This window comes from Eulemur rufifrons, chromosome 7 (genome assembly GCF_041146395.1).
Source record: "Eulemur rufifrons isolate Redbay chromosome 7, OSU_ERuf_1, whole genome shotgun sequence".
NCBI classification, from domain to species: Eukaryota; Metazoa; Chordata; class Mammalia; order Primates; family Lemuridae; genus Eulemur; species Eulemur rufifrons.
In genome coordinates this window covers 212102216-212174304 of record NC_090989.1, presented here as the reverse complement: position 1 = coordinate 212174304, position 72089 = coordinate 212102216, and positions in this window count along the sequence as shown.

Sequence of the window (72089 nt, the reverse complement as noted above, 5' to 3'; positions counted from 1 at the left end):
TTAGGCTGTGTCCAGTTTTTCATTATATAAATAATGCTGCAGTGAGCTTCTTTGTACCTTGTCTTTGCATATCGAAAAATTTGTTTAGAAGGTATTCCTAGAAGTAGGATTTCTGATAAGATAGAAACCTGGAACCTCACTTCAGTCTTCACTGTTAAGTCAGCCCGAGGTATTTCATCTTGGATCTGGTAGCAAATAAATTTTATTTATTTAGTAAATAAAATTGCAAAAGGGTTTGGGTAATTTTTGCCTTTAGTGTGGTGTCATGGCATGCAACTAGAGGACAATATAATATAATTAAGGCAATATATGTAACCTAAACATTTGTACCCCAATAATATGCTAAAATAAAAAAAATATAATGTAATGATGTTGCATTGTAATTATGACTTTGAGATATTTCAAGGTGATGATAATGACAATAATAATAGCTAACATGTATTGGGTGGTTAATATGTGCTAAGCTGTGTTTTGTTTTATTTTTTGTCTGTTGCCTGGGTTAAAGTACAGTGGTGTCATCATAGCTCACTGCAATCTTAAACTCCTGGGCTGAAGCAATCCTCCTGCCTCAGCCTCCTGAGTAGTTGGGACTACAGGTGTGTGCTGCCTTGTCCTGCTAATTTTTCTATTTTTTGTAGAGATAGGTACTTGCAATGTTGCCCAGGCTGGTCTCTAACTCCTGGCCCCAGGTGATCCTCTTGCCTTGGCCTCCCAAAGTGCTAAGATTACAGGCATGAAACACCACACCCAGTCACTAAGCCCTGTTTTAAATGTTTTCATTTAACTCCTTTTAACTCCTTTACTCTCACAACAACTCTAGGAGGTAGGTACTATTGTTATCCCTATTTTACAGATGGGGAGGCTGAGGCACAGAGGGGTTAAATGACTTATCCACGGTAAGTGGCTGAGCCAGGATTCAAACCCAAAAATTTTGTCTATAAACTCGTGCTCTTGATCCTGCCTGGAAACAATCAGGTGGGGAAGAGTCCTCACCTCCCACATGCTGGGGTGCATTGCGTGGGGCTGCCTAAACTTCCCTCCTTGCTGGAGAGGTCCTGCCCTCCTCTACCCTGGCTTTTCTCCCCCTTTATGAGCTGTGCCCCCACCTTGGTTTGGACAGAACAGAAGCCAAGCTGCAGAGCACTCGATTCTGTATCTAGAAGGGAACAGGAATATGTACCATGCTGTTCTCAGGAAGCTGCTTATTCAGGAAGGGAGGATGGAGAGAGGAAATGAATGAAAAAGCACTGCTTCAGGGTTTTGGCGTTTTGTTTTCGCTTTCGTTTTTGACAATTGTTAGAACATTAGGCTTGCCTAATTAGAAGTAATATTTCCTTACCTTTTTTACAAATTCCGTTTCAAGAGGTTCTCGACTCATCTGTTGGTGCGGTGCCAGACACGAGCTGTGAAACAGGAGTTACTAGAGACAACGGTGACCGTGAATTCTGAAGGAGGTAACTAATCATTTTTGATACTGTCCACTGCAGATTGCCTTGGTTACAAATGACCTCCAAACAGCTGTTCAGCTTGGATGGTTCCATGGGCGGCTCATTGTGCGGAGAGTGCTCCTTGGGGCTGAAGATCTGATTAATAGTCATTTTCTTTTGTACCACCTCCTTATGTTGACTGAAAACAATACCCGTATTATAAAAGACTGCACAGGGTGTTCCTGTTTAGGTCAAGTAGATTGGTGCCACGGTGAAACACAACACAACACCCACAATAAAAAACAAACACAGCAGCAGATCCATCCTACTTCCCCTTTTTACTCTGCCAGGTTCCTCTGATGAAAACCCCACCAGAGGATCTGCCTCTGTTCGCACCCTGGCTCAAGATCGAAATCTCTAGAACTTCTAATAGTGCCAGAAGTGGCAGGAAGAAATGAGCCCCAGAACCTCTCAGGGATGCTGCTGCCAGAGATCTTCACAGGGGCTTAGGTCTCTGCAGTGGGGACTCTGTACCACCAGCAATGTGCTTCAGGTGCATGCTCTGCCCAGACCTGAGCACAGTGCCTGCCCATAGAGGGGCTCAATCAACATGTGCGGAACTCCGGTGAGTTAGAGTGGATGGCACGGTGGACAGTAGAAACAGGGATGCTTTCTCTTTTGCTTTTGAGATAGTATAGCAACAACAACAATTATGGCAACAGTGATAATCATTGTTAATATTAATGAAGTGTTTGCCATGGGGCAGACCCTGTTTCCAAAAAGCACTTTACATGCATTATTTCTTTAATGCTCATAATATTCCCATGAGGGCAGCTATTTTTAATATTTCCATTTTACAGATGAGGAAGCTGAGGTTAAATCACTTTCCCAAGGTCGTAAAGCTAGCATGTGGTAGGATGGGAACCCCAACAGTCTGACTCTAGAGCCATTTACCATTCCACTGCCTCTGAAATGGAATATTTTAGGATCCTTATTTTCTCTGAGTAGCATATCTATATAGTATCCTAAAGAAGTGTTATAATGGAGTTTGCACCCTAACAAACATGCACTTACTTACAGAGGATGTTATTTGTATCATTAAATCATACATAGACTGTATAGATCTATATCAATTTCTACAGAATGATCTGAGGCTAGTTTGGGCAATCTTCTGTAATTAGAGAAGTATTTCTAAACATTTACTGAAGGATAATATACATACAGGAAAGCATGCATAATCATATGTGTACAGCTTCATGAATTTTCACAAACTGGAATAGACTCATGCAACTACCTCCCAGAACCAGAAACAAAATATTTCCAGCACCCAAGCAGCCCCATCTCATCCAATCTCTTCCTCTCCTGGGGGTAACTTCTGTGCTGACACCTGACGCCGTAGATACCTTAGCAAAGGGAGATGTTTAATATGGTAAAATTGTCAAAGTTCATGAAGAAGCCTCAGTTTCCCTGAGTGCCTCTGTGATCTCTAGTTGACCCAGTTACTCAGAGGCCATAACAGCTAAAAGTTAGAAAGGTTAAGGAGCCAACTTCATGGTAGAAGATAAAACTCAAAAATAATAATAAAAGAGATTCCTTATTGAGTTCAGTCTCCTTGAGATTATGTCGTTTCAATCCACTGCCTTTGTTGTAGAGACCCAGAAGCACCTGTCAAATGACTGAGCCTAGGATGGGCGTGGGGAGCAGGCTGGGGTACACTCTTCTGTGCATGTTTGTCCTTTTTTTTTTTTTCTTTTCTTTTTTTTTTTTTTTTGAGACAGAGTCTCGCTTTGTTGCCCAGGCTAGAGCGATTGCCGTGGCATCAGCCTCACTCACAGCAACCTCAAACTCCTGGGCTTAAGCGATCCTCCTGCCTCAGCCTCCCAAGTAGCTGGGACTACAGGTGTGCACCACCATGCCCAGCTAATTTTTTCTACATATATTTTTAGTTGTCCCTATAATTTCTTTCTATTTTTAGTAAAGACGGGGTCTCGCTCTTGCTGAGGCTGATCTCCAACTCCTGAGCTCAAATGATCCACCCGCCTTGGCCTCCCAGAGTGCTGGGATTACAGGCGTGAACCACCTCACCCGGCCACCTGCACATGTTTGTGAACAAAGCAACAAGCAATTTAAAGGGCAGCCTGGTAGCATTTTATATACAGATAAAAACATCCAAAATGCCCTCTGACATTCAAGCATTGGATATGCTGCTGTGTTTGGAAGCCCTTGTGCCCCCTTCTAAGAGTTCCCACAGGGAGCTGGGAAGTGGGAGAGGCTCCAAATTGATGAACTTCAAAGTTATTCGTAGGTAGTCTCACTGGGTTCTACCCAGGAAGCGGCATTTTAAAGATGACTGGTCTGTTTGGTTCTAGAACCATCTTATGTTTCATTTTGCTGTATAATTTGGCATGGATCAACTTCATATCCCTTGTTATTTGTAATGAGAGGCTTCTGGTCACCTTAGTTTCAAATGTCATTTGTAAGCATATCAATCCTTTCTTGCTTGGTAAATGAGGTTTTTCCTCCAACTGAACCCTTCTCATTCTCTTAATAAGTAATCCAGATTTTCAGGGTCCAGAATACTCATGAGCTGTAAAATAGACACTGCTGAAAGATGTCTTAATTCCTTCAGGCCTCCAAGATGCTATTTATTAATAAAATGTTATTGCTTCATATCCCATAATAGAAGCTTAAACCTTATTGACAGCCTTTGTCTTAGTAGTGTGTGTGTGGAGGTGAAGACTCAGGGAGGAAGAGTTGGTGAACTTGAGCAGGATGCTGTGTTAACTCATTCAGTAGGGCTTAAAAGATTTTAGTCTTATAAACTCTACAGTCTAAAAGATACTGAATCTTGCAGAATTTATCAGTAGCTAAGACAGTGTTACTAGATGTAATAATTCAGTAATTACTGGGAGGATGAAATCCTTATTGATGTCATCTGAAATAGGTACATTCAATGCTTACTTTTGTTTTTCTTTTTTGAGACAGAGTCTTGCTCTGTCACCCAGGCTGGAGTGCAGTGGTGTGAGCCTAGCTCACTGCAACCTCAGACTCCTGGACTCAAGCAATCTTCCCGCCTCAGCCTTCTGAGTAGCTGGGACTACAGGTGCACGCCACCAAGCCTAGCTAATTTTTCTATTTTTTGGAGAGACAGGGTCTTGCTGTGTTGCCCAGGCTGTCCCCAAGCTCCTAGCCTCAAGCAATCCTTCCTCCTTGGCTTCCACACCTGGCCATTCCTCCACAATTCTCTTTGGCCAATGGACTCATAGTAAAGATGGAAACATTTAAAAGTTGGTTTGTAGACCAGTTAGTGTGGCTCACATCTGTAATCCTAGCACTCTGGGAGGCTGAGGCGGGAGGATTGCTTGAGCTCAGGAGTTCAAGACCAGCCTAAGCAAGAGCGAGACCCCATCTCTACTAAACATAGAAAAACTAGCTGGGTGTGGTGGTATGCGCCTGTAGTCCCAGCTACTGGGGAGGCTGAGGCAAGAGGATCATGTGAGCCCAGGAGTTTGAGGTTGCTGTGAGCTATGATGATGCCACTGCACTCTATCCAGGGCAACAAGAGTGAGACTCTGTCTCAAAAAAAAAAAAAAAAAGTTGGTTTGCAACCCCCAGCCCACTCTTCCCTTACTACTGCAGTCAAGGAGGTCACATGTTTCCAATAATGCAGATATGAGATGGTGGAGCCTTTATCAACCTAGTTCCATGAATGTTTGTACCCAACACCCGTTCACCCACACTGGCTGTGTACCGTGCTTCAGTTAGCTACTGCTGCCTTAAAAGCCATCCCATGCAGAATGTTTTAAAACAACAATTTATTGTTGTCTCTCCAATTCTGTGAGTTGGCTAGGCTCAGCGGGGGAGTTCTGCTGCTGCTGTCACTTAGGGTCTCTCATGTGGTTGTGGTCAAAGGGTGGCTGGGGCTGGGATCCTTAGGGAGCTTGACTGGTGTTGACTTCGTTACTCATGTCTGGCATTTCGGTGCTCATCCGAGTGGAGTTTCATTCTACAGGCATCTCCACATGGCCTTTCTTTCCAGTAGGAAGGCCAGACTTCTTATATCATGAGTAGCTTCAAATGTGTATCAAAACCTGCCAGGATTTCCTAAGGCTCAGGCTGGGGACTGTCACAGTGTTGCTTCTGCCACACTTCCTTGGTTTAAGTGTGTCCTGGGATCAGTGCAGAGTCAGAGTGGGAGGTGACTCTCCAAGGCTGTGATTACCAGGAGGGAAGAGTCATTGGGAGCCCTTTTGGTGAGGAGTTACCACATACCGTAGAAGAAATACACTTTTGTCATGTTAAGCCACTTAGATTTTAGGGTTAATTTGTTCCCTTGGCAAAAATCTAGCCTAATCTGACTAATCCAGAAATTGGTACTGTATCAGTGAAGATAAGCTAGGCCATGCTGGGGAAAAAAAAAAAAAAAAGACAAACCCCCAAGTCTCAGTGGCTTAACACACAGTCCCCTGGGGGTCTGATGACTTTTCAGAACCACTGCCTCCAGTGGTGACTCAGGGGTCCGGGCTGCTTGCGTTCTGTTGGTACGCTACCCAGAACTTGTGGCTTCCAGCTAACTGGGGTGGAGGAAAGAGAACATGGGGGCCTCATAGCTCTTAAGTACCCCTTGGCCAGAATTAGTTGCGTGCCCCCCACCTTAACTACAAGCAGGCTGAGAAACTGGGGTGAACACATGGGTATTTGGTGATTAGTAAATGTCTCTGCCATAAAGTTCTGTAGAGTTCTTGGCCTCTTTTGTCCCTCCTTTTTCCTTATCTCACCCTCTATAAGAAATTTAAAAGAAAGAGAGAGGGAGGAGGAGAGGAGGGAGGGAGGAAGGAAAATGGAAGGAAGAACACTAGACGGAATTTACTCTATAGGATGTAAAATACAACCACTAAAACTACTAACAAAACAAAACTATTAACAAATAGTGCCAAACATTAACCATTAACAAAGAACTATAATAGCAGAGGCTTTCGCTATGGTTTTAACCTGTTTTTTTTTTTCTTTTTAATCAGCAATGATAAGGAAACTAAACCAGATTAAGTGCTATCATCTTGGAGGTGCAAAGGCAAACAAGGGGAAAGAAGTGATTGAAGAGCACTTCAGAAAGCTTGGTACATTCAAATCAGCAGGGCCTGATTACTCACAGCCCGGGGCACTTAAGGAATTGTCAGATGTAATTGCAGGACCACCAGCCTTTATTTTAGAAAACGAAGGTTGGACAGGAGAAGGTCCTGACAGGTAGAATCAGCAGATAGAGTACTCATTTTTTAAAACAGGAAAAAGGACAGCTGTAGTAATTATAGACTATTCTGCTTATCTTGGGTACCTGGGAAGATACAAGAACAAATGATCAAACAATCAATTTGCAACCATCTAGAAGAGCACAGGGTACTGGGTAGTAATCATCATGATTTTGTGAAGTGCAAATTATGCCAGACCAATTTAATTTTATCTATGATAGAGTGATGAGCCTGGCAGAAGAGGGGAAAGCAATACTTACTGCTGGACTTCAGTAGGTTTTTTGTTGTTGTTTTATAATTTTTTAAAAAAAATTCCATCCCCCAGCATTTGAGCATTAACGCTGTGAGAAGATGCTACTTAGAACAACAGTTGGGTGGGCATGACTCTGGGTGAGGCACTCAAAGTGGTAAAAACAAAGATTCTGCTTCAGGCTTACACAGTTATTAATAATAGTTATTATTTTAATTGACATGGACAAAGATGACAGTAGTGAAGAAGATGTTGAGGTGGAAATAAGCATTCTTTACCACCGATGGGAAATATAAGAGAAAATAGGAGATATAAAAACCAATCTGGCCAGGCGAGGTGGCTCACACCTGTAGTCCTAGCACTCTGGGAGGCTGAGGTGGGAGGATCGCTTCAGCTCAGGAGGTAGAGACCAGCCTGAGCAAGAGTGAGACACAGTCTCTACTAAAAAATAGAAAAAAAAAAAAAATAGCTGGGCAACTAATAATAGAAAAAATTGGCTGGGCATGGTGGTGCTCACCTATAGTCCCAGCTACTCAGGAGGCTGAAGCAGGAGGATTATCTGAGCCCATGAGTTTGAGGTTGCTGTGAGCTAGGCTGACATCACAGCACTCTAGCCTCTGTCTGAAAAAACAAAAACAGCAACAACAAATACCAATCTAAGAGATTCATCAGCTACCAGCTAAGTAACATGAGATCCAGAAATGGAGAACAGACAAAATAGTATAAAGGAAAAATAGTGTAAGGAAAATAACTAGAGAAATTATAGAGGAAAATTTCCCAGAAAAGGACACATATCTTTACATTAAGAGGGCCCTGAAGTGGGGCCCCGTGATAATGGGGAAAATAACTCACTTGTGTTACAGCAAGTGTTTCAGCGAGTGGTCCTGAGGACAAACCGAGCGGCACACAGAGAGTCGGAGAATCAAGGTTTATTCGCTGGCGGGCTCAGAGGGGTCTCACCACCAAATTCTGAGCCCTGTCTACCCGATTTTTCCCACTTTTATTAAGTTGGGGTGGTCCGAGGGGTGGGGTCTCAGGTGGCTAATGCTGCCAGGTAATAGGTTAGTTGATGCACAAGGTAATAGGTTTAGTGTTATGCTGATGCGCCAGATAATAGATTAGTTGATGGGCCAGGTGATAGGTTAGTATTATGCTGATTCAGGTCTTCTGTGAGGGGTGGAGTTCTCAGGTGGCTGCTGTGCCAAGTAATAGATGGGGGTTTTCCTTATCACTTGGACACAACTTTGTAAAATTTTAGAACTCTGAGAATAAACAAAATTTGCTAAAAGCTTCCAGAGAGGAAAATTAGGCCACCTATAGAGGAATGTAAATTGAGCAGTCAAATTCTCATTAACATTTCTGCCTGCTTGAAGATAATAGAGTAGTCCTTTCTGTTCTGGGGGAAATTGAATTTGAAACTAATTTGCATATCCGGCCCAACCTGTCAAGCGACTGGGAGAGTAGAATACGGGCAGTTCACACAAACCGGGACTTAGAAAATTTACTTCCTAGGACCCCTTTCTTAAGTTATTTGAGTATGTATTCCCACAGAATGAAGAAGCTATCCAAGAAAGAGCAAGGCAAGAGATCTTTCTAGTACAGAAAAGGAAAGTAGATTGTAATACACAACCATCCATTTTGGGGTAAGAGGACAAAGAGCTCCAAAGAGAAAAACTCTGGGACAGAAGAGAACTCCATGCAGTCCATAGCAGGATTAAGAGAACATCAACAATAAAACTTTTGAGTATAAAGTAAAGCATATAAAAAAGATAGGCAATTAAGAATTCCAGAAAAAACAAAAAGCTAATTGAGAATGTTATGATCCAATTTAGAAAAATAATAAGATGATGTAGAATTTTCAGTAATTTAGGGAGTATAAGAAAAAGACTAGTCCATGGTGCTAAAATATTTTCCTTTAAATAGATGAGGGGTATGACACTGTCCACATAGAAAAGGAAATTGCATTCCTAACATGCCACCTAGCTCAGCAATATACAATATTGATGTAGTCTTAATAATGTAATTACTCGGGTTTGTTTTTTGTTTTATTTTTAAATTATAGATCCCCAGAACTTTATTCATCTTATAACTGAAAGCTTGTGCTCTTTGACTAACATCCCTTACAGTCAACCTAAGCACAAAGAAAGGAAGATCTTAGTTATGTCGCAAAAAAAAGCAAACATTAATCTTCATAATATAAAAGTATAACTGACAAAAGGTGGGAAAATGAAGGATGAGAAGGATAGTATCACTGATACCTGCAACTCCTATAATCAAGTTAGGATACTGACTTGAGTTTTGTATTTTTTTTTTTTTTAAAGACAAGGTCTCACTCTGTCACTCAGGCTAGAGAACAGTGGCATCATCATAGCTCACTGCAACCTCAACTCCTGGGCTCAAGCTATCCTCCTGCCTCAGCCTCTTGATGCAGTGTGCCACCACGCCCAGCTAACTTTTCTAGTTTTTAGTAGAGATGGAGTCTCACTACGTTGCCCAGGCTGGTCTTGAATTCTTGGTCTCCAGTGATCCTCCCTCCATGGCCTCCCAAAGTGCTAGGTTTACAGCCATGAGCCAATGCACCTGGCCTGACTTGAGTTTTTGGAATGAAAAATTAAGGTGTACTCTTGTATTAACCTGGATGGAGCTGGAGCCCATTCTCCTAAGTGAAGTATCACAAGAATGGAAAAACAGGCACCACACATACTCACCATCAAATTGGTACTAATTGATCAACACTTACTTGCACATATGGTAGTAACATTCATTGGGTGTTGGGCAGGTGGGAGGGGGGAGGAGGGGATGGGTATATCTGCACCAAATGGGTGTGGTCCGCATCATACCCCAGACACCCCCTGCACACTGTCTGGGGGATGGGCATGCTTGTAGCTCTTGCTTGAGCGGTGCAAAGGCAATATATGTAAGCTAAACATTTATTCCCCCATAATATTCTGAAATAAAAAAGAGAAAGAAAAATTAAGGTGTACACACTATTTAAAGTTACAAGGGTTATCACAACAAAACTTTAAAAATAATGATATAACTATCCAACACTAGAGGACTTAGGAGGAAGAAGAAGATAACACAAATGAGCTAAATTCTTATGTTTTGTATCTGGATGCCATTAGATAACCAAGAAGTTAGAAAAAAGAATGATTTTCTAAACATCTCATATATTCAAAGCATAGATAATTCGTGAGTAATTTTTTATAGGCAGACGTGTATGGTTGTGGGGGTGCGATCTCAGAGCACAGGCGCCGACAATCTCTGTAGCTTAAGGACACATTATGGTGCTGCTGATCTTGCAGCCATGGCATTTCTTCCATTCTATTATCCATACCCAGTTAGAAGATTGTATTTGCAAACTGAAAGTCATATTTGCTTTAATGCTTTCTTAAATTTTCTCAGAATTATCTCTAATATTTCACAGAGTACTATCGCCAAAAATGATAGCATGGTACATGGCCATGTGACTTTTCTATAGTGTTTTATTGTCTCTAAATTCTGTTTCAAAAGAATATATTCTCAGGATCTGGTCTCCCCACCCCCAACCCCCCTTCCCCCACTGAATGAAAGCTCAGATGACCTTGTTATAGAATAAAAGCTATTTCAAACTTATAAGTCTAAAAATTAAAATAACAACATAAAAGTCACCCGAATCACTTCTAGATTTAAACTTCAGTAACATTTAAATAACAGCATGGTTTACAAGCTGCTGTTAAATGATGGCAGGTGCAAATAAAACCTTGCTGCAACTCAGTAAGTGAGTGGAGTCCAAAAACTTCAATTGAATAACATGTGGAGCCAACTTAGTGCAAAGTTAATGAAATGACCTGGATGAGCCTGTTGCAAGAGGATGGGTGCCAATCACCAAACTTGTCATTTCCAAATTGCCATTATCAAGGAGCATGTCATTGCAAGTTCCAGGATACTTCTGATTACCAGCTAAAGTGGCATGCTACATAGCCACACAGATAAACACAGTTGCCATTCACACTGCCTGCTAGCTTTGAAATGCAGTTCTTGATTATTCTTGGCAGGAGTTAAATCATTTCAAATTTTGCACAAAACTAGGACTTTCTTAATAGGCCAATTATACTATTTCAAATGTTCATCATTCTAATTTATCTAAAATATGAGCATATTGTAAAAGCAGTATTTATAAAAAAAGTTTTGGGTGAAGGAGCCTGTTTACAACTAGAAGAACTAAAAGTAGAAATGTTTAAAAGAAAGTCTTTACACAAACCCACAACTAACATCATACCGACCAGGAAAAAGTAGAAAGGTTTTCCTCTAATATCTGGAACAAGACAAGGATATCCACTTTTGCCACTTTTATTCAGCGTAGCACTGGAGGTTCTAACCAGAGCAATTAGGCAAGAGAAAGAAATCAAGGGCATCCAAATTAAAAAGAAAGAAGTCAAATTGTCCCTGTTTGCAGGTGACATGATCTAAAGATGCCACCAAAAAACCATTAGAACTGATAAACGAATTCAATAAAGTTGCAGAATACAAAATCAATACACAAAATCAGTAGTATTTCTGTATGTCAATAGCGAGCTATCTGAAAAAGATATTAAGAGAGCAATCTCATTTATTATAGCTACAAAAAATTAAAATATCTAGAAATAAACTTAACCAAGGAGGTGAAAGATCTCTACAATGAAAAATATAAAATATTGATGAAAGAAATCGAAGAGGACACAAATAAATGGAAGGATATCCTGTGTTTATGGACTGAAAAAATTAATATTGTTAAAGTGTCCATACTACCCAAAGTGATCTACCGAGTCAGTGCAATCCCTATCAAAATCCCAATGGCATTTTTCACAAAAATAGAAAAAAACAATCCTGAAATCTGTATGGAACCACAAAAGCCAAAGCAATCTTGAGCAAAAAGAACAAAGCTGGAGTCATCCCACTGCCTGACTTCAAAATATACTGTGCAAAAGCTGTAGTGACCAAAACAGCATAGTATTGACATAAAAACAGACACATGGACCAATGGAACAGAATAGAGAACACAGAAATAAATCCACACACAGCTAGGTGATTTTCAACAATGGCGCCAAAAACACACATTGGAGAAAGGACAGTCTCTTCAATAAATGGTGCTGGGAATACTAGATATCTACATGCAGAAAAATGAAACTAGACCCCTATCTTTTACCATATGCAAAAATCAACTCAAAATGGATTAAAGACCTAAATGTTGGACCCAAAACTGTAAAACTACTAGAAGAAAACATAAGGGAAATACTTCATGACACTGGTATGGGCAAAGATTTTTTTGAGTAAGAACTCAAAAGCACAAGCAACATAAGCAAAAATGGCAAATGGGAATACTTCAGACTAAAAAGCTTCTGCACAATAAAGGAAACAGTCAACAGAGTGAAGAGACAACCTACAGAATGGGAGAAAATGTTTACAAACTATGCATTCAACAAGAGGTTTATGTGCAAGATATATAAGGAACACCAACAACTCAATAGCAAAAACCCCCAAATAATTTGTTTAAAAAATGAGCAAAAGACCCCAACAGACATTTCTCAAAAGAAGACATACAAGTGATTAATAGGTATATGAAAAAATGCTCACATCACTAGTCATCAGGGAAATGCAAATCCAAACCACAATAAGATACCACTTCATGCCTGCCAGAATGTCTGTTATCAAAAAGACAAAACCAACAAATGCTGGCATGAATGTGGAGAAATGGGAACCCTTATAACTGTTGGTAGGAATGTAAATTAGCATAACCAATATGGAAAACAGTAGGGAAGTTCCTTAGAAAATTAAAGATAGAGCTACCATATGATCCAGCAATTCTATTACTGAGTATTTATCCAAAGAAAATGAAATCAGTATGTTGAAGACATATCCGCACTCCCATATTCATTGCAGCATTATTCACAATAACGGAGGTATGGAATCAACCTACGTGTCCAACAACAGATGAATGGATAAAAAAAAAAAAAAGGTGGTATAGATACACAATGGAATACTATTTACCCATGAAAAAGAATGAAATCCTGTCTTTTGTGGCAACATGGATGAACCTGGAGGACATTATGTTAGGTGAAATAAGCCAGGCACAGAAAGACAAATACTGCATGATCTCACTCATTTGCAGAATTTGAAAAAGCTGATCTCATAGAAGTATAGCATAGAATAGTGGTTACCAGAGGCTGGGGAGGGGATGAAGGAGGAGGGATGGGGAGAGATTGGTCAGTGGGTACAAAATTACAAATTGATAGGAGGAATAAATTCTGATGTTCTATTGCTCAGTAGGATGACTACAGTTAACAATATTGTGTTGTGTATTTTAAAACATCTTGGAGAGAGGATTTTGAATATTCTCACTACAAAGAAATGATAAATGTTTGAGGTGATGGGTAAGCTAATTACCCTAATTTGATCATTAAATAATGTACACATGCTTTGAAACATCACTCTGTATTCCATAAATATCTATAATTATTATGTGTCAATTAGAAATAAAATAAAATTTACAAAAAAGAAAGTCTTAACAGGAGATGGGACTGGCAGTGGAAAGGGATCATAACAAGCTTTTCTGTACCATTTCATCTATACATTTAATTTATTATAAATACACTTATTACTATAATACAGTATTATTTATTGAATCATAAATACTACAACAGTTGCCTGTAATATTTCTCAAGGTGTGGTCCATGCAATACTTGCTAAGAATTCAAATTCCACCGTTCCAAACATAATCCTACTCAAAATTTGATTCAGTAGAGGCTTAGGAATCTGCATTGGAACCACTGGTTTAGACATGCATCTTCCTAAATGCTAGTTTGTGCATTTTCTTCAAGCATATTTTAGGATCGAGATTCTTGTGAGACTAGTGCATGCCGTATTGTCTTCTTTGGTGTTTGCCATTACCCGGCATCTTTTTTCCAATTTCTTTGCCACAAAGATGAAAAAAAAAAATCAAAATGAATTCAAGGAAAATATTTGTCCTTGAGGAGCTAAGAAGATAATAAGGTAAGATAAGCATATGCAACACTAACACTCTCTCTCTCTCTTTTGCATATGGTTCTATCTAAGGCAGGGGGCCCCAACCTATAGTGTGTTGTATAATTATTTCATTATATATTACAATGTAATAATAATGGAAATAAGGTGCACAATAAATGTAATGCGCCTGAATAATCTCAAAACCATCCTCCCTGTGCCCGCCCTGGCCATGGAAAAATTGTCTTCCATGAAAACAGTCCCTGGTGCCAAAAAAGGTTGGGGGCTGCCGATCTAAGGGAACAACAATTCTTTTTACAGTCCTTTAAGGTGGGCCACCTCTTGAACATACAATAGCTAAGAAAATCTGCTAAGTTTTAAAATTCATGACAATGACTTGTTTTTTAATTATGTAGGGAGAAACATTTTAAGACTGCCTTTGTCTCTTGTTTTGGTGGTGATCATTTTTTCTCATTCCCATGACTGCAGGAATATTGATCTCAGCGTTACTTTGACCATTAATGAATTATGATGGCAATAAGCAAAGACGTGCACCTCTAGCCTCCTGGGAGCTTAATCTTCTGCTATAAGGTTTGCATTTGTAAGTCAGCACCTGTGTAATCTATATTCTAACTATTTGTTATTCTCCTTTAATTACATATCGGTAGTGGGCCATTTGCAGGCTGAGAGTAACCAACTGGAGAGTCAAAGAGATTATTAAAATATTGACTTTAAATTAAAAGGCCAAAAAAGAAACAAAACTGGGTATGTTTCTACCCATTCCTGTATGATGCTTCAGAGACAATTATTCCCTTTTATATCAAGGTAAGTTTCAAGAATTGTGCAAGGAACTCCCATATACCCTTGACACTCACTAATTTATATCTTCCCGTATTTGCTCTCTCTCTTTCTTTGTCTCTATCTATATAATCCACCATCCAAATTTAAATTCAGATTTTCTCCATTGCTCCAATGATATCCCAATAATTAGTTATAAACTATTTTTTTTTCTCCAGTTCAGGATCCATCCCGGGATCATGCATTGTATTGAGTTGTCATCTTTCATTTAATCTGGAGAATTTTCTTAGCCTTTTTTAGTTTTCTTAATGTTACATATGTTAATGTCAGTGGCCTACGATTTTCTGCAGACCAGTGCTCTTCTTTTTCTCTTCTTCTTCTTCTTCTTCTTTTTTTTTTTTTTTTTTTTGTAGAAGGCCCTTAATTCTGGGTTTGACTGTGGCTTCTTCATTTTTTAAACTGAGGTCATGCAGGGGATGTGTTTTTGGCAGGGACACCCCTGAAGCGATGTTTTGTCCTTGTCAACGCAGCACAGCAGGAGGCACTTGCTGTCTCGTGTCCCAGTATTGGTGATGTTAGCTTTAATAACTTGGCTAAAGTGCTTTATCCACTTCAATGTTATGGCTTTTTTCTTTATGAATTATAAGTAATTAGTGTGGAGATATTTTGGGACAAAACCCTGTTTTAAAAATTTCTTTCTGGCCGGGCGCGGTGGCTCACGCCTGTAATCCTAGCACTCTGGGAGGCCGAGGCGGGTGGATCGCTCAAGGTCAGGAGTTCGAGACCAGCCTGAGCAAGAGCGAGACCCCGTCTCTACTAAAAATAGAAAAAAATTATATGGACAACTAAAAATATATATATAGAAAAATTAGCCGGGCATAGTGGCGCATGCCTGTAGTCCCAGCTACTCGGGAGGCTGAGGCAGGAGGATCGCTTGAGCCCAGGAGTTTGAGGTTGCTGTGAGCTAGGCTGACACCACAGCACTCACTCTAGCCTGGGCAACAAAGTGAGACTCTGTCTCAAAAAAAAAAAAAATTTCTTTCTGACAACTTTAGCATCCATTGACAATGTCCTAACTTTATCATTCCTTTCTGGATTTCCTTCTCCACTCATTCATTTATATGTTTATTTATTTAAGTATGAATGAATATACTCCATTACTGTCATTTTTCATTTTGACCTCAAATTTTCCCATATTTGGCTGGTGGGTGGGCCCTTTTACTGGCTTCTTTGTCTTTTTGGACATGTTTCCATGATGCTTTGATGCACTGTTTTCCTTTCTGTAGCAACTGGCTCATCTTATATTTTCTCTGCTCTATCCCTGGAATTTGCCATTTCTCCAGTAAGGTCCCAGGTAAATTGTGGTAATAAAATCAAATATCTTCTTTACCTGCTTTTTCTCTCCTTTTCACCTATCTCATGATTTCCTAGTATGATCACAATTTTCTGTTTCTCTAGTTAGAGAGGGCATTCTGATATATTCATCTACCTTAAAACTGTTCTGGAATGATTGTATTACCTTTCTTAGAAATGTCTGCATTTTTAAAGAGGAAGCCAGTTAGAAAGCAATGCTAAACAAACAAAAAAATTTAGTCATACAATGTTAATGGCGAAGGCGATTTTAGATCACAGGGTCACACACGCAGCTGCCTTAGGGACCTGGTGGTTAGCATGAATGTGCAGGAAGTTCGTTGGTGTCAGACAATAGGGAGTGGTAGAGACTGGGCTGAACTGGAGGGTTTGAGCCCACCTCATAATTACATTCAAATAAAAAGAAAAAGTTAAACATTTGGGCAGAGCAAGCAAAACTTGTTTATAATCCTTACTTGCCAGAAGGCCTCCTATTACTGACTTGTGTTACAGTAGAACTGAACCAGTGGCTTTAGCAGAGCAGCCGCCAAGATGCTTTATGGACCTTTCCAGGGGGTTCTGGGAACACCATGCACAGACACACTCTTGGTCTTCCAACTTCCTTCCACCAGGCACCTGGGGAGCATCTCTGAGTAAAGCTGTCTCTGGCTGAGAGGAAGTACACGGCCCTCCTGCTCTGAAGACAAATGAAATGACTATCCTGATTCTAGAAATTTATAAATTGAACATATAAATGAATATTTACGTAGAAAGAGCAGGTGATTCGGCATATCAGTCTCTAACTGGTATGTTAAAATATTTTCATCCATAAGTAGACATCATAATGTCTAATGTATCAGTAAATTTTTCAATTATTAAACCCACTAGAAGGTTTTTTTTTTTTGTTAACTGACAGAATCTTGAAGACTTTTTCCTTTTTCATTCTTATGAAATAATCATTTTACTATGATAAGGTTTTTCATTTCTCCAGTTAAAATTTATATATTTTAAAGAAAATAGTTAAGATCTATTATAAATCATTACATAGCTATCATAAATCATTTTATTAATAATTACAACTGTTTTAGTAAATGTTGTATTCTACTAAAACCTATAGTTTTATTACAGTGTAACAATCAACAACTGGCAAACTGTTGCCTACGTAATTCAGTTTTTAAACTTTTAGCCTTTATCTGGATGAAACTTAAAACTGGAATAATTATCTGAATGGTCTTGCCAGGCCTATCAAAATTCCTGCATTTCTTTTGTCTTTCAAATGAAAATGAACTTTATCTTCAATTGTCCACTTCGTTTTTGTCTGTGTAATAAAGGGAGAAGTGATATTTCTCGAAGTTTTTAAGAGGAAAATATTTTTTAAATGTATGTTATATATTAACTTCTGATCACTTTTAGCTTCCTGAAATGATTAAGAGCATGGAAAGGCCAGGAAGCATTCAATTTCAAGTCCTTGCAAACTAGATTTGACTATTCATTTCAAATCTAAGAGCAAATGTGGTTCTGTTTAAATTTAATTCACTGTTGGTAAATCCTAGGAGTTCTTGAAAGAAGCCTTACTTTAACCTTTTGTGAATTTTGTTATGTATTAGATTTTACCTTTCCTTTCACTTTTTATTGTTATTATTCCCCTTTTTCTCATTTTGGTTTAATTTTTTTTTATTTTAAATTTTTTTAAGAAAAAGTAGAGACAGGGTCTCACTCTTGCTCAGGCTGGTCTCAAACTCCTGACCTTAAGCCATCCTCCTGCCTCGGCCTCCCAAAGTGCTAGGATTATAGGTGTGAGCCACCGTGCCCGGCCATCCCCCTTTTTCTCAATTTGGGAGGGGAGAGTTTTGTTTTTGTTTTAAGGAAATACTAGACATAATTAATGAAAATACAACAATCCTATTTTATTACTGAGCCTGAAATGAATTGTATTAATTTCAATATCTTTTATTTAATAAATTATAGTCCATATATATGCTTTCCTATTATAATTTCTTAACTAGTGAATACTTATATTCCCATTATTGTTTGCATCTTTTTCCCTATCAAATAATTTTTCAATAGATACATCATTTTACTAAGCCAATATTTTATTGGTATATGAATTTTTCTTTTTTATTAATTTTTAATCATCATAGGACTCTATATATAATTATTCTGTTTCATCAAAGAAACAGTTATTAAATCCTCACAGGGTTCATGGAAATATTTTAGTTGTTTGTTATTCTTCCCTTCCTTTTTTTATGTTAAAATTGTCTTTACCTTCTAACTAGAAAAGGCAGGTCATAGAGAACAGATTTTGTCTATAAATATAATGCCTATTTCAGAGGACTATTAGGAGAACTGAATTAACATAATGGATATTGGAGCTCCTAGCACAATCCATGATATCCAGTTTTTACTTTTATTTTTTTGTCCTTTAAGGAATCTTACTTTGACAAGCTTGACAGTCCATCAAAACCGCTGTGCTGGGCAAAATTTTACTTTTAGTAAAATGAAAGCCTATGATCACCAAGCATGTCTCTTTTGGGGTTTACATTTAAATTGTAATAAGGCAGATTAATAGTTTTTCTAAAGGTGTATTGTGAAGGAAAGACCCTCGGTCACAGGACAAATGGCCACGGCTCAGTCACTAACCTGCTGTAAGACCTGACTCCCCTTGCTCTTTGGCCTTCAGTTTCTTTGACTGTACAAGGATATAAATGATCTCCAGGGCACTTTTGGTTCCAAAACCTGATGATTCTACAAATGCAAGTGGTTTTATCTATGTAATGAAAAAAGTCCTGGAGAGCGTCTGACAACATGCCCACGCTGGTCACTCCTGGGTGATGGGATGAGGGAAGGTCACTTCTTTATTCTGACAGCCGGCCTGCCTGCCTGCCTCCCTCCTTCCCTCCCTCACTTCTTTTCTCCCTGTCTTTCTATCCTTCCTTCCTTCTTTCTTCCCTTCCTTCATTGTTTCCTCCCTTCCTATCTTCTTTCCTCTTCCTTCCTTCCCTGACTCACTTCTTTCAGCAATTATTTATAGCACCTGCCATGAGCCAGGCACTGTATCTAGGCCCTGGGATACGAGAGTGAACAAGAATATCTCAGACCTGGATTCATGGAGCTTATGGTTTTTTTGATTTTCTGTTTTTTTTTTTTTTCCTTTCCTGAATGTTTTATTTCAAAAAAATGTCAAACATGTAGGAAAGCTGAAAGAATAATACCACGAACATCTATCTGTAGCCCCGAGATATACCAGTTGTTAACATTTTTTATTCTCTTGTTATTTCTCTTTCTTTCTCTCTCTTCTCTCTCTCTCTCTCTCTCTTCTGAATTTGGAAGTTGCAAACATTATGCTTTACCTCTAAGTAATTTAACATATATCTCCAAGCATCAGTCCATTCTCATAAGTAACCATAATATCATTATCACATAACTTAGGTGACTTAAAAAAATTTGCAACAATCCCATATATTATATAACATCTATTCCACCTTCAGATTTCCTCATTTATCTCAAGAATATCTTTTATGACCCTAACTCCCCAATCCAGGTTCGACAATCAAGGTTCACACACTACATTTGGCTGTTATGCCTCTGTAGTCTCTTTGACTATACGGCTGTTCCCCCAGCTGTTTTCTTTCTTAGTGACATTGACTTTTGAAGAGTGTATGCTGATTGTCTCATATACTGCCCAGTAGCCTGTATTTGGCCACTTGTTTCCTTATGGTGTCATTTAACTTGTTTCTGTATCCCCTGTATTTACTTAAATCTGGAAATTAGGTCTAGAGGTTTGATTGGATTCATATTAGATGTTTTTGAGGAAAATATTTTATAGATGAAGTTGTGCTATCCATTTGAAGTTTTCTAAAAAGAATCATTTATTATTTGTGTTTAAGAAATAAATTTAAATGATATATTCCATAATATACAATTGTAATATAGTGGAAAAATCATGAGTTTTGCCAGCAGTTTTGAATGTGGGCCCTGTATTCACTGGCAGTATGACCAAGTTAATTAACCCAGTAGATTAGTTCTACACAGAAGATCAGAGAAGACAAGTCACCCCTGGGTGCTTTCATGAAATGTGCATGCTTGTCCCTACACTCTGCTCTGTGTTTTTACAAGGGGACTCTTTTATACTACCCCTCATCCCTGCCACCCTCCTACCTCTGCCCCAGGTTAAATGCTAATAACTTTCAGTGCCCAGTGTCCTCACTGGAGAAATTTGGAAAATCTCTACTGTGAAGAGTGGTTATGAGAATTGAGGATCAGTGTTGATATGTGTAAAACACACAGTTTACTGTGTTCTTCTTTTTTTTTTTCTTTTTGAGACAGAGTCATGTTCTGTGGCCCAGGCTGGAGTACAACGGCGAGATCATAAGATGATAGCTCACTGCAGCTTTGAACTTCTGGGCTCAAGCGGTCCTCCCACCTTGGCCTCCTGAGTAGGAATAGGTAGGAATACAGGTGCATGACACCATGCCTGGCTAATTTTTTATTTTACTTTTTGTAGAGATGGGGTCTCACTATGTTGCCCAGGCTGGTCTTGAACTCCTGGGCTCAAGCAATCCTCCCGCCTCGGCCTCCCAAAGTGCTGGGATTTACAGACATGGGCCACTGTACCCAGCCTACCATGTTCTTATATGCTCAGTACACCATTCCTATTATTCTTACCACCATAGTATTTGAAAAAAAAAAAAGAACTTGGAAAAGGACAGGGAAGAAGTATTGTACAGAAGAGAGGAATATTCGCTCCTTAAGGTGGCTACTTCAGAGACTATCATGAGTGTCTGTGCTTATGCTGGGACCTCAGTAAGTGCTCAGCAGGGACAGTGCTGTGACACAGTAATCATGGACATTTATGCAGCCCTCTGCAGTTTACAAAGCACATCCACGGTGCATGATCATGTTTGACACACACCCTCCTTCACAGAGCTCAGATGTGCTTAATGCTCAGCCCAGGGACACAGAGTAATCGTGGGGGAGCCCAAATGAGGAGTTCTAACTTTAGCACAGAGCTTGTGTGCTGCAAATGTGCAGCCTGGAGCAGACACCAAATGTCTCCTTTCTCAATTCCTGACCCAGGGACACTTTCCTTATGGGGTAGGTTACTGAATGACGCACTTAAAGCTCTTGGAGTCGATTTCAGACTTGTTGCTCCTCATCTGTTATATTTTATCTGCTTTGGGTGACACTTCCTGTACTGTCATGTGTTGTCAATCAGCCAGAAGGCTTTAGTTATTTCTTTCTCTCTGCTCTAACAGACAGAAGTATTGCTTAATAAAACTGAATAGACACCATTACATGCATATTAAAAATGCATTTGAGCCTCTTGGTTGGACTAATTGCCTTGCTCAAATTGTATAGTGCTGGGCAAAGTAAAGATTCACCTGAAAATGGCCCTTGTCTTTTGAAGGGGTTAGAACTGGTATTTCTCAAAGTTGACCTTGGTATTTTTGCCTGGTCATGTATACATGCATAACTCTGTTTTTTGTTTTTTTTTTATGTGGAGAGTTTTCTAGTTTTCGGATAGACAAATTTTAAAAGAGCTGTAATACTTGTATAACTCTTTTTTGAGTAAGAAAAGTATTGTTATTTTACACAAAGACTGACTATCTGGTTTAGTAAACTAGTAGTGGGGCATAAAACATCTGAGAAGGGATGACTTATTCTTTATCATTTATTCTAGATATTTCCTAATTTCTTTTTTGATTTGTTCTTTGTGCCACAAAATATTTAGAACTATATTGCTTCCTTTCAAAATATTTGTGAATTTTTTACTTATCTTTTTGCTAATGGTACCCATATTTCTATTAATAGTGGTATTTTAGTATAATTCTGCAATGTCCAGGGAACAGATTCTGTATGATTTCGATCATGTGAAAGCTGCTGAGACTTGCTTTGCTGTCAGTATATGTCAGTTTTATAAATGCTCCAAGTAGTGGGCAAGGTGGCTTGCTCCTGTAGTCCCCACTACTCAGGAGGCTGAGGCAGAAGGATCACTTGAGGCCAGTTCTAGACCAGCCTGGGCAACATAGCCAGACTCTGTCTCTAATATTAAAAACAAAACAAAACAAAAAAAAACATATAAATGCTCCAAGTGCATTTGAAAAGGAAACATTTTGTGAGATTGTTGGTGGGAGTGTTCCTTTTGTCAGTCGTGCCAAATGTGTTAACCTTGTTCAAATCTTCTGTGTTCTTACTGATTTGCTTATTTTTTGCTTATTTTAAGTGTTTGCTTATTCTATCATTTACTGAGAGAGGTGTGTTAAAATCTCTCACCAAAAGTTTCACTTCACTTCATTTCTTTCTTCAGATTTTGCTATGTATATTTTGAGACTAGGTTATTAGGTTGAATACAAATTTAGAATTCTTATGTCTTCTGGTGAATGTAACATTTCCTCATGATGAAGTGTCCTTACTTATCTCTAGCAATGCTTTCTGCTTTAAATACTAATTTGATATTAATATTGATCGCTATACCATCTTTCTTTTGACTAATATTTGCACCCTTTTTTCATCCTTTTCCTTTATCTACCTAATTACTTTCAGTCATTTTGAATATTTTAGATGTGTCTCTCCTTAATATTTTGCTATATTTCCTTTACATATATTTTTGCTGATTTAAAAAAAATTAAATAATAGACATTGCAACTATTCAAACTAGTACACCTCCAAAAATCTCCTAAACTCATCTAATGCCTAGTCCCTACTCAGCTAACTCCAGTTGTCCATAAGGTGGCTTTTAGAACTGTGTGTGTCATTGTATTCAACTGTATGGCTCTTGGTCTTTTTAAACCTAGAATAAGCTAATTTAATTAATAGAATGTTATATTAGGAGTGACCAAAAGGAAATGAAACAGATATTTTTAAAACCTGTCTTAAAAATATATAAGAAATATAGTCAGTACATCCCCTTTGTAGTAAAAATCATAAAGATGCAGAAAGTAGAAATAAGAAAATAAATATTTTTATAGCTTCCACCAGTTGTGAGCGTGGCTACCTTCCTGTTATATTTATCTCTCTCTATCTGCCTCCCCACCTATTTGTCAATATTTTCACATGATCGAGGCTGTTCTGTATATAATTTTGCCTTAAATGTAGGCAGTTTTATATCTTGTGTTATATCTTTAAAATTAATATCATTGTCATTTTAAATGGCTGCATACTGTACTGATAAGTGAGTGTACCATAATTTTGCAAACAATCATCTTCTGTTGAACGTTTAGGGTTTTTTCCCAGTTCATAATAGTTAATAATGCAATAAACATTTTTTTTTTGAAGACGTTTTAGTCTGTTACACATTATGTCCTAATTACAGACTCTGAGAAGTGAAAATTCTGAGTCTAAAAGTTTAACCTTTTTTAAGCCTTTCCAGGATGGTGTCCCACATTTAAAAATTTTAAAAATTCCAGTGAGCCAAAGCTTATTGCATTGAAATGGATGTCTTTTTTGAAGCAGATGCAGCCTGCGAGGCCTTGCAGCCAATTGGTTACCTATGGTGCATACTTACTTTTTGGCCACCTGTCGTAGAAGCTGAAGATGCCAGACATTTTCCCAAGCTTTCTCAAAGCTGGGGCATTGGCCTGCGACCCGGGATAGAGCAACCAAACTGACTCCCTCCGGACGCTGAGGCAGCAGCTGTGCAGGCAAAGATGCAGGCACAACAGAGAGTCCACCGCGGGCATATCTGCAGTGGCAGTAGACGAGGGGCACAGCAGTGCTGAGGGGGTGGTTTGAGCCATGAGGTCCAGCATTCAGAGCTGGTGGCAGCGCTGTCCTCACCAGGAGGGCTCAGGCACAATTTGGGCTCCGGCCCCAGCCAGTGTTGTTTTTCTTCTTCTTGCTCATTCACTGCACCTGGTTGTCCAGCCTTTCCTGATCTCCTGTGAAGTTCCAGTATCCATTCCTTCTCTGTTGAAACCAGTCAGAGTTTGATTCTATTGCTTGCAAAGAAGAACTTGACTAAACGTTCGTGCAGGGATTCTCCCTTGTGTGGCAGGACCTATTTCCAACAGCAGGGGAACTGGCATGCCAGGGAGAGCCGGGGGCACAGAGAGGGCTCAGCATGGTAACTTGTTGGGGAGTGGGGAGCTGGGAAGAGTCCAGGTCAGTGAGCTGGGGCAATATTGGAATCTGAGGGTAGAAGCAGCTTCTTAAGAAGGCAACATTTATGATACTTGGGTATCTGGTTTGGTTGGCAACAGAGAGACCCAGGGGCCGGTTCAGGAGTCCGGCCCTGGTAAAGGTGTCAGCAGAAACCAAGTCTGGGAAGGTGACTAAATGTTAAGCCTCCGGGTGGATGGGAGCCCGGCAGCCTTGGTTGAGAAGGACATTGGATCTGAGACTGTACGTGGGGCCGGGCGCAGTGGTAGCTGGAGCTGTGCAGACTCGAAGAGGAAGCTGACACCCACCACGGAAGCCATGGTGGCCACTTTGGAAATTCTTTTTGGCAATTTCTTCAGAACCAATTTCCAAGTAATATGACAAGCACAGCCTCATTGTGGAGGAGGTAAACTTTGTTTCTGACCCAAAACAGTATTGCCCAGTTTGATCATCTTTCCCGTGATGGGCTTTGAATAAATTTAGGCCATTTGAAAAATGCAGAAAACCAAGATCATAACCACTGGGGATATTTAAAAGAACGTCCCCAGCTCTAAAGGCAGTCTTTAGAATAGATGTTTATTTAGGCTTCATGTGTTTCCAGAGTTGTCCCGGCGCTTGGCACCAGCTATCTTCACTAAATCTCTCAACAACCCTGAAAGGTAGGTATTAGTAACCCCATTTCACGGATGAGAGAACAGGCTGAGACGTTAATTGTCAGGTTAGATGGCAAATGAATGGTGAGGCAAGAATTCAAGCCCAGGTCTGGTTCTCTCTGAAGCACACGCTCTTTCCGTAGGCAGTGTTTAAGGAGGATCCCGAAATACTTTAAACAATCTTGCAGTAGTGTAGCCTCCTCAGGAGGCTGCTTTCAAGGGAACAGTACACATCTGGCTCTGTGAACTCTGAGAAAGGTGACAAAGACTCTCTCCTTGACCCAACTCTAGTCAGGCTCCTCCAAGCTTCGTTTTGAACTGGCCTCAACCTTGGGCTTCAGCGTCCGTCCTTGTTGGGCCGGCATCGCCCAGTTTTAGCAGGAACCCTGTTAAGGCAGTTTAGAGACAAGCCCGCACCCTTGATGCCTGACCCCCTCAGTGTCTGATCACATTCGTACCCCCACCCTCGGTGTCTCGTCCCCTGGCCTGCCTTCACCAAGAAGCCCCCTCACCCTCCATGTCTCCTCTTCGAAATTTCCATCTACCACCTACCCCCACCCCTCCCACATGCTCCTTGGCTATAAATCCCCACTTGTCCTTGTTCTGTTTGGAGCCGAGCCCAGTTCTATACTGAGGTCTCCTTTCCCCAGTTGCAATAGCTCCTGGATAAAGTCTGTTTTTACCACTTTAACTGCGATGCAGCTCTGGGTTTCTTTAACAGAAGTCACAGTTAACATATGTGAAAGCCCATTTGCAAAACAAATCCACAGGATTCTGCCCAAGTGCTGTGAAATCTTTGATCAAAGGCTTAAAAACAAGGAAAAGTAATAAACAGTAGATCTGAATACAGTTCAGATACTAAAATACTCTCGCCGGTTCTCATACTCAACAAAAGTATTTTTAATGATTAAAAAAATAAGTAATCCTCACTCTGCTAACTCAGTGACACATTGAAAAATTAGCCTAACTTTGTGCAGCCTTAAATGAAGCTACTCTCTGTGTGGGCATGGTCCTTTCTGCCAAGGTTCCAAAGAACAAGCCCACTTGTGAAGAGGGTCATCTCTGGGCATTTCTTTCTACAATTCGTAATGTGTATTTGTGAAGGACTACACCCTCATAACAGCTAAAAATCTAACCCTCTCGATTTAATGTGGCTGTCATCAGGCCTGTCTTCAGACTAAAGCTAATGCCCATGTGAAGGGGGAAGGGGAGACAATCACTTAATTGCAATGCTTTTACACTTCCTCCACGGTGGAGCAGGGAAGGACTCTTGTGTAGGAGATGTGACGGGTGGGGAGTGAAGATTTCAGATTTTCTTTTTTAAAATAGTAGTTTGCTGCACAGGCAGCAGTGGGTGGTAGAGTCGCACCTGTCCTGCTCAGGGCTGGCCAGTCCCACACACAGACCAGAACTGCCTGTTGTGGGATTGTCTCTGTGTTGTCAGGAAGCCTGGCCACTCTAGGGGGCTTGCATGGCTGATCAAGTCTTGTTTTTTTTTTTTTTTTTTTTTTTTGGAGACAGGGTCTTGCTTGCTGCAACCTCCAATTCCTGGGCTCAGCTGATCCTCCTGCCTCAGGCTCCCAAGTAGCTGGGACTACAAGTGCACACCACCTCACCCAGCTAATTTTTAAAAATTTTTTGTAGAGATGGGGTCTCCCCATGTTACCCAGTCTGGTCTTGAACTCCTGGACTCAAGTAATCCTCCTGCTTTGAACTCCCAAAGTACTGCCTGGCCTGATGAAATCTTAATTTGTCTTCTCCACCCTGGGTGGTGTCTTCTGTCCCCTTCATCTCCCCATCTCTGACATGGTGGAGATGTTGATGGCAGTGCTGTGTTGTCTTAAGGTTTCTTTCAACAAAGCAAAACCAAACAAACACGGTCTGCTTCCCAGCTCTGCCCCCCTAGGTGGGATTCAAAGGCTGTCCTCGCACAGACAGGCGCTGGTGTCTCTGCTGCCCTGTGGATGTGGGCTTTGCAGGGACGGCAGGAGTGGAGGAAGAGCAGGGGAAGGGCCGACTGAGCAGAGGGACCTCCGTGGCCATTCCTTCCTGCTACAGTTGCTTCAGACGGCCCAGCTCCAGCCAGACGGCCCCTTAATGGCCCTGCACAGCATGCAAAAAAAACCTCCTTTGTAAAAATAACTCCTTTGATTTCTCCCAGCCTTGGACCCTGTTTAGTTAGGGCAATGACCAGGAGGCAAGTGGTTTGGGGCCTTCCTGGTAGAGGGAGGGGGAGACACCCGTGGCTTCCCCAGCTGTACTGCCTGTGGAGCAAAGGGTTCAGAAGCAAAGGAGTTTTAAAAATATAATAAAAAAAGAACAAAAGAAAGAAGCCCTTTTTGAAAATCCTTAATGTTTCCCACTATCTCCTACAGCGATTGCCCTTTCATTAGTGTGGAAATCCAACAATGTGGAAATCGAGGTTTTTTTTTTTCTCTTGTGCTTTGATATCAGCCTAACCCTTGAGGCTAAACTTGTGGTAAGCCACCTATCAAGGTTAGCTAAAATAAAGTTGTAGCTGGAATCACCACAGAATCCTTTCGCATTTTCATGTTCTTCCTTTGAGGAGTGAGACAATAATCATGTTATCAGAATCCCCTCAGTTGCTGGCAGACGAAAGCCAGGTTGAACTTGGTTAGGAATAAGGGAGGAAGGTATTGGGAGGATGTTGTAACTGAAGGAGGGATTAACAGTGAACCTATGAGGAAGACAAGGAAACAGCCGGAAATTAAACATCAAAACAAAATAAAACCGGAACCAGAGCCCAAGTGCCACTACCAGGATTGTCCAAGTCATTCTTTCTCATTGTAGATCTTGAGTCATACGTATTATGGGTTAAAACACCAAAGAGGGACCGACTTTGTTTGTTAATTCTCTATAGAAAAGTCTTGGGGAAGGCTCTTGTGCTGGTGTTCGGCAAGGACCCTCAGCCGGGTCTGGTCAACTCTAGTTGGTGGGGTAGGGTCGTATAAGAACATGGCAACCCATCCCCTTCCCCTGAACCACATGTTTGGAGGATGGAAAGGAACAGTTCCAAGAAGGGGGTTTCATTCTTGGAAGGAAGGACAGGTTCTGTTAATAGTCAAACCCAACAGCAGCCATCCACCATACATAATTATATACTTGCACTTGGACCTGAGACATGTTTCTCATGTGATTTTGGCCATCTTGGCAACCAGAGTAGAGTCCTGATAAAAGTCAGAAATCAAAAACCAAATCCAGATATGTGTATATGGCAAGAACTGTATTATTATTATTTATTTATTTTTAGCTTGGAACTCCAAAGAGGACAAAATAAATTGAGAATGACGGGACCCGCACTCTGAAGAAAACCAAATGCATAGCAGTTTACACTCGTATTTACATAGTCCACAGGACAAGGGACTTTAGTGTGTTCTTATATTCACCTCTACTTTCTCCTCCCTAAGGAAGAGGTGGCCACTGCAAATTTCAGTCTCTAGGGAATTTTCTAGGCTTGTTTGGACCAGATTCTCTTTTGCATGCTCTCCATTGATTTTCTCTTATTTGGTTTGGTCTGAGCTGAGATGTCCACTCTACCCAAGGACTGTCATTTCGGAGTCTTGCCTCTGCTGACTCACTGGGTGGGCTGTGTTTGCTCCTTACCTATATGAGTTAGTCTGCACACTCTCAAGGGGTTCTCTCTTATTCTGCATGGGTGGCTGCCTCTGCAAGCGCTGTGATGGTGGGTAGAATGTTTGAGGCCCCATAGGCAGGATGAACTTTCTCCTGACTGGCGTCTGAATAGTATTGTCCATTTACTCAACTCAATGAGTTATCACTGAAATATCATATGAAATATCATTGAAATAAGATAATGAAACACTCTTTCACTCCACTCATCTCACCTGCCCCTACCTGCCTGCAATATGTTGCCAGCATCCTGGATATTACTGTTCATTAATTCATGCCTAACATGCAGTAGCTTACACTTGGTGTTATTGAATGTTTAAAAATAGGCACAGAGCCTGGAAGTGAGAAGTGAAAATTGCAAAATGCCTGGGTGGGAAAAATGATGGGGTATAGAGCAGGCCTTTTCGTATTTTTCACTGTAGTCCTTTAGAGGTTAAATAAAAATTAATATTCACGGTGAACCAAGAGCAACTAACCACTTCATATGTTTTACTGCTTCTTAGCCTATTCCAAATCTGTTTTATTTATTTTAATAGAACTTTCCCTTGATTAAGGCCATTCGTATTAGACTCTGTGCTTTCCATATTTGCAATAATGTTTGCATGTTTGCATTTCTAAAGTTTTGCATTTCAAATCAGGCAACTAGTTTGAGCAAATATACTTCATGTACACATGACCATAATAAGGGCATAAGACTGTACTACAACAAACCCTCCAAATGGTCTTTTGGAATCAAAGGTTTTATGTTTTCTATTTATAAGAAGAATTGGGGGTGTGGCAGGGGTTGGCTTTATTTTTAGAACAGAGTAATTCAGTATGTAATTTAGATGCAAAATTGTAGACTAGTATTTTTCTAATTGTAATCAAAACCTGAACCTGGGCAGGGGCAGATGGAGGTTGGGATATCTCCATGCATGATGATAGCTCCTTCTCTTTGCCCCTGCTCCCTTGGGACATCTGTCCCCACTGAGTGTCACACACACATTGCTTACTCCCGTGCTCTATTTTCCAGGATGCTCCTAACATGCTGTAAAGATGACTTCACAAATAATTTTATCACTATGATTGTATTTAATCTTTCTAACAGATTTGTGAGGCAAACATCCTAGGCCCACTTGCTACAAATGTCAGGGCTGGGATTTTTATCCATATTTTTTGACTTTTAATCAAGGACCTTTTTTACTTCATTCATATTTCTCAAATTAGGGTCTGAAGACCCTTGAAAGTCTGCAGTCATATTCTCAAGGGGTCTCAAGTTCTCTGCAAGATTTTAATTTTGTATTTTCGTTTTGGTGGTAATAATACAAGAATATCAACATATTTTGGTTCATTTGGATGATCAACTTAACAGAGAGCTTCCACATACTTACAGGGCCTGCAGTTCTATCTGTGTTAAAGATTTTATTGGTGCCAGGGAGTGCTACTTTATTTGCGATAGACAAATAATTAAAAAAAATAAAAGAACACACGGGCAGCTAATACGTGAATATTGTGTTCTCACCAAGCGAAGGCCAAATGATTTCATCACAGGATGTACAAAGAAAGGTTCTGCATAATTTAAATAGAGACAAGCAGTGGAGGCATTGAGTCATTGCAAAGCATGTGGTTGGCAGACTGAACACAGGAGAACCTGCATGTTGGTAGGTTGAGGGGTGGAGTGGCCATTCTGCATTTGGCCCATTAAGTTAAAATTGTTAATTTGAATTTTATGAGTTTCCTACATTTGTTGATTGTTAAAGTTTGTTTTAGTTTTATTGTTGCATGATATCCAATTGCAAACATTTTTTGTATCTAGTTTTAATTTGACATATATTAAAAATGTTATTATAAAAATCAGGACGACATCAGAGGTACATGAGAATATCTTCTCTTTAAAGAAGTCCATAAATTATTCAAGTTTGAAAAACAGCACTACATCATAGGCTAAGTTTCCAAAGAGGTTTTAGGAAAGAGGAAAGTGAGTTTGAGTTTTATGCAATTTATATTTTACTCCTTTGCTCATTCAGTGGTGTGTGTGTGTGTGTGTGTGTGTGTTAAACCAAGTGTTGATTTTGTGCTGTGTGCTCCCTCATGTCTGTGAGTGACATGGCAATGATCCTTATCGAACTTCACTCTTCTAGGTCTAGGAAGGAACAGAAAACATACAAGTGATAAGATCCTTGTCCATAGGTCAGCAATTTTATTTCAATGTCAAGGCTTATATATAAGAAATTACTAAGGAATAATATAGGAAAATATGTAACTGATACAAAAATTTACAGTATAGATGCAATATACTGTAAGCTTTTTTTTTTGACTTAGTTGGTAGAAGAGACAACAACAACAACAAAAAAAACACTTGCAGAAAAACTGTACATTATAAGCTTTTGGGTGGTGATGAAAATATCATGCCTCCTTTGACAATCAAGCTTTTAGCCAAATATGTGGAGAGTGAGAAAAATGTATGAAGATTGCTGCTCTTCTTTCTCTGGTTAAATATTTCTAACTTTACCACTCATTTGCCTGACAGATATGCCTGGGGAAATCTCTCCTTACAGAGTTGGTTGGATTTTCTGGTGGTTTCTGAGTCCAGGGGTGACTCACTAAACCACAAGAGGCCCTGCCTTCAAAATCTATCCAGAGCCTGCTCACATCTTACTTGCTCTGCTGTTAGTACCTGGCCCAGTCACTGCTTCTCAGCTGCCTGAACTGCAGCCACAGCTCCCGCCCCTGCCGACCCCTTTACCTTTCTCCACTGGCAACCAGGAGGCTGCTCAAGCCTGAGCCAGTGCACGTCACTCCTCTTCTCCCCACCTGCTAAGCACCCCTCCATTCACAGTGACTGCGCAGACCCCCACTGCCAGCAGGCCCTGCACAACACAGCCCCCTGAACCTCTCAAGCTTCTCTCTACTGCTCCCATCTTGCTCCCTCCACTGCAGGTGCACTGACTTCTCCTCATTCCTTGAACACACCAGGCCTGCTCCTGCCTCAGGTCCCTTGCACTTCCCTGTTCCCACTGCTGGAAAGCTCTTCCCCAGATATCCAGAGAGTGCACTCCCTCACTTGGTCAAGTCTTTTCTCAAATCTCAGTTTGCCAGTGATGCCTTCCTGAACGCTCTGTATACAATTGCAACCGCTTCCCCTCCAGCACTTCCCTGTCCTTTCCCTGCTTCATTTTTTCCATGTGACTTATCTTCAAAGACACTATTTACTGTATATATTTAATACAAGAAAAGTGAAAATATCACCCACTGTCCAATGACCCAGGGACTTTTCTGTTTATATTTTCTTATTATACTGTATACATAAGTCTGTGTCCCAATCTTTATTGCTTTATATCATCAGCTTTGTTACAAATTAACATGTAATCTTATGATATTATTTCAAATTATTATATAACAATTACTTTACCTTTTTGGTATATGATAATTATTTGCTATTGTAAACAATGCTGTGATGAATGTCTTTATGCTTGAAACCTTTTCAGGTTTGGATTATTAGGTTAGTAAGTTTGAAATGTCTGATTTCCTTAAGTACTAAGTTTCATAGTCGATATATCTGACATTTCACTTTGACATTTCTTATTTTATTTTTATTATGAAGGTACATCCTCATTCTTTCAAACACATGGTTTGGCTTGTGATTATCTTTCCATTTTTTTTTTAGAGCAATTTTTGCTAACCCTTGGATAAATTGTGTGAGTTCTATCATGGAACCAATGCAGTGCAGACAGCTCAAAATATCAATGAAGTGTTTGGGAAGGATGTGGCTAACAAACACACAGTACATAGATGGTTTGAAAAGGTCCGTTCTGGTGATTTTAATCTTGAAAATGAGCCATGTGGGTGACCTGAGACCAAGGTGGATAATGATGAGCTGAAATCTGTAGTGGAAGTGAATCCATTTCAACCTATGCATGCATTAGCAGTAAGGTTTGACGTTACTATTCCAACAATATTGGACCATTTGAAATAAATCGAAAAGGTAAAGAAGCTGGATAGATGAATACCGCTTGAATTAAACGAGCTTCAGAAGAGAAATCATTTCAAAGCTTGCCGTTCTTTGCTGTCAGGACATAAAGGTGAACTATTTCTACACCATATTATTACATATGATGAAAAATATATTCTTTTTGACAATTGCAAGTGTTCAGCAGAATGGTTGGATAAAGATGAAGTGCCAAAACACAGTCCAAAACTGAATATTCATCAAAAAAAGCTAATGGTGTCTGTTTGGTGGTCCAGCGCCGGTATTATCCACTACAGCTTCAGGAAACCTGGTCAATGGATTACCGTGGATGTCTACTGCAACCAATTGGATTAAATCATGAGGATATAAGCAGCCAAGATTGGTCAATAGAGACAGGCCAATCCTCTTGCAAGACAATGCTCAACCACATGTTGCACATACAACCTGCTCAAACTACAGAGGCTGGACTTGGAAACTCTCTGCCACCCACCGTATTCACCAGACCTTGCACCAACTGACCACCACTTCTTCCAGGCTTTGGACCACTTCTTGCAAGGAAAAATATTTAATTCTCAACAAGCTATGGAAAATACCTTTCACGATTTCATCGCTACTCGCTCTCTAGGTTTCTTTGCTGCTGGCATAAACAAGCTACCATTAAGATGCAAAACTGTGTCAATAGTTTAGGCACATATTTTGATTAATTATACTGTTTCTTGTTTGACATGTAATAAACTAAACTTCTGATTCGAAATTGGACATTTCATATTTAATGACCTAAATATTTTCTTAAGAGATAATAAAAGATGTGGTATTCCTAGGTCAGTCCCCTGAATGGGCATTTTTGAGGTTCTTGATTCATATCACTAAATTACTTTTGTAAAAAGCCTATTAAAATGTGCCATTCAAACAGCAAAATTTGAAAGGTTTGAACCAGTTTTTTAATGTACCTTTAACAGATATTCCATTTTCACGCCTGCATTCTTGTGTTGATAACAGGAGCCAGAACTGATTGTGGTTCTCTTTTAGAGTTGCTTCTCCAGCTGTTATGGAGCAATCAATGGGCTCACTGCCTGATGCACGTAGAAGCCAATACCATGACACCAGCCTTTGAGAAAAGAAAAGTTTTGTTGCAAGTTGATTAGCAACAAAACAGGAAGAAATGCTCGAATCTGACGCCCTGATCTGGGGCTGGATCGGGTTTTATAAGCATAGGGTAATGAGGCATAATCTAATTGGATCTTTCAATGGGGTGATGCCAGGACGCATGCTCTGACTGGACCATGCCATGGAGTGATGCCAGGGGTTGATCTGATTGGATCCTGGATCCTACCCTGCAGTGTCCACTTCTTACTTCAGTCCCCGGTCTTTGATCTTGTCTAAGCACTTAGGTTCCACATATGGTTCACCTGGGCATGCTCAGGTTACATGACCTTCAACCTGGGGGTCCATGGCAACTGAAAAACAGCTCACAATTTTGTTACATAAAAGTTAAGCCAGATTGGTCTGGTGCAGTTACACAGCTACCCGAGGGAAGAGGGGACAAGAAAGGTTAGGGCAAATGGGCCCTGAGAGTCTTTTCAGGCTCAACTTCTTTTTTGTAGGGTCTGCTGAGGCTTTGTTGGACCCAGAGAGAAGATAAAAGCAAGGGGTTGGGGTGTGGATTGGAATATAAATAAAACTCAGTAACTATGGGCTTAAAAATATTCACCTTATGGGGAATGGGTGGTTGGGTGTGAGGAAGAAAACATTCACTTTTTGACCTATCAGCATTGCGATAGCATTTTGTATTGACGTTTTCCATCTTAGACATAGGCTTGATAATACCCAGCACTTATCTCATGTAAAAAGATTGATTTGGGTATTTAATATTCCTTACATGGCCAATGGTACATAAGTATAAAGCATTGTGTTACTCTATTTAGTGATTAGGAATATTTAAGTGGAAGAGACCCCAGGTAAGGATAATTGTTTGGATGAAGGAATGCCAATCCCAAAGTCTCTTGCTTCCTCATTTTAATTACAGTACAGAAAGACACGATTCTCTAGCCCATGCCTGAGAGCAGACACAATAGTCCAAAGAGTGTCTCCTAAGGAATGTTATTGGTTCTTTCATTCCTCACATGATTAAGAAAACTGAAAAATGTTAGTCTGTGAAATGATTTTTTCCATGAGAAGAGAGAGGAGAAATAAATATAAGAAACTAGTAACAGCTGTTGTCTCTAGGGAGGGGTTGGCTTAGGAATAGGGAGGAAGAAAGACTTACTATTCACTTCTGTACCTTTTGCATTTCATACCAAGTAAGCGTGTTGCTTGTGTGACGATGCATCAATCAATAAACACAGCAACGTGGAGGTGCGCCCCGTGTCTGCTGATGCTGTCAAGAGAGGTCCCATCTCTGTGGCCTTTGCTATTCAGCCAGGTGGTCCCTAGCACTGAGCCCTGCAGTAAAATCCCATTAATTCGGCTTCAACGGTTAAGCAAATTTTATAATGGAAACGGCAGTGTAAGGAACCGTTTTCGGTTACCTTGGAAATTGCCTTTCATTTCTTTCATCAAATGTGTCTTGAGTGACTGTCGTATGCCAGGTGCCGGGCGCTATGTGGCTCTGGACAAGACAGACGGGTTCCTCGTGGAGTTAGAGCAGGGTCAAGGAGACCCCGGTGAGCGTGGTGGGGGGTATGAAACAAGCACAGGGCGCGGTGGGAGCACGGAGCAGGCGGAGTTTCCCTGGTTCAGGGGTCATGAAAGGCCTCCGTGATTCGTAGCTACTGTCTGGTGGGGAGCGGGTAGGAGAAGCCAAGGTGAGGGGGCAGCGTGCTCAGGTCTGACCTGCTCTGTCCTGCGCAGTGATCGCCAGACACCAGCAGCTGCTGCGTGCTTGAAGCGGGGCTAGTCCGGATTGAGACACGCACCTTAAGTGTAAAACACACACAGGATTCCAAACACAGCATGAAGAAAGGAATGTGAAATATCGAATAATGCTTTACAGTGATTATATGTTCAAATCGTGATATTTTGGATATATTGGGTTACATGAAATCTATTAAGATTAGTTTCAAAAGTTTAGGTTACTGTTAATCATTTAATAATCTAAGTTACATTGATGTTGTCTGAACAGGTAACCCTGATTCAGGCTAAGAAATCTAGAATGTATTCCGGTTGGGATTTTATTTTTGTTATTTTGTGTTTTAATTCTTTTGTGGAGCAAGGATGATTGCTGGTTAATTACTATGTAACTAATGGGAAAAACAGACATAAAAATAAAGAAAAAAGAAACAAACAAAAAAAGATTAGTTTCACCTGTTTCTGTCCACGCAATGTGATTATGTACTGGAAAGTTTAATATTACGCATGTGGCTCACAGTATGTTTCCACTGGATGGCGCTGTCTGGAGTTGACTGTGGGCCCAGTGTGTCCAGGACCCGAGGCAGCTACAGCACAGTCTGCAAGCGGAAGGCAAGGGGGTGTGGCAAGGGCGGGCCTAGAGGCCAGGCATGACTGGCCTTGGAGGTCTTTTCAAGGCTCAGACCTTCCTGAGAGCGTGGGAGGCCATTGAAGAGATTCCAGCAGGGCAGTGGTAAGAGCACATGTGCATTTTAAAGAGCGCCTGGCTTTCCTGGGGAATATACTGGAAGACAGTTAAAGGGCTGCTGCCATCCTCCCCGGCTGCTCTGTGCGCTTGGCCTAAAATCCAAACCCTCACCTGGGCCTACAGGGCCCTTTGCCCCTGACCCCAGCCTTCTGCTCCCACCTCGTGTTGTGCGGTATCCTCTGCTGTCTCTCTGGAACAGGGCAGAATCTTTTCCATTTTGGGACATTATAACACGCTAATCCCCTTTGCCCGGAACGATTTTGCTCAGCTCTTTTCAGAACTGGCTTGTTACTAGAGCTTTCTTTCAGCTCCAGTGTCACCTCCTCAGAGAAGCCTTCCTTGACCCCTTTCCGAAAATATCTCCCATTATTTCTTTCAATGCGCTTGTCACTATCTGAAATTATCTTAGGTTTGTCTTTTTGCATTAGGATATAAACTTCTGGCCTTGCGTGTCTAATTTGCTCTTGTGCGTGACAGTCGGAGCTTTGGGGGAGGGCGGAACACGGGGAAACATGGTAGACCGAGTGTAGGAGAGGCCCCAGGATATAACTGGAAGGACATAAATACCAGAGGGTGAGCTGGCGCTGGAGACTGCAGGAACATCTACGCAGAAGAGGAGCGTCATGTCGCGGAAGGCCATGGAAGACAGTGTTTGAAGAAGGAGCTCGTGGCCAATAGTGGAAACTGCTGCCTAGTATCCACTGGCCATGGAGACTTGTGCGGCACTGGTGACCTTAGTGACAGGGTGGAAGCCAGACTGCCAGGCAGAGCACGATGGGGAGGACAGGGAGTGGAGGTGGCAGGTGTGCACAGCACCACTCCTCCGTGAAAGTTGGCAGTGGGAGGTCCCAGAGTACAGCTGGAGGCCGACATGGCGCCACTGGAGGACTTTTTTTTCAAATGGGAGATAGGTGAGTGGATGGGCTGAGGCTGGAAGAGAAGTTGAAGTGAAAGGGAAAGGAGAGATGAGGATGATGGATGTCACTGGGTCTGTGAGAAGCTGGAAGAGACGGAAGCAGGAGACAAGAGGAGGGTGGGCTGTAGATAGGAGGAGGACACCACCTCTGTTATAGCAGGAGGAGAGGTGGGACAATTACCCAACCCTTGAGATGGGCACACAACACGGAACCTGGTCCCCGTCTCCAGGAAACTGTAGTCTGGTTGGAGTGGCAAGACATGGCAACCAGAAGAATAATAACTCAGTGTGCAATAATCCTCCAGGCAACGAGTGCTGCAGTATTTCAGAGGAGAGCAAGATTAACTCCTGATGCTGTGATCAAGGAAGTTTTCATGAGAAGTGGTGTTTGATTTGGGCCTTGAAAGCAGGGAAGCATCTCACTAGCTGGAGATGTAAGTGGTAAAAGAAAATAAAGGAAGAGAGTGTGTTTCATGTATAGGGATCAGCATGAACAAAGGAATGAAGCGCTCTACTTCCATCAGTTTATCCTTGAGCTAGGAAACAGAGTTTTCTTTTTGGTTTATACTCTGGTAGAACATGGCAATTTAGAGGAAGAAAGATACCTTAGAGATTATCTCTTCAAATGTCCTTATTTTTCTAGGTATGAAAATTAAGGTGCAGAGAGATGGAAATAACTATTGAAAGTCACAAAACTGGTAAGTGACAGAGTCGGGCTCTGGCTCACCAATGTAGCTTCTACGATAACATTATTGGACAGGTTGTAAGGGTAGAATATATTCAGTAAAACCACACCAAATTTTATTGAATTACATCAGAAGTGCAAGAAAGTAAAGTCTAGATCAATTTTAAATTTTTTAAGAGATATGATTATATAGTTACAGTGATTACAACAATTCTAACAAAGTTTTGCTATAAAGGCATTTCATTGCAACTTACATTAATGAAGAGATCAGGATGATTTGTTACTAGGAGATTAACTGATGACTTCCTGCAATTCACCAGATTTATTCTAGTCTCCCATGTATTGGCCAAACTAAGCCTCAGTTGGCCAAAGTGAATTTGAAGAAAAATCTATGTTAACTCGAAGCATAAATTCACAAAAGAGGAGGAGAAGGACAATGAGAAGGTATTAGTTTCCTATGGCTGCTGTGATAAATTACCACACACTTCGTGGCTTAAAACAACACAAATTTATTATCTTACAGGTTGGAATGTAGAAGTTCAACCCAGATCTCAGTTGGCTGCATCTAGGTGTTAGCAGGGCTGCGTCCTTTCTGGCGGCTGTAGAAAAGAATCTGTTTTCTGTTTTTTCCAGCTTCTCAAGACTGCCCGCTCTCCTTGGGTGGGACCTTCTTACTCCATAGTCAATGCCAGCCATTGCCCTTCTCTCAGAGCATTTGAGCATCTCTGACCACACCTGACAAAGGTGAGATCAGGCCCACCTGGATATTCCAGGCTGCCCCGCCCCCCTCATTGCAGGGTCCTTAACCTCAATCACGTCCATAAGGCCCTGTGCCATGTAAGGTAACAAATTCTCAGGTTCTTACATTAGGACAGGGACATATTTGGGGGTCCATTATTTGCCTATCACAAAGAAAAAAGAGGAGGAAAAGACATATGGCAGATTATTAGAGAGATGACTTACAGATAATTAGAAAAGAAAATGAGCATCAATTGCTAGTATAAATTCATTAAATCATAGCAGATATCATTTCTTATTTAACAGAATTACTGAACACATAGATCTGGGGAATGCCAGAGACAAATTTATCATCTGGTTTTTCTTAGGATGTTCTTGCGCAAAAATGAAGGAACGTGTGTAAGATGTCCCTGCAGTGAGCCCCATTCACAACTCATTAAACAACTGATGAAAAGTGGGAACAGATGTAAACCTGGAGGAATGTCTCCTGGTGTGGCACAGGGCTTTCTGTCCTTGGTCTTTCTTTCTCCGCAGCATTATCAATGACTTGGATGAGGACTTAAAGGTCAGGTGTATCAAATTTTCATGTGATCTAATAGGTTAAAAATTGAGGGAAAATCTCAATAGGAAGGCTGGCTGAAAGCACATGAACCATTTCAATTGTAAACATGAAGTCTTAAATTTCAGGGAGAAAATCAGTTAAATACAGGATAGATGGCACTGGATTTGGTGTCAGTTTATGTGAAAATCTTTTTTTGAAAAAAAGCAAAAGCTGTGTTTATGAAAGAAGAAGTGATATTAAGGGGATCAATTAACAAATGTTGAGCATCTACTATCTACCAGGTCCTGCACTAGGTGCTTTCCATTTGCCATATGTTTTCACCCTCACAACAAATCTATACGGAATAATGCTAATCTGTGTTTCACAGGTGAAGTTAGAGGTGTGAAGCAACTTGCCCAAGATTACAAAATCATCTATCCATACAAACCTGGTACTGACTCTACCCCAAAGACATATAACAGAATGACAGGTGTTTTCAAAGGGCTGAGGAATTGTCACTTCATTAGTAAAAGCACAGTGTCCAGGTCATTATAGAAGACATCTAGGGTACATTATCCACTTTGGTCTCCTCCCTTTAAGAGGGGCTTTGACAAACTTGAATGTGTATAGGGGAGTGTTCTAGACACTAAGTCATAAGAGGAGTAATTGAGCAAACTTGGTATGTTTTGCCTAAAAATCCTTGGGGTCAGGGTGGATGGCACAAAAACTTAATACTCCCTGGAAATATTCAAAGACAACAGAATTTTCTCTTTGGAAGTAGTGTGGAGGCGAATTGGGTTCAAGAGAACTTGATGATAATGATTTATGTTATGAAGTCAGCATTCAAGGACAGACTTCGTGTGAGTTTTTTGGATGTCGCAACCAAAGTGCTTTCATCTTTGTGGCTAAATAAATGGTGCTTGACATGGACAGGTGCTCAATTTGTGTCTGTTAAGTGTGTGAACAAGTGACTTTGTCAGGGACGTTGTACGAGAAATTAGCGAATTGAGAAAGGAGGTTAGAAGAGGTAAACTTTAGGGTTATTTTCAAGTTTGGGATTTTTCTTTGATTTGATTTAGATTGTTGAATTGAGATAAGTAGGGCAAACATCCATATTCCGGGTTTGCTGCCTCTTTTGTTTTCTTACTGATAAGTCAATGAGAAGTTCTAACAGTCTGATTGACACTAAGCTCTAATGACCTGAATATCAACATCAGAAGTATTTCATATTTGTATTACAAATAAGTCTCTTTGTAAACATGTTGACATTTACATTGTTCTTGAGTAGCCCCCACTATTTTTTTTCCTGCATTCTTGCCGGGTTGATTGGCTAAGTCATAGAAAAACAAATTAAATTTGCAACCTAGCCACTTTCTGTAAACAAGCTGGCAATAGAAGGATCTTCAAGGGTTGTAGCTATGACGACAGCCCCCTAGAATCAAGTGGGATGTGTTTAGAGGGTTCAATTAGGCAGTGAGTCGTAAACCATGGCGCAGTAAAGATGGCTGGGAGGATACGGATATGGAAGGGGATGTCATAGAGCTGAGCCAGGGTCAGCAGTAACCTATATTATATGCTCTGAAGAGCTTAAAGGAAGGCCACTGTCCAGCTTTAATTTATTCAAAAATAATGTTGAGGCCATATACATGTATGTCAAAATCCCATCTTTAATACAACCAAACATATAATATTACTTATTTGTGGTTCCAGTGGAGTAGACAGCTGAATTTCCCTAATATTCCTTCATATCTTTTGTTCTATTTTGATGCCCAGTTATTGAACCCAATGGGGTGGATGCCATTATATCCATCCCTGACACGCCAGTGTTTTATACCCAGTTATTTGGAATCCCTGAATTATTAAACTCTTACAAAGTTTATTACAATATGAGACCATATCACCATCGATACCTGCAAGTGACTTATATGTACAGTTATTTAGTTCTTTGGAATATGCCTCATTGGAATTTAATCTTTGGGAATTCCCAAGTTAATTTACCACTACAGTCATTCTAGCTAACAACCACTCACTCCTTTGTCCTAGATGCCTGAAATTTCCACTTTCAGGGTTATTTCTTTCATGTTCAGACAAGTCTGTTTATTTAGGAAAGGTAATCTTCTAAAGCACTTTAATAGAGTTAGTTTATCAGATTAGTTTGCCTATCTTTTCTTTCCTAGGATCCTTTGTGTATCACTCAGTCTCTTTAGGAAACTGATGGCATTCTCAAGCTGAGTGATTAAGGGGATTTTAATAAAAGGGCTATTTACAAAGTGTGTATGTGGTTTAGGAAAAACAAGAAGGGCTAGGACAGTACCCCAGGCTAGCGACAGTGGGGCCTCAACACCACACCTGGGTCTGACGGGGGGAGTGGGCCGGTACTAGAACCTGGAGAGGTAGTTGTATGAAGAGGGCTCCCTGGAACTTGCTGTGACATTAGGTGGAGGGATGAACAGGGAGTGAGCTTGAGAAAAAATATCTGGATGTCATTCTCCCCTCTCCTTCTATCGACTGCTGGTCTCTCACATGAACTAAACCCAAGCAAAACCAGAGGGCAAGGATGCCCATTGGTGTAATCCATGTAGATCATTCTTCTGGGTCAGGGGCAAAAGTAAGAGATCTAGCACAATTTGTAACAGAGTTGGTGTTCCCAGGGCACTGTGCTTGACCTTCTTACACCAACTATTTCCCCTGCTCTATCTCATTTATAATTTTTACTCCTCCTCTTACCCCATATGCTAATGTCCAGATAAGTCTACCCGGCCCTCCCAAAGGCACCTCACCCTCAACATGCCCGGAACAAACTCATCATCTCTATGCCCTTTATCCAACCTGCTCTTCCTCCTGTATTCTTATAAGATATCACCATCCTGGTGCCCAGGTCAAAAATCCAGGAATTATTTCATATCACAATCTTTCCCTCAGCCCCAATAGCCAATCACCAATTCTGCTGATTTTACCTCTAAGACATTTCTCCATCTAACTTCTTTTTTCTCCATTTCTACTCCCACTTTTCTGGTTTAGGTCATTACTACCTCTTGTAACATGTCCCTTGGCCTCTAGTGAGTTCCCTCTTGAAACAATGATGCATGTTGCTCTCAGAGTATACATTTAGAAATAAAATATGTTTCATTCACACATTGATTTAGAAAATATATATTGAGACCTATTATGTGCCAAATATGCAAAGCATTGGAAATTTGGGGATGAGTAGACATATTCTCTGCCTTTGGTTGTGTCTTGTGGTAGATAGAGGCAAATACAGATTGATAGGTGCAATGATAGCATTGTAAGCAAGGCACTTAGCTTATGATAGGGGTAAGGGTAGTGGAGAAAACTCTCTAGAGAAAGTAGCACCTAAGTTTAGCCCTAAAGGACTATTAGAGGTTAACTAGGTAAAAGGAAGAAGAAAAGGAGACACAGCCAGGGAAAGATGTTTCAGACTGTGTAAGTTCTAGAAGCAAGAGACAACAGGAATTTATTTATTTATTTATTTATTTATTTTGAGACAGAGTCTCTGTTGCCTGGGCTAGAGTGCCATGGCGTCAGCCTAGCTCACAGCAACCTCAGACTCCTGGGCTCAAGCAATCCTCCTGCCTCAGCCTCCCGAGTAGCTGGGACTACAGGCATGCGCCACCATGCCCGGCTAACTTTTTCTATGTATTTTTAGTTGTCCGGTTAATTTCTTTCTATTTTTTAGTAGAGATGGGGTCTCGCTCTTGGTCAGGCTGGTCTCTAACTCCTGACCTCGAGCAATCCTCCCGCCTCAGCCTCCCAGAGTGCTAGGATTACAGGCGTGAGCCACTGCACCCGCTGACAACAGGAATTTAACACAATGTGGGTGAAACAGAAAGTGTGAAATCAGTATCAGATGATGAAGAATTTGTTAGGACTTGGAACTTTATCTCAAAGATTATAGGGACCCCTGGAGAATGTTAAGTTGAGACTTGGCATGATGGTATTTGTGTTTTGAAAGAATTATTCTTAAAGTTATTTGGTGAATGTACTTGACAGCGGGTAAGACTAGAAGTAGATTTGCTGGTTGTTAAGAGCTTTCACTGAACTAAGGAAGTAGCAGTGGGTATGAAGGGATCCAAAATATATGAAGGTGAGATTATTTATAGGACACAACTGAGAGACTGAATTTGGAGGGTGAGGAGAGAAACTAACTGAGACTGATGCCTAGCACTCTGACTTGAGCAACTGGATGGATGGTGCTAATATTCACCAGGTTAGGGGATTTAGAAAGATGAGGTATAGGTGCATTAGGTAATGACCTTGATTTTGGACATGCTGAATTTGTGATTCCTGTGGGCCATTCAAGTGATGTTGAGTTGGATGTTCATGTCTATATCTTGAATTTTGATAGGAGATGAAATTTGTCAAGACATGCCTGTTGAATGAAAATAGGCTCAAGAAAGGACCAATATATAAAGCTTGTTGGAGGGAAGATAGAACAAGTGTTCAGTGAGTTAGGAGGAAAAATTTTCAGTCCACATTGACTATGGGACCAAGGCCAAATTGTTAAGTTAAAACTTTTCTCTCCAACTTCATAAGCTCTATTAGTACAAACTGCTGGTGGTTCTCCATGTATACTTGGATCTTTGTTTCTTGGATATCCATCTGCTCTGTGCTTTTAGAGTTTTCTTTGCCTAAAATACCTGTTCGTCCCTCTATATCTGGTTATTGCTCAAAAACTTTAAAACATTCCAAAATTATCTCAAGATTGTCCACTCCAAGAAGACTTAACTTGAGCCTCTGGTTGAGTTGATGCCCTCTCTTCCCCTCTCATAACTTTTTCTTTATATGCCTATTCTAGCTCTTCTCACATGGTATTGAAATCATCTGACTACCTGGCTCATCATACAGATAGTTCCATGAGTTCAAGGACCATGTTGCATGTGAAATTACCCAGGAAGCTGATTCGGAGACAGAGTTAGTGTACCAGATGTTTATTCAGGAGTGGCCTTGGGATCATCACCTGTGAAATGGAGGAGAAGGAAGCAGGAGTGGGCTTGGGGAGAAGATGAGATCTGATGCAAACCTAACAACTGCCTCACCTGACACCATGAAGATCTATAGAGTGAGAATGGTCTTCCAGAGTTGTTCCAAATTGGAGCAAGGGGGCCTGTCTTCATATACCCCTGCCTCCATCAGTCACTGGGTATGGGCCACCCAGGAAGGGGCGTGACCTTGGGTGAGGCAGCTCTGCAGCTGAAGCAATAACTGAAGAGGCTGACCGCTGAGGGCCGCCTGCTGCCTGCACTCCCCGCAGCTGGGCAGCACGTCCTTTCTTGAAGGGGGCTCGATCAGGGCAGTGCACTGCAGTGTCCACCGTAGGCTATATATTTGTTCTTTGCATTCCCAGGGCCTCCCATAGTTACGTGGCACATAGTAGACCACACTGGAGGTCTGTAGGACAAATTTGACTAGTAGACAAGTATTGTTTTATTCACCCACAAAAGGATTTTTAGAAATTAGTTGTCAACATTTAAAATTGAAAGATTTTACATTAAAATCATCATGGTTTCTAGCTTTTCTTGAAAAATCAAAACATTTGGAAGCACTGTATCTTTTTCTCGGATGCAGACTGTGGGGCTGGAGCTGAGTAGTGGTTATCCTCAGACAGGCTTGTGAGCTCTAGTTCTCCAGACACACAACCTTCCCAGTCCCTGACGCGTGGAACCCTGCCTGCTGCATGCATTTATATTACCCGTAGTCCTTTGAGTTTGCCACCACTGTCAGTTATTAGATAAGTGTTTATTAAACTGAGGAAAGATTAACATCCCTGCAGTATACTTCTCAAGGAACATTCATCTATACTAGCTTTATCCTTAAAACAACCCTGAAAATGAGCATGATCACTCCCATTTTACAGATGAGAAAACTGAGTCCCAGAGTGGCTCAGTGATTGCTCATGATCTCTAGCTCGAAAGTGGTAGGATTATGATTTGGAATCAAATCAAGCATTTTGATCTTAAACCCCATGATCCTCCCACTATGACACCTGAGGGCCTCGGGATGTTACTGCTGGATGATAATCAGACGAGGCTGTAACTAGTCTAGGCAGAAAGAAAAAAACGTCTTAACAAACTAAAAATACTGAGTGCAAAAGAAACTGGAGTATTTCTAAGCTGACAGCAGCAACTGGAAAGGGAGACCTTCTTCTTTTTTTTTTTTTTTCCAGATGGGTTCAAAGGAATAAAAACAATTAGAGCTTCAAGGGAGAGAGGGAAACAAGACAAGGTTGCTGATCAAAGGGAAGAGCCGTGTAGGAAAATAGCAACGTCTCATACACAGCCACACACACACAGAAAATGTGTCAGCAGCGCGAGGTCATCGTAACTGCCAAGAATAAGCCTGAAATAGATTGTTAAATGAGAGACAATATTGCCAAGACTGAGTTGTTTGCCTGCCTCAAAAGGACAAAATTCTGAGAGGTGGAATGAAAGAAAATTTAACCAATTGACTGGAAATAGGATGAAAATATGATGGGTCCAGTGCCAGATATGGATTAGAACTTCTTTTTCATTATACTAAACTTGACCAGTCCAAAGGCTTTGAGAATAACATTTTTTTCTTCTCTACATAATTTTAAATAAAGGATATTATTTTTTAAAAAGAAATTTGCTTTTTATTCAAAAGCTGGGAGATGAAGTTCTTGACTGCATCTCTAAAAAACCTTTTTTGTTGATACATAATTATAGATATTTATGTGATATTTTGATACATGTATTCAATGAGTAATGATCAAATTAGAGGGTAAATAGGATATCTGTCACCTCAAACATTTATCATTTTTTGTTGGGAACATTCCACATCTTCTCTTCTAGCTATTTTGAAACATACAGTAAATTATTGATAACTATAGTCTCCCTACTATACTATGGAGCACTAGGACTTATTCCTTCTGTGTTTTTGTAGCCATCAACCAACTCTTCTTCATACCCACTCCTGCCTCTAAAAAACATTTTAAAGTTTAATTTTAATGACTACAGAATACTTGTTTCAGACAGGAGAGATATAAAGCATATGGATATGAAGATGAAGAATATAAAATTATATAATTATAATTTACATCATTATATAAGTCATATAATGAAGTCTCAGAGGTGACTTTATTCCTTTGTAATTTAGACTCATATACAGATTTTTAAAAAATAGAATTTGGAAACTAGGTTTTGAAAAGATGACTGATGAAATTAGAATTTTTGGTGTAGAAAGGCACAGCTATTAAATGACAAATTATCAATAGCAACTTCCTTCGCTTTCATTAGTTGAGGTAAATATATTTAGATCAACTTTTGCCACAATATATATGTCTGTCTGTCTTTTTTTGTTTGTTTGTTTGTTTAAAGACACAGGGTCTTGCTCTGTCACCCAGGATGGTGTGCAGTGATGCAGTCATAGCTCTTTGCAGCCTTGAACTCTTGGCCTCAAGGGACCCTCCGTCCTCAACTTCCCAAACTGCTGGGATTACAGGTGTGAGCCACCATGCCTGGCCTATCTAGTTGTCTTTCAGTCTACCTACTTACCTTCCTGTCTCTCTGCCTAGCTATCTATATTTTAGGGATGCATACTGTTATGGACTGAATTGTGTTCCTCGCCAGATTCATATGTTGAAGCTCAAACCCACCATGTGACTGTATTTGGAAACAGGACCTATATGGAGGTAATTAAGGCTAAATGAGGTCATGAGGACGGGTCCCTAATCCTGTAGGCGTAGTGTCTTTATCAAAAGAGGAAGAGACACCAGAGAGCTCTCTCTTCCTGTGGGTACATAGACGGATAGCCATGTGAGAACATAGTAAGAAGGCAGCTATCTGAAAGCCAGGAAAAGAGGCCTTACCCAAAACTGCCCTGCTGACATCTTGATCTTGGACTTCCAGCCTCCAGAACTGTTGTTTAAGCCACCTGGTCTGTGGTATTTTGTTATGGCAGCCTGAACAGAGTAAGACATACATATAGAATAAAAGTGAGAAGACATGCATGGAGTTTACAAGCACCAAATTTAAGATAGGGCTTAACTTTGGGGTTAAGGGAAGGAATGAAATAGAAGACAGGTGACTATAGAGATCCAAAACATTCCAATTTTTTTTTCCCCACAATTGAGTTTTGCTCTGCTGCCCCAGCTAGAGTGCAATGGCATCATCATAGCTCACCACAACCTCAAACTCCTGGGCTCAGATGATCCTCCTGCCTCAGCCTCCTGAGTAGCTGAGACTACAAGCATGCGCCACCATGCTTAGCTAATTTTTTCTATTTTTAATAGAGATGGGGTCTCATTCCTTCTCAGGCTGGCCAAAGTTTTAAAAATAAACATGATCCAAGCCAGGACTGGTGGATCATGCATGTAATCTGAGGACTTTGGGAGGCCAAAATTGGAGGATTACTTGAGGCCAGGAGTTTGAGACCAGCCTGGGCAACTAGCAAGACCCCTTCTCAAAAAAAAAAAAAAAAAAAAAAGAATAGCTGGGCATAGTGGCATGTCCCTGTAGTCCTAGCTACCCAGGAGGCTGAAGTAGTCGGATCACTGGAGTCCAGGAGTTTGAGGCTGTAGTGAGCTATCTAACACCATTGCACTCTAACTAGGGCAACAGAACAAGACTCTGTTTCTACAAAATAAAAAATAAAAATGATCCAGTTTCTACTAAAATCCTTATTTTAAAAAACAACAACAAAACAGTTTGGCTGCAGTGTGAGAATTGGTATGAACAGGGACCAAGTGGAAGCAGAGACCAGCTGGGAGTCTATCACCTTTGGGCAGGTGAGAAATTATGGTGGCCTAGACTAGGGTGCCAAGAGTTCAGAGGAGAGAAGTGGACACATGCAAGATATATTTTGCAGGTAGGGCTAGGTTACTGATAGCTTAGACATGCAGTACGAGGGCAAGAGAAGAAAAAAAGATGACACCAAAATTTTGGGCCTGAGCAACTGGTTAAATGGCAATTGGTATGCAGAAAACTATGATAGAAAGAGTTCTGGTTTGCATTTAAGTTTGAACTGCCTATTAGGACACTAGGTGGATATATCAAGTTGGTAGTTTGGTATACAAGTTTAGAACACAGAGGAGGGTTTAGAGATAGAAAGACAACATACACCATTGACTCTAAGATGACATTCATTATAAAACACACCAATTTTTATGTACTTCTAAGAAAGAAAAAGAATGCTGCAACTAAACTATACCATAATGCTTTCTTTTCACCAAGAATTTTTATTTAGTAACTATTGAGAGAATTTTTTAAAGATTTATTTGGACTTTTAAAAAAATCATATATCTGTATTTTTTATACATAAAATGGAAAATGTAAGTGCAATAAATTGGCTAAGATTTCCAATGCTGCTTCCATTCAGAGTATAAATCTTCTGAATCATTTTAAACTGAGAGTTGTTGACGTCTGTCATTTCATAGTATTATCCTATATGCCTTAAAAACATCAGTGATGCAGCATTTCTTAAAAGAGTTCTCCACCATTATCTCTGGGATTTTTCTCCCAAGCCATTGATACCAATCCTGTAAAGTTTGATGCTGCTGATGAAGATAATTAATACAGATTTTCAGGCAATAACCAGGAATTATACTTCATCCTCAAGTGTTCTTCAGTGTTTTGTTCACTGAAATGGGATTACTTTTGACTAGACATCCCTGTTAGAATAACAATCAAGTATACGTGTACATAGGCAGTGACAACTATGGCACAATTGTAGCCTGGCCAACAACAATCAAAAGGTTCCATTATTTGTAAGATACAACTTGATGTCGCAGATGTTAAACGGCAATAACAAAATAATCAATGAAATATAGTATTTTGGGGAGGCCTCAGTGATAGATGGTACTTGACATTATGTGATTTGGTAAGATCATTAAAGCAAAGCATTTAATTAGAAAAAGAAAAAGACCCAGGAATAAGCACTACAACACTCCCTCATTTAGATGTTGATGAAGGAAGAACCAGCAAAGGCAATTAACAAAGAGCAGCCAAAGAAATCAGAAGGAAATCAGGAGGTCATGATGTTACTGAAAGAGAGAACTGTGTTTTCCAAAGGAAAGAGTAATTGGTTAGCTGTGTGGGATTTTGCTGAAAGCTTTACTAAGAGAATAGAGAACTATCCTTTAGAATCTGGCAATGGGGAGGAAACAGACAGCATGGGAAAGAATTTTTTTTTTCTGTAAAATGGGATATGTTAGTGTGTGGTTTATAGAGATAGAGAAGATCCAGTAAAAGAGAAGATATTGATAGTGGAGGAGAGAGAGAAAGAAAATACAATAGGATTCAGTACTTGACACATAAAATTAACCAAGAAGAGAGGGGGCATGATGAGGCATGTTTGACCTCCCTCTGTTGGCTGGCAGCTCAGTTTTAGGGTATCCCTTTGGCCAGGAGGGGGGTCCATTCAGTGAGCCCGTGGGGATGGGGGAACCGTAATATTTTGTTTTAGCTCACAACACCGAGTGACCAGTACTAGGCTCTTCCTTGAGTGAGCTCTAGCTATGTTGCAACAGTGCTAGAGGGCGAATTACTAACAGCCCTAGGTACAGTCAAAGATATGAGGAAATAGTGACAATATGGGTTCTGGTTCTGACTAAAACGCTGTATGTTCGCTACACCCTATCTTTCCCACTAATTACTGCTAAAAACTCTAGGACAAAATATATAAAGCAACTACCTGAGAATTTTTGAAGTGCTGAAAAAAAGAAATATCAATCCAGATTTTTATATTCAGCAAAAATACCTTTCAAGAATAATGTTGGAAACAAAACATTTATAGATGAAGGAAAACTAACAGAATCTATTGCCACAAGACCTAAAAGAAATATTAAAGGAAGATTCTTGAGGCATAAGGGAAATGATCCTATAGCAAAACTTGGAACTATAAGTGTGAAGAAAGAACACAAATGGTAAATATGCAGGTAAACATAACAGACTATTTTTTCCCTCCTAAATTCTTTAAAATACTTGTAACTATTAAAGGCAAAAATTATAACATTGTTTGATAGCATTTTCAATGTAAGTAGATATGATAACATATGACAATTGCAAAATAAAGGGGAAAGAGGAAGGAGATCTATATGGTTGTAAGATTTCTACATTTCCCTCGAAGTGATAAAATATGAATTTTATGTAAACTGTGAAAAGTTAGGTATGTATATTATAATCCCTAGAACAAACTCTAAAATATTTATACAAAGAGATATAGTAAAAAAGCCAATAGATAAAGTAAAATACTAAAATTATTTTTAAAAATCAGCATAAGGCAGAAAAGGGGAGACAGGGGGAAAAAATAGGGACAAACAGAAAATAAATAATAAGATAATAGACCTAAATCCAAATAAATCAATAACCACATTAAATGTAAATATTATAAATATATCAATTTAAAAGACAGTGTTTTAAAAAAGCAAAAATCCAAAACAGGACCCAACTTTAGGATATCTGCAAGAAACTCATTTTTTTTCTGTTTTGATTCTGTTTATTTATTATTTTTATAAATTAACTTATTTGTTTTGAAATAATTGCAGGTTCCCATGCAGTTGTAAGAAATAATACAGAGGCTGGATGTGGTGGCTCATACCTGTAATCCTAGCACTTTGTGAGGCTAAGGTAGGAGGATCACTTGAGGCCAGGAGTTCAAGACCAGCCTGGGCAGCATAGCGAGACCCCATCTCTACAAAAAATAGAAAAAATTAGCCAAGCATGGTGGCATGCAACTGTACTCCCAGCTACTTGGGAGGCTGAGGCAGGAGGATGGCCTGAGCCCAGGAGTTTAAGGTTGTGGTGAGCTATGATGACGCCACTGTACTCTAGCCTGGGCAACAGAGTGAGACCTTGTCTCAAAAAAAAAGAAAACAATAACAATAATAATAGGGAGATATCCCATGTGCATAAGAAATTCATTTTAAACATAATAATATTGACGGGTTAAAAACAAAGTGATGTAGGCTGGGTGTAATGACTCATGCCTATAATCCTAGCACTTTGGGAGGCAGAGGCAGAAGGACTGCTTGAGGCCAGGAGTTTGAGGCCAGCCTGGGCAACAAAGCTAGACTCTATCTCTACAAATAAACAAATAAATAAATAATTAGCCAGGCATTGTGGTGCCTACCTGTAGTCCCAGATACTCTGGACGCTGAGGTGGGAGGATTGATTATTCGAGCTTTGGAGTTCAAGGCTGCAGTGAGCTATGATCATATGGCTACACTCCAGTCTGGGTGACAGAGCGAGACCCCATCTCTAAAAGAAAACAAAACAAAGTGACATAAACATATTGTCCCTTGGTATCCACAGGAGATTGGTTCTAGGACCCCCTGTGGATACCAAAATCTGAGGATGCTCACGTCCCTTGTCCCTTATATAAAGTGGGATAGTATTTACATATGACCTACACACATCCCCCTATGTACTTTAAATCATCTTTAGATTACTTATAATACCTAATACATTGTATATGCTATGGAAATAGTTATACTATATTTTTATTTGCATTATCTTTTTTATTTTCTTATTTTTAATGTTTTCAATTTGCAATTGGTTGAATCCATGAATATGGCACCCGTATATATGAAGGGTTGACTGTACTAATCAAAAGAAAGCTGGAGTGGCTTTATTAACATCAGACCAATACACTTCAGAACAAGGGAAAATACCAGGGACATTGCATACTGCTAAAAGGGTCAGTTCACCAAGAAGATATTAACATAACAATCATAAATATGTATGTACCTAACAGAGAGTTTCAAAATGCATAAAACTAATAAAATTGAGAGGAGAAATAGACACATCCATTATACATAGAGACCTTGAAACTGCTCTCTCAGTAATCAACAGAAAATCAGCAAGAACGCGGGAACAACACTATCAACCTTTTGAAATTTATAGAACACTTCACACAACAACAGGAGACTGCATAGTCTTTTCAAGTGCACATGGAACATTCACCAAGATATACCATATCCTGGACCATAAAACAAACCTTTACAAATTTAAACAACTGAAATCATACAAAGTATGTTTTCTGATCATAATAGAATTAAACTAGAAATTAATAAAAGAAAGATTTCTAGAAATCTCAAATATTTGCAAATTAAAATTACATATCTAGGCTGGTCCGATGGTAGTGGGTTATCAGAACTTATTAACATTAGTGTCACTAAAGTTGGTATTCAACCCCCCACTGCTAAATTTGACTGGCTTTTAAAAATAAAGAAAAAAATTACACATCTAAATAATTCATAGGTCAAAGAAGAAGCCTCCTAGGAAATTTTAAAATATTTTTAACTGAATGAAAATAAAAATACAACATGTCAAAATCTATGGAATGAAGCTAAAGCAATGCTTTGAGGAAAATTAGCTGGGCATGGTGGTGCAAACCTGTAATCTCAGCTACCTAGGAGGCTGAAGCAGGAGATCACTTGTGCTCAAGAGTTCATGACCAGCCTGAGCAACACAGTGAGACCCCATCTCAGAAAAAAACATTTATAGTACTAAATGCTTACGTTAGGAAAGAAGAAAGGTCTCAAATCAGTAATCTGTTTTCACCTTAAGAAACTTACAAAAAAGAGCAAACTAAACCCAAAGCTAGCAGAAAAAGGAAATAAAGAACAGAAATCAAAGAAATTAAAGACAGAAAATAAGCCAAAGTCTAATTTTTTGAAAAAAATATCAATAAAATTCATAAATATCTGGCCAGATTGATCAAGAAAAGAGAAAAAGACACAAATTACCAATATCAGAAATAAAGGGGAGGACATTATTACAAACCCTACAGACATTGAAATTACAATAAAGGAATCCTATGAACAACTATATGTTCACAAATATGACATAAATATGGCAATTTACAGTAAAATGGGCCAATTTCTTGAATAATACAAACTACAAAACTCGAGAAGAAATAAATTACCTGAATAGCTCTATATTTATGAAACAAATTGAACTCGTAGTTACAAGCCTTCTCACAAAGAAAACTCTAGGCCCAGATAATTTCATTGGTGAATTCTTCCAATCATTTATAGAAGAAATTATACCAATTCTACATAATCTCTTCTAAAAATAAAAGAGGATAGACCATTTTCTGACTCATTTTATGAAGCTAGCATTACATGATACCAAATGAAAACAGTAAAAGAAAGCTGTACATGCGTTTCCCTCATGAACATAAATGCCAAAATCCTAACAAAATATTATCGAACCGAATCCAATAACACAAAAATATAATACATCACAACCAAATGGGGATTATATTGGGAATGCAAGGTTGGTTTAATATTGTGTGTCAATGTAATTCACTATATTAACAGACAAAAGAAGAAAAACCACTTGATCATTTTAAGAGATGTAGAAAAAAATTGGTAAAATTTAACATTTCTTCATGATAAAATTTTCAGCATTCTGGGAATAAAAAGGAACTTCTTTTACATAATTAAGGTCATCTATAAACACCTTTAGCGAACATCATACTTAATATTTCCCCTAAGATTAGGAACAAGGTGAGGGAGTTTGCTCTACAACTCCTACTCAACATTCATATTAGAAGCCTTAGCCACTGCAATAAGGCAAGAAAAATAAATAAAAGACAATCAGATTGGAAAATAAAACTTTCCAGATGATGTTATTGCTTAAGTAGAAAATCTCAAATAATCTACAAAAAGCTCCTAGAATTTAAAAGTAAGTTTATCAAGGCCTTAGGATATGAAATCAATATACAAAAAGCAATTGTATTCCCACACAATAGCAATAAACAATTGGAAACAAAAATTAAAAATTATTACCTATTATAATACCTGAAAGTAAAGAAATATTTAAGTTTATCAAGACCTGTATGTGGAAAACTACAAAACACTGATGAAATAAGGAAAGATCGTTTTCATGGATTAGAAGATTCAATATAGTTAAGACGTCTGTTCTCCCCAATTTGGTGTATAGATTTGATGCAATTCCAATCAAAATCTCAGCAGGTGTTTCTATTTATTGACAAACTGATTTTAAAATTTATATGGAAAGACAAATAGCTGAAATATCTAATACAATATTGAAAATGAACAAAGTTGGAGGATCATACCATCTGATTTCATGCCTTACAATAAAACTACAGTCATCAAGATAATGAAGTATTGATAAAGAGACAGGCACACAAATCAATGAAATGGAACAGAGACTTTAGAAATAGACTCATAAAAATATGGTCAGTTTATTTTTGAAAAAGTTACAAAGGCAATTTAATGAGGAAGGATAGCCTCTTTAAACACTGGTGCTTGAATAATTGGACATCCACGTGCAAAAAAAAAAAAAATTAACCTCGACCTATAACTTCACAGTTTACACAAAATTAACTCAAAATGGATAATAGACTTAAATGTAAAACAGAACTTTTGAAGAAAATCTAGGAGAAAAATCTTCATGGACTTGAGTTAGGTAAAGATTTCCTAGATATGATGCCAAAAGCAAGATTTATATGAGAAAAATTAATAAATTAGACTATCAATTAAAAATTTTTGCTTTGTCAAAATTGCTGTTAAGAGAATGAAAAGTCACAGGTTGAGAAAAAACATTTGCAAATCATATATTTGACAAAGGCCTTGTACTTAGAATATATAATGAACACCTAAAAATCATAAGAAAGCAAAAAGCCCAATTTTTAAAAAAAATCAAATTTCAACAGATCAAAGGAGACACATAAATGGCAAGTAAGTGCATGGAAAGATTCTCAACATCATTAGGATTTAGTCATTAGGGAATGGCAAATTAAAATCACAATGAGATACACCATACACCTATTAGAATTACTACAATTAAAAACAGACAAGCAGTTGGCCATACCAAGTCTCAATGAAGTTGCAAAACAACTGGAATTCTCATACATTGCTGTATAAGAATGTTTATAGCAACTTTATTCATAACTGCCCAAAAGTGAAACGAGCCTAATCAGGTGTGTGCCATTGGCAGGATTATGTAGTTGGGGAACATGAAAAGATCTGGACTGGAGAAAGCCATGAATGACCAGAGAGGACAGTTAGGAAGGACTCAAATATGCAAAAAGGGCAAAAGTGACCTCCTTGAATTCTCAAGTTCTTCCTGAATTGCCCAAGTCGGGTTTGCTTGGGTCAGTGATACGTGACTAGTTCCCTTGGTCAAGCAAGGACTAAATGGAGTAAAAGTCCTAGCATGGTACAGACACCCCCCTTTCCCCTCGTCCTTGTTCATGAGTAGGGGAGGCTGGGTCTATCACGCAAGAGTCTCTGTTCTTTCTACACGAAGATCTCTTTAAGACGTTCAGCCACTCTGAGTACAGTGCACTCCACTGGGACATTTGCAGATTAACACACTTCTTCATTAGGGACACATTAAACTATACCAAACGAACAAACAAAAAATCCCCAAAACCTAATTATCCAATTTTGCATTTAAGATTAGTTAGAACCAAAAGTATTAATGTATGTTAAATTTTAAAAACACACCCAACACTATGAACACAAGTGTTAGAAGATCAGTGAAATAAAAAATCAAACAACCTCACTAGACTCTCATAGAGGACTTATTTTCATGAATAAGGACTTAATGGCTTTTGGTCCCAAATCCTTTAAGGAAGGAATGCTGGTTTTCCAAAGTCCTTTGGAGGGAGAAATGAAGCTAAAAATGAATGTTCCCAAAAAAATACAAATAAAAAAAAATCATCAAGTGAGATTCATTTATTCATAAAGAATATTTATTGATTTCCTACTAATATCGAACATTGGTAAGTTTCTGGTTTTTCCTGCTGACAGGAAAAGCAGCTATTGTGGTCCTTGATTCAATTCAGTTGCAGTATAATGGTTACTAGTTAGCAAAATTGGGGTAAGATGGACATTCTTGTGAAAGTTAAGGAAACTGACAAAGATACATACATTCTATTTTTGACTAGAGGGTGAAATGTACAAATGTCCTTGAGTAAGGCCAGGTGTTTCCAGTTGAAGTACTTAGGGTTTGTTCCTACGTGCAGGTGCATATGCCCGTAGTGAGGTCTTTCTGATTCACCCCATGGAGGGAGGAAGGATGACTGGTATTTGCCCTGTGCTCCACCACTCCACTTCCCAGGCCCCTGTTTCCCATTGCCAGACTGCTTTGGAACATAGTGCTGCGGGCAGCCGACAGCAGTCACTCAGTGTGTTGGTGTCCTAGGGCTGCCATGACAGAATACCACAGACTTAGTGGCTTAAGCAACAGAAATTTATTTCTCACAGCTCTGGAGGCTGGAAGGCCAAGATGAAGATGTTGGTAATTTTGGTTTCTCCTGAGGCCTGTCTCTTTGATGTGCAGATGGCCACCTACTCACCGTGTCTTCACATGGTCTTTCTTCTGTGCTCACACATCCCTGGTGTCTCTTCCTCAAACAGTCAGATTGAATTAGGGCCTCTTAACTTAATCATCCCAGAAAAGGCCCTGTCTCCAGATATAGTCATATTCTCCGATACTAGGGGCAAGGGCTTCATCACGTGAATTTGGAGGGACACAATTCAGTCTATAGCATTCAGATACAATCTGTTTGCTATCTCTGCCACAAAGTATGAATGCAGTGTTTTTACTCAGGAAACATTTAAAGTGAATATAACCTACTGTTTTTATTTTTTTTTAATCTAAAAATGTTTGCTGACCTCTGGACTGGAGTGCACTGCTTTGAGCACGAGATTTTATTGCATGATCCTATCTTCAGGTGGCCTCCTGAGCTTTGGGGGCAGTGCAGAGGGAGGTGTCGGTTGTGAGCCACACTTCCCTAATGGGCACAGCAAGAGAGTCTGGAAATGGTTCAAACGCTCAGTGGAGTCTGGGTCAAGGCATCACTGCCACCCCAGAGACAACACAAGCCAACAGCAGAGTGGGGACTTCCCCTAAACACTGAGCCAGTGTCACTGCATTTGGGAGTGTTCCTCCACCTCCTTAGCCTGGAGGGAAACCAGGATTATAAAACCTAAAGAACTTGAGCCACAGTAATTGTATCTTACTGGAAGATACTGCAGTCACGTTTGCATACATATGCACACAGAAGGGTATTTCATAACAATCTTCATTTAACAGCTTATTGTCACTGGAGAGCAACAATAATGCTTTATCACTTAAGAGATGACCAGCACTCATAGGAAGAAAGCTAGGAACAGTCCCATTATCCTATTTGTAAGATCCAAGGAAATTTCATCGAGAAAAGTGAGGAAGGGACAGTTAAGGGTTACAGACGGGCATTTAGCAAACAAACATGCATATGTTTCTCAGGATTGGTGAGTTCTCTGGGATTGTGCAACATATACTGGCTCAGAACAGTCCATCTGAAACAGAGCAGTGACCGTTTTCTGGCTACTTTGTTACTGTTTTTCTAGGTGATACATAATATTCTTTAATTTGAAATGCACGTTTTAGTATTTCTACAGTTGGACTTCAATCTTGCAATAAACATAAAATGTAATATAGTCTTTCTTTCTCCTCCTTCTCTTCACCCTCTTTTCCCTCCTCTTCTTCCCCCCCCCCCCCAGAAAAACCCTTATTAACGAGCAAGTGCATCTTATAAATGGTGATTTAGAGTTGAGGTAATGTACTTCCAAGTTGTTTGAAGTCCAGTTTGAATAATGTCTTGCATAATGACTCAGTTTAGTTCTCCCCATTTGGTTCATAGAGTAGACACTAATAATTTATCCTCCCAAACTGGAAGGAACCTCAGTGGGTCTGGGCATTGACAACCTCTCACATCTCAGATGTTAGTGGGACTTTTAGGAGAGGTGTGTCCTAATAAAGTCCCGCGAAGACTATGCCTGACAAAGGCCATGTAAAGTGCTGGCAAATGCCAAGTTCCAGAAATGAACACAATGTCCTTGATGGCAAGGCAATGTAACATGTCTTTGCTCCAAGTCTATACAAATTTAGGCTTCTTTTCAGAGGAAACCTTTGTTTTGCAAAGTAATGTACACTGGTATGTGTGTGTGTGTGTAATCTCTAACACAAAAAGCCATCATCTTATGGTAAATTAGAATAAAAGAACCGTTAACTCTTAAATCACTGGAATACATTAAAGAACTAATTACATTAAGAGTAGTCTAAAAGTCAGTCCTCTGGAACAATCTGCTTCATAGATTAGCATGAAAGCTCATTTGCATATATGCTATAGACACATTTAAAAGAGAGAGAGTGTATGTGTATATATAGCATATATGGCATATATAGCATTTTAAAGAGAGTAAACATCATGTTAGTTCTTGTGGCAAAAGACAATTTCAGTGTTTTTGCAACATTTGACAATCACTTCATCTTTGTAATGCCATCTAAATTAGCATTTGTAAAAATCCCATATATTACTTAACAGACAAGGCCTAAGTGGTATCAAATGAGACTGGAGGCAAATTAAGTTTCCTTTTGTCCAACTTTGTGTCACTTCCTGCCTCCATAAATAGGGAAAGCAAAATATCTGTGCTTCTTATTCATGTACATCTGCCAAACCAATTAACACCTCCTGAATGTTATCTTAATTGCATTTATTAACATAACATTAACATAGCAGGGAGATAACATTCAGGAGGTATTAATTGGTTTGGCAGGCACTCTTGAATGGGGAGCATTGAGAAGGGCCCTTCTCAGTATCTTGCTTTTTCTTTCTTTCTTTCTTCTTCTTCTTTTTTTTTTTTGGTGGTGGAGAGGAAATGAGATTATGTTGAAAGAGAGAAAATATATCTTAACCAAAATGGTAGCCACATCACTTGATTCTCCTTCCTAAAGGTTGCAAAAAAAATATGTGCTCTCCACCCTGCCTCTTTGTCAGCTTACCCAGCAGCTCTCTCTGCAACAGTCTCTGTGCTGCTCTGCCCACAGGAGGTGTGGAGGCACTGGCTCCAGTTGTAAATTTTTACAGCACCTCAACTGCTTTACAGATAATCCAAATATGTTCTTCTGATGAGAATTTAATAGGGCTCCTACTCTTATAGAATCGTAGAACTATAGAATGTTCTAACTAGATTCATCCATTCATTAACTCGTTCGTTAGGCATTATTGATCACCTCCTGTAGTCCAGGGACTGTGAAATGCTGGGATAAAGAGATAAACAGGATTCAATACCTGGCTCAAGAAGTGCAGCTGGCATAGGAGTTGGACACGTAGACCATAATTGCAGTGTTATAGTAGATGCCCGGTACATATTTATCGAGTGAATGCATTAGTGAAATGTGATTATTATGGCTCTAGCTGGTGGTGGTAGGGAGGTTGGGGAATGTGGGCGTGTAGGAATATGTGTATGAGAGGGCAAAACTGAAGACAAAGAGATGATTGTGAACACAGTTGAAATGATTAGGGACTGAGCTAAGGGGATGGATAAAGAGGTCCGCATAGTAAAAATAGCTGCTAACATATGCTGAGATTTTCTTTGTGCCAGGTAGCACTCTTAGCACTTGATATGCATTTGCTTTTCTCAACAGCCATATGAAGTGGTCTCGTTATTATACCCATACTAAAGACGAGGTGATTCGATGTGGTAGGCTGAATACCGCCACCCTTCCTCAGGCTGTCCACACCGTCGTCCCCAGAACCTGTGAATATGTTACATTACATAGCAAAAGCGACCTGGCAGATGTGATTTTGAGATGAGGAGATCATCCCGGATTATCCCCGTGGGCCTGATGTAATCGTAGGGCCTTTATGTGGAGGAGGCAGGAGGATCTCAGTCAGAGTGAAAAGATACCAGGCTGAAAGCAGAGCTCAGAGAGGAGAGAAGATGCCACCCTGCTGGCTTTGAAGAAGGAGGGACCACGAGCCCAGTAATGTTGGTGGCTTCTAGAGGGTTTTCCATGGTACTCTGTAATGAGGCTCCTCCCAGTTACTCACCCTGTTCACTCTGTTTAGAGTACTTATCTCTATGGGCAAGTACTTTGTTTAATTGTACCATTATCTTTCTTTTAAAAGATAATCGTTTCCTTCATTAGATTATAATTTCTACAAAGGCTGTTTCTGTGTTGTCTGTCATTGATCCAGTGCCCAACACTGTGCCTGATGCAAAAAAAAATGTGCTCAATAAATGTTTGTTAAAAGAATATATAAAAAAATGAGGGCTGTCTTAAAAAGGAAAAAAAAAAAAAAAAGAATATAGGAAGAAGGCCAGGTGTGGTAGCTCACGCCTATAATCCCAGCACTTTTGGGAGGCCAACGCAGGAGGATCACTTGAGGCCAGGAGTTTCAGACCAGACTGGGCAACATAGTGAGACCTTGTTTGTCTCTGAAAAAAAATAAAGCACTTAGCCAGGCATGGTGGCATGTCCCTGTAGTCCTGGCTACTCAGGAGGCTGAGGCAGGAGGACAGGAGAATTGCCTGAGCCTAGGAGTTTGAGGTTACAATGAGGTATGAACGTGCGGCTGCACTCTGGCCTGGTGACAGAGCAATACCGTCTCGGAAAAAAAAAAATCTGTATGTATACACACACACACACACACACATATGTATGTATACTTTTCCCCTTTTATATATAAAGGGGAAAAGTTCTCAAACTTGCCCAGGGTGGCATATTTCCTGGCTGTCAGGGTGTCCTCTGAGAATCTCGCTATATTGAAATAACAGACTTAAAATCACTATGTGGCATGGAAATATAGTGGCTAATTGATGGGTATAAAGGCCTGGCCATTTAGGTCTGGCATGGGACAGCCCTGACAGATTGCTTTAGCTTCAGAGCTCCTTGTGGGGTTGTCCAGGGCTATAATTGGCCCACACTGTCCTTGACTTCTGCCTCGCTGGGTCCTGCTTCCACTTCCCTTTCCACAAATATTGATCCCAAGGATATTCCTTAATAAATATACTGCAGACTAAGCTCTGCCTTGAAGTCTGCTTCCTGCAGACCCCAATCTCAAGCATAGAATTTTATCTTGAGCCAGATAGTTATCAACAAGCAGAAATAGAATCCAAAATTTAAGAAAAATTTATAAAAGAGTTTAATATTAAGGAGATCCTATCCATTAATTATTATCTTTTTACTGGGTTAGGAAAAGCCTGCTATGATTAAAGACGCATCAGTGAAATCCCTTAACACACTGATGCCCCCCAGCAGGTCTGACGACTGGCAATTTTGATTTTCAAGAGCCTTTTCACATCCAGAATCTCACATGTCATCTTTCTCTTGAATCTCCTCCCCTTCCTGGGTTTCCTGTGTCCCTGAATGACACCAACATCATTCCCACTGGTCAGGTCTGAGCCCTGGGAGTTTTCCTTCAGACCTCCCTCTCCTGTTTTCCCTAGTGAATCACCTTGTCACAATAAATGTCCCTCCTAAGTATCTCTTGAGCTTGTCTCTTTGATCTGTTACTGTCATCACTCTTTTTTTGTATTTTTTTTGTGTCTTTTATTTGTACAATTTATTGGGTACATGTGAAATTTTGTTACATGTATATAATGTGTAGGGATCAAGTCGGGGTATTTAGGGTATCCATCATCCAAGTACAGCACATTTTTGTTAAGTATAGTCACCCTACTATGCTATTAAACACCAAATCTTTTCCTTGTATTGTACTGTATGCTTGTACCCTTTAACCCACTTCTCTTCATCCTTTCCTCCCCTCCCCACCTCACCCTTCCCAGTGTTGGTTGTCTGTCTTTCCACTCTCTGTCTCCGTGTGATTCTTAGCTCCCACATGAGTGAGGACATGCTGTATCTGTCTTTCTGTGTCTGGCTTATTTCTTTTAAGATAATGACCTCCATTTCCATCCATGTTGCTGCATAAGTCATGATTTCATCCTTTCTTAAGGATGAATAGTATTCCATTGTGTATATATATCATATTTCCTTTATCCATTCATCCATTGATGGACAAATAGGTTGATTCCATATCTTTGCTATTGTGAATACCACTGCAATAAACATGTGAATGCAGGTATCCCTTTGATATATTGATTTCTTTTCCTTTGGATACATATTCAGTAGTGGGATTGCTGGATTGAATGGTAGTTCTGTTTTTAATTTTTTGAGAAATCTCCATAGTGGTTTCCATAGAGGGTGTACTAATTTACATTGCCACCAACAGTGTATAAGAGTTCCTTTTCTTAGCATCCTTGGCAGCATTTGTTATTTTTTTCATTTTAATAGTAGCCATTCTGACTGGGGTAAGTTGATATCTCATTGTGGTTTTGATTTGCATTTCTCTGATGATTAGTGATGTTGAGCATTTTTTCATGTACCTGCTGGCCATTTGTATGTCTTCTTTTGAGAAATGTCTATTCATGTTCTTTGCCCACTTTTTAATGAGATTATTTGTTTTTTCCTTTTGAGTTGTTTGTATATTCTGGATATTAGTCATCTGTCAGATGAATAGTTTAAAAATATTTCCTCTCATTCAACATGTTGTCTCTTCACTCGGTTGATTATTTCTTTTGCTGTCCAGAAGACTTTTAGATTAACTAAGTCCCATTTGTCTATTTTTGTTTTTGTTTCCTGTGCTTTTTGAGGTCTTAGTCATAAATTATTTGCCTAGACCAATGTTTAGGAGAGTTTTCTCTAGGTTTTTGTCTAGTATTTTTGGAGTTTTGGGTCTTATGTTTAAGTCTTTAATCCATTTTGAGTTAATTTCTTATATGATGAGAGATAGGGGTACAGTTTCATTCTTCGGCATGTGGATATCTAATTTTCCCAGCATCATTTTTTGAAGAGGATGTCCTTTCCCCAGTGTCAGTTTTTTTTTAGCTTTGTCAAAGATAAGTTGGCTGTAAATATGAGGTTTTATTTCTGGGTTCTGTATTTTGTTCCATTGATCTATGTGTCTATGTTTAGACCAATACTATGATGTTTTGGTTATTATAGCCTCGTAATATATTTTGAAGTCAGGTAATGTGATGCCTCCAGGTTTGTTCTTTTGGTTCAGGATGGCTCTGGCTATTCAGGGTCTTTTTTGTTTCCATATGGATTTTAGGATTGCTTTTTCTAATTCTGACAAGAATGACATTGCTATTTTGGTAGGGATTGCACTGAATCTGTAGATTGCTGTGGAAACTATGGTCAATTTAACTATGTTAATTCTTTAAATCCATGAGCATGAGATGTTATCATCATTACTCTTAATTCAAGCCACCCATTCCTTTTCTCTTGGTTTAATGAACAACTCTCTTGTTTTCTTATTTTATCTCCCTTCAATTTTTTCTTTATGTTGGAGTGGTCATTGCCTAACTTAAGGCTCTTTAGTAGTTTCCCCTTACCCTAAGCATGGAGTGTTACCCCTTAACATGACATCCAGAGCCCTTTCTGATTAGATTCACCTCCTTTCTCCCTATTTCTTAGACTCACCTCCACCATGCCTTTATCCTTACCCCTTCCCCACTGCCTTTTTTGTTTTGGCTCTGCTGAAATTCTCCAAAATGTCCATGCTGGTGCATAGGCCCATCATGTTCTGGATTCTCTTTGGAGCTTCAGCCTTGAATTTTGCCATCACTCCTCTTCCTAGTCTTAGCTAGCAAGTAACATGCAGTTCCTCAGTATGCCTTGTCCTTGTTTGCCTCTGGGCCTCCACACATGTTTTTCCCTCTGTCTGAACCTTTTCCCTCTTATCTGCCCACTCACTTCCCCACTTTCTTTGCTATGTTAATATCTGTTACTGTCACCCCTCCCTGATTCCAATAGAATGGATTTGGTGCCCCTGCTCCTGTATGCTCTTATAGTACTCTGTGCTTAGTGCTGTTGATGAGTTGTGCCATTCATCACTGCCTCTAAACTTGGCTGTCTCAGCTACTGGATTAAACTCCTTATTCATATCTGTGTCTCAGCAATTAACACAGTGCCTAGCACATAGAAGATTCTTGGGAAACATTTATTGATGAAAAAATAAATGAATGAATAACTGAAGTTTCATGAGACCTCTAATATTAAATACATAGGCAGGGTGGACATTTTTGGCCACGTTTTAGACATATGGAAATTGAGGTTGAGTTAGTCAAGGTTATATGGCATTTAAGTCTTCTGATTGCAAATCTAGTGCTACTTACTATAAATGTCTCAGTCCTTTATTCATTCCACATTATATCATTCCACAGCTATTTGAAAGCTTGCTCTGTGTTGAGCTCTATTATAGGCACTAGATTGATATGGTCTCTCTCATGGAGCTTACATTCTAGCTAGAAAGATTGACAATAAACAAGTAACAAAATTATTTTTATTATTATTTCAGCATATTGTGGGAGTACAAAAGTTTAGGTTATGTATATTGCCCTTTCCCCCCACTCCCTCCCTCCCCGAGTCCCCTCCCCACCCCACATCTGCCCAACACCCGATTAATGTTATTCCTGAATGTGCTCTTAGGTGATGATCAGTGAAACCAATTTGATGGTGAGTACATGTGGTGCTTATTTTTCCATTCTTGGGATACTTCACTTAGTAGAATGGGTTCCAACTCTATCCAGGAGAACATAAGAGATTCTATATCCCCATTATTTCTTATAGCTGAGTAGTACTCCATGGTATACATATACCACATTTTATTAATCCACTCATGTATTGATGGGCACTTGGGTTGTTTCCGCATCTTTGCAATTGTGAATTTGCTGCTATAAACATTCAGGTGCAAATGTCTTTTTTATAGAATGTCTTTTGTTCTTTTGGGTAGATGCCCAATAATGGGATTGCTGGATCAAATGGTAGGTCTACTTGTATCTGTTTAAGGTATCTCTATATTGCTTTCCACAGAGGTTGAACTAGTTTGCAGTCCCACCAGCAGTGTATGAGTGTTCCTGTCTCTCCGCATCCAAGTTCTATGAGGGAAATATAAGGTGAAGTGATAGAGAGGTCATATATGGGTGTGGTGGTTCTTTAGGAACAAGAGTCAGGCTTGTTAGAGGAGGTGACAGTGGAGCAGAGATCTGAATGAAGAGAAGGAACCCACGAGACAAGGCAAGGAGGAACCTTCCTGGCAAAGGGAAGAACATGTACAAAGCTCTGAAATGGGAAAGAATGAGTGTGTTCAAGGATCACAAAGAAGACTAGTATGGTGGGATCACAGTAGGTAATGGGGAAAGTGATAGAAAATATGGTTAGAGATAGTGTTTGTCTAGATCATGTAGGGCTGGTAGATACTGGCCAGGAGTTCCAATTTTGTTCAAAATGAGATGGGAACCCAATGGAGGATTTAAAGCAGGGACTGGCAGTTAATTAATTTAGAGTATGATAGAGTGGGAATCCTAATGATATAGGAGAACTGGATGATTAGGATTTCAGAAAATAAAATCCCAAGTAATGGGGAAAATGGAGTCTAGTGTGATCAGAGCTCTAAAAGCAGTATAGACCTAGTGCCCATTTTCCATGGAGAATTATAGATGCTTTTAAAAGCCTTGCTTATGGTTTGAACAATACCTTCATGTTATTAATATTAATGATAAACTCTGAGTCTCAGTTTCCAGCCTCTTATTTCCAATTGCCTGCTGAACCGATCTACAATGTTCAGAAATTCATGTCTAAAGGTAGATCTGTTAGCTTGCCTACCCATCTACCATTCAATATGTTCCATCTTCGTTAACGATGTACTCAAGTTATAGGCATCCTAAATGACTACCCAATTACAAAAGCCCAGATGATTATCAAGTTCTGCTGTTCCCACCACCCAGATATTTCTCAGATTCATTTTCATTGTCTTTGTCCCTCTTCAGGTTAGCATAAGCTATCACCAGGACTTTTACAGCAACTTCCTAACTTATGATTAGCTTCTTTATTCTATCCCCTCTTTAAACTACTGCCAGACCTAGTCTTATTTTTTTTCACAATGCTAACTCTTATGTTTTATTTCCACTACAAAAGTAACACTTCCTTATTATTAAATAGTCAAAATCCTATCACCCATTGAAAACCTAGTGAGCATTCTTCCAGGACTTTCTTCTATGATTATACAGATATACACAACCTTGTTATATTTTTATTGCTGCCAAAATTGGATTATAGTATAATTCTGCTTGATAATCTGCCTTTTTGTTTAACAGGTCATAGGTATTTTTTTAAACAAAAAAAACATGTTACATCATTTTTGTGGCTTTAAATTATTCCATTATATGAATGTACTATAATTTATTTAAACAATTTTCTTTTAATAGCCATTCAGGTTATTTTGCTTTTAGGAATGATGTGTTGAATGTCTTTCTAGATTTATTATGTTTATCTCTTTCTGTCTCATTTTCATAGGAAAAATTTACCTAAAATGGAATTCTTAATCACATACAATTTCTTTTAATATTTTTGTGGTTTCATGATTTATAATTAAGTTTTAAATTTTTTACTTGGAAATCCTTTGGCATGAAGTGTGAGGCAATGGTCTGAACTTCATTTTTCCTAAAATGACTGGCCAGCTTTGTCAATATTATTTATAGTTTAATGCAATCTTTCTCCAATAATTTGAGGTGCCAACTTTGTCATACACTAAATTCTTGTGTATACTTTCTGAGCTTTCTATTCTATTTCATCAATCTGGCTACAAAATTTGGCAAAAACGCCCTGGTGTTTTGACTCTAGTCACTCTAATAGGTTTTAATATTTGGTAGGCCAAGTCCTCCTATTTTGCTCCCTCTCTTTCATTATTTTTTTTTTTTGACAGAGATTTTCCAACTTTTTTCCCCTGCATTTTATTTTTCAAATAGAATCTAATACCATTTTATCCAGTCTTTTAAAAAAAACAAACTTGTTGAGATTTTTATGTTGATTATATCAAGTTTATAGGTTATTTTGGAAGAAATTGGCATCTTCAGAACTGACTTTCTAAAATAAATCTGGTCTCATTTATATCCTGCTTAAAAATCTGTCTTAGGTCTCTCTCAAGGAAAAATTATGTTGCTCAGCATGGTGTTTAACACCCTATATATTTTGACCTCTGCATACCTTTCCTTGCCCTTTAAAGATTTAGAAAATAAAATGAGTTTCTTAGATACTTAGTACTTCAAAGGATATGGAGTTGTCATTTGAATCTAGAAGTTTGGGAGGGAGTTGGGCAGTAGAGAATCCAATAGCAGATTGAAGATGTGACTTGAAAATCTGTATTTACCTCATTTGCAGTTGTAGCTGGAGCCAGAAACTCCTAAGCTTGATTGCATTTTGGCCTCTAAAGATATCCAGTGGAAGAACATTAATTCTAACCTACAATTAATCCAAGAATATGTGCATGATCAAGGCTATCTTTCCTTTAAGTCTTGGGAAAACTGTGACTTTCTAAAACTTTGGCTCCTGCTTCTTGACATTGAAGAAGAAAATTCCACTAACTACAAAATAAACAATTTGGCTGCTTTGTGTTTGGTTTGCGCATAATCTCCAAACCCTGGCCCAGTAGAGTTTCTGTTGGCTCTTTTCACCCCTCCTCACCCTTCCTCATTCTCCATGTGTTTCCCTGTTCTCCACCATGTACAAATCTGGTGGTGGAGATCTGGGTCAGTGATAGTGGGTGCTTGAGAAGAAAATGAGAGGGAACAAGGAGACATGTCCGAAAACTAACTTGCCAATGTTAAAACTTGCTGAGAGAAGCCTTAACTGTCTTTGTTTGTTTAAAAGTTATTTACTTAATTATTAAAAATTAATTTTTAATTCATTTTTCAACATTTTTAAAGACATAGACAACATATAAGAATTCAAATGCAAGCACTCTTGTGGGATGTAGATTATATTTTTCAGACGCCCAGCTAGGATCCTAGGTACAGTACACTTATTTATATAAACCATGTTAGCTGGAAAATCTTATAAAACTTTAGTCATAGTATTTGAGAATTGGATTTTGTGGTTATCTTGCTAACATTGAGATGTAAAAACAACTCTTTCATTGCTTCCAGTATTGGAAGAAGAGTAATTGCACAGGTCTTCCAAACTCCAGAGTTTTCATTTTGGTCAGTGGTTTCAGATTTCTCTCCAGTCTTTTTGGAGAGATGCTAAAATGGGTATAATAGATTAGCTTGTGTTTTTTCAGCCTTCATTTCTTTGCCTCTTCTTTACTAAAGTCGATATTGAATAATAAAATAATGAAAAGATAAACAGAACAAAAACAGGAATAGGAGAAGATAGGTACAATTTATAAAATGGATCATCACCATTGATTATTCAAAAGCTTGATGTCATAGTCCATGTAAGTTGAAATCGAATTGCTGTAAAGCAAAACAATGCTAAAAAGTTTCTTGACCTTTATTCCCAATGTGTGTTGTTTTTAGGATGTCCTGCGTGTGTTTGTACAATGAAGATATCCCTACTTTATAATCACTTTTAAGATGAAGTTGCAAAACTATTAACTGTTGGAGGGATTGACAAATTTTTGAGAATCATCTTTCAAAAGTCCAGAATAGCTATTTAAAACTAGTAAAAGCACAGTTATAATGTATCAATTATGAAGCATAAAGGATAAGGAAGGAAATATAGAAAGCATGTACAATATAGTTTTTATCCTTAGGTAGTGTTACAAATGCACCATGAGCCTAGCTAGTTTCCCCTTTTGAGTGCGGAAGCTTAGTCATAGAAGAAAGAATATATAAAAAAAATCAGCCAAGCCATTTGCCTCTTCTAAGATCTGATTATGAATTATAGGGCTTGGGGTTCAAGGATGCTAATTGCCCATACAGCCCTGCAGGGAGTTGAACTAAGCTGGGTTGGAGGTCGCAGCAGGGTGGCAGAGGACAGAAGGTAATGAGATGTCTGGGCAGTAGGGCACCAGCTCATTGGCTGCTCATCTGAGGAATCCTGGTGCATGGATGAGGACCAGACTCTGAAAAATAATGAGGCGGATATGACTCATTGGTTCAACGTGAAGCAGAAGAATGGTGAAAGACAAGGAAGGGGACCAAAACATAACTCAAGATGAAAAGCAGTCTTTCTGGGGGGCATTACCTAACCAGCACCAAGAGTTAGAAATGTACCTTTATCTGCTATTTGTTCGCTTATTTGAAGGGAATTTCTGAGGCCTCATATGGTAGAACCAGAGCAGAGCATGCACACAGATTTTAATAAGTTGCATCCTTTGCACAGGGAAGAAGCAAAGTTATCAAACATTCTAGAACTTACATTCAAAAGTAGAGAGAGTTTTCTGGGTTTTTGTTTTTGTCCCCCCACCCCCCCATTAATGAAAGAACATTTCAAACATACACAGAAGTAGAGAGAAAAGTACAGTGAACCTCATGTTATTGCTGCCCAAATTCAGCAATTGTCAACATTTTTCCTACCTTGGAGAATTTTTTTTTTTTTTTTTGATTAAGAGAGTTGGCATGAGGAGAAGAGCCCTAGAAGGTGAAACTAGTCTGAAGAGGGGTAAGCAGAGGCCCTGGTTGTCAGCAGGGCTCCCCAGGTCCCTCCAGTATGACATTATTACCTGCATTACTTGGTAAATGAAAGGTATTATCTCTGCAAATAATCAGGTAATCAAAAACTAGTTACTGCTTTGACTTTTTATTACAGGTTTTCAGCCACTTACATTTAAAAATTTTTAATATATCATTATTTTAAACACACATCATTATTTTAATTATATCCAATTAAATATACCTGCCATCTCCTCCGTATGCGTCATTATGTACTTTACTAAAAAGCACTTTGAATCAAATTGCATACCAATGTTCTTTATTATAATTTCTGTGCACATGTCTGCAGCAGATTTATACATTTTGGAGATTAATTATCAAGAATTTTGTTTAGACTTTCAGTAAATGTGAAACTTAACTTGAACTTCAATTTACTTTGGTATTTCTAATTTTATGATACTATTTTATTATCCTATAAGACATCATTTTGTTTTTCTATCTGAGGAAAGTACTATACAAATACATGACTGGAAGTCTTTATGGGTACCAAAACTATTTGTGCCCAGGTCCTTAAATTACTCATCTCTTTTGTATCCCCTTGAAACTCATTGTCTTTTTATTGAGTTGGGCTTTTACTGTGTTGCCCAGACTGGTCTCGAACTCCTGGGCTCAAGCAATCCTCCCCCCTCAGCCTCGTGAGAAGCTGGGATTACAGGTGCGTGCCAGTGCACTCCGCTACCACGGTCTTTTTGGATTGTGCCAAATAGTGGCCCCAAAATTTTCCTGAGACTCAGTCCCAATCACATCAAAATAATACCACCATGTTACAGGAATATAAGAAATATAGCCTTTAGTGATTACTTTTAGCTCCAGTTGAAGGATTTTTATTTAATATCTCCTTTTACCCATGCATCTGTAGCTTTTTATATCTGCTTTTGCATTACTCAAAGGGACTAAGAAATTCTTATTACTGGCGTTTGACACATGATGGAGTAGCGCAAAGGTCTTGAAACTAAAATTCAACATATACCATCTGTATTATGGCCAGTTCCCTGCCATCAGCTGTGACCCCCACACCCCGTGGCTGTTTACAACAAACTGATCCACTAAATAAACCCACAAAGGAAAGACCTAACCTCTAGCAATGTTGGAGGCAACCAGTTGGCGCAGTTTGATGCTGACATCCTGACTGGTTCCCATGTTCTAGATCCCAAATCCTTGGATAGACTCTATGACTTGTACCTTTACCTCTCCCCTAACCGATATCCCCTGGTTTTGGCATATTTTCTTACTTCCTCCAGTATTTGAACAAAAGCTTTTCTATGTGGCTTCTGGATTAACTCTTCTCTCAGATGCTGGCAGCTCTTGTTTTCTCAAGGGACGATGGCTGTTGTCAGAGCAGCTCTGTGCGGTCCCCCTGTACCCCTGTAAATGGAGGTTGGGGTTAGAGATATGGCCTGGGGCATGTGAGTCAGATTCTCTAGTCTCAGTTTCATCATTTATACATGTCTTAGTCAGTTGAGGCTGCTGTAAAAAATACTCTAAGCTGTAGAGCTTATTAATAACAGAAATTTATTTCTTCTGGTTCTGGAGGCTGGGAAGTTTAAGATCAAAGCACAGGTAGATCTGGTAGACACACGGTGATGGTCTGTTTTCTGGTTTGGATGGTGCCTTCTCATTGTGTCCTCACATGGTAGAAGGGTCAGAAGGGCTCTCTGGGGTCCCGTTTATGATGGTACTAATCCCATTCATGAGGGCTCCACTCTCATGACCATATCACCTTCCAAACACCCACCTTCAAATACCATCACGCTGGGGATTAGGTTTCAGCATACGAATTTTGAGGAGACCTAAACGTTTATTCTATAGCATTGCAACTGAAGGATTTGGGACCAGGTCATTTCTAATGGTGCTTTCATTGTTAACATACTGTTTTGTTTGTGACTTTTGCCTTAATTTTTAATATTGCGTAATTAATGTATGATTATATTCTAAAAATTTTAAACAGTACACAAATATACAGAAATTGGCTGTAGAGTCCAGCCAACTTCATTATTTCTCCCACCCCTCCTCTATACCCAAAGATAACTACTTATATTAACATTCCTTGATAGATTTGTATCATAAAATTTTATCATGCAAACTTGCTTCTTTGTGACCCTTCAGCCACTTTGATTTGTGCATTCTATTTTGGACACTGTTAGTCATTTAAGAGGCTGTGCTGGTGAGGAATGGTGTGGGTGATCTAAAAGGCACAGGCTTTCAGCAGAAGATTTAAAATATGAACAAAGAATTATTCTCCTGGGTTTGAAAAAGAATCTGCAAAGTTAGTTCTCTCCCTTTCCAATGACAAGGAAATTTGATGGGAAGGAGATGGTGACGAGAAGAGCAATGGGCTGAAAAAAAAATGTTCTCTGTCATTTTCCAGATTTCAGTATCTAAAAGTAGTCTTTCAGAGATTTTATTTCCTATTTCACAATAAAACTTATGTGGTAAATGATATTTTTTGGATTGAATTTTGTGACCCCGGTGATTAAGTTTTCCATTGACTAAAGTAACTGAGAACATAGATTATGGTAAAATTCTATGTAAACAGATAACAATATTTCTTTAGAAAAAATGTTCTTTATTAAAATGATAAAATATGACAATTTCTAGTGTCAAATTATTGTATAAATAGCGGAGTACCTTAGAGCAAAATTTAAAGAAATACAAATGCATTGGTATGATCTGGTTTCTTTGTTACTAGCATTACCTAGTATCAATAGCTAACTATTTGAACAACAGTACTATTGTAGAAAACAATTTTAACATACCCAAATCAGACCTCTTCTAGAGTGAATGTAATTCCAAGGCTTTTAGAATGTGATCAGGGGAGCATATGAAACTCTTTCAGTTTCCGTTCTGTTGTTCACCTCTTTACTTTAGCAGATGGTCCTTCGAACTCATTTTACATAAGAGTTTATAAGAATGAATCCAATTTTCAGTTGTAGTT